The sequence below is a fragment of the Cheilinus undulatus genome, linkage group 5 (genome assembly GCF_018320785.1).
Source record: "Cheilinus undulatus linkage group 5, ASM1832078v1, whole genome shotgun sequence".
NCBI lineage: Eukaryota > Metazoa > Chordata > Actinopteri > Labriformes > Labridae > Cheilinus > Cheilinus undulatus.
Window position 1 is genome coordinate 20,058,210 of NC_054869.1, and position 72,089 is coordinate 20,130,298.

Here is a 72,089-nt window from a genome sequence, read left to right on the forward strand (position 1 = left end):
ATCACATTACATTGCATCTCACTGAATTGAATTGTAATGCATAGTATGGTGTCTTGAGATGTGCATATTGTGAAAATTATGGCCAATGCTTACATAAATGTTTAAAAAAAAATGATGTTTTTGAAATACTTTTTTACTTCTGGTATGTCAAAATTTTAAGTCAAGTCATACTTAAGGGGAATTTACAGTTTACATGCTACTGTTGAACATGCTACACAAACATAGGCTGAATTACATGCAAATACACATGTGCAAACAGGATCCCCATGGACACGCACTGATGGAGAGAGTTGTCAGAGTGATGGCCTTCCTGGTCTTAGCGAAGCGCTGCCGTGAGCTGTTCAGGAATCAGTGCTTTGCTCAACAGCGCTTCGATAGTACTCAGGAAGTGACCTGGCATCTCTCCAGTTACCATGGCAAAGTCCGGCAACCCTCTGATTCTAGGGGTGTTAGGAAATATTGATACACTTATATATCATGATATTTTGGGGCACAATACTATATCCATATTTTAAAATGCAGTATGATATCTTCTTAATTAAGCAATATTCTTGGGATGTCTGGTGTGAATCGCTCTCTTGAGGTCATGCCACAGCATCTCAATCGGGTTGAGGTCAGGACTCTGACTGGGCCACTCTAGAAGGTGTATTTTCTTCTGCTGAAGCCATTCTGTTGTTGATTTTTCTAATATGCTTTAGGTCGTGGTCCTGTTGCATCACCCATCCTCTGCTGAGCTTCAGTTGGCGGACAGATGGTCTTAAGTTTTCCTGCAAAATGTCTTGATAAACTTGGAAATTCATTTTTCCGTCAATGACCGAATCCGTCCAGGCCCTGAGGCAGCAAAGCAGCCCAAATCCACGATGGCCCCTCCACCATATTTCACAGTTGGGATGAGGTTCTGATGTTGGTGTGCTGTGCCTTTTTTTGCTCCACACAAAGCATTGTGTGTTCCTTCCAAACAACTCAATCCTGGTTTCATCTGTCCACAGAATATTTTGCCAGTAGTGCTGTGGAACATTCAGGTGCTCTTTTGCAAACTTCAAACATGCAGCAATGATTTTTTTGGACAGCAGTGGCTTCCTCCCTGGTGTCCTCCCATGAACTCCATTCTTGTTTAATGTTTTACTTATTGTAGATTTTTCAACACAAATGTTAGCATGTGCCAGAGTCTTCTGTAAGTGTTTAGCTGACACTCTAGGATTCTTCTTCACCTCATTGAGCATTCTGCGCTGTGCTCTCGCAGTTATCTTTACATTTGTAGACAGTCTGTCTTACCGTGGACACATGAACATCAAGGCTTTTAGAGATACTTTTGTAACCCTTTCCAGCTTCATGCAAGTCAACAATTCTTGATCATAGGTATTCTGAGAGCTCTTTTGTGCCAGGCATGGTTCACATCAGGCAATGCTTCTTGAGAACAGCAAACTCAAAACTGGTTTGTGTTTTTTATAGGGCAGGGGAATTTTAACCAACACATCCAATCTCACCACATTGATTGGACTCCAGGTTGGCTGACTCCTGGCTCCAATTAGCTCTTGGAGAAGTCATTAGCCTAGGGGTTCACATACTTTTTCCACCCTGCACTGTGAATGTTTACATGTTTTGTTCAATAAAATCATGAAAACATATCATTTTTTGTGCAGTATTAGTTTAAGCAGACTATGTTTGTCTATTGTTGTGACTTAGATGAAGATCGGAACACATTTTTTGTGACCAATTTATGCAGAAATCCAAGAAATCCCAAAGGGCTCACATACTTTTTCTTGCAACTGTATATTGATTTTTACCCTTTCAGCATACCATTTTATCAAAAAAAATCAATAGAATGGTCTATTTTAATCACCAAACTAGTGTCATTTAGGGCTTAAACATCATACACACTGTAAAAAGCAACATCCATTTTACTCATAAACACTGAGTTGAAATTACTCAGTTCTTCTTAACCTGTTCTAAATACTTATTATAAAAAAGTTAATTGTACTTCTTGGCCATAACAGCAAAAGGGCTTGATTTACTTAAGTTTACTTAGTTTAAAAAAAATAAGTAAAAAAGGGGTATAATTAAGTTGTGTTAACTTAAAAATCCAAAACAGCGATTTGAACTCTATTTTTATGAGCTGATAGAACTTATTTCAGTTTTAAGTGAGCAGTACTCAAACAATTTAAGTATTTTTTGTTATAACTCATATTATTTGAGTTGTGGCAAATCTGCAGTATTCCCAGAATACCTTTGGGCAGTAAACCTTTATGCACTCTGTTTGCTGCAGCTGTCTTTGCCAGGACACTTTTGAAAAAGAGATTTTTAATCTCAATGAGGTTTTCTCCTGGTTAAAAAAAGGTGAAATAAGATCAATAAACAAAATGCACCACGAGTGAAGTTGCTGTCTCAATTAAAGATGTCCCGCCCATAGGTGGCACTAATACTGTTATCAGCATCAATGAAAGTTGTATGGCACACTGTCATTGATGAAGTGAGTCACCAACAGCCATTGTTGAAAATGGTGGCATAAGATAGTCCACCTTAGGTGAAATGATGACCTACAAAACTTTTGTATTAGCTGATGTTCTAAGGTAATCAGTTATCTGGAAGATATTTTGAGTGCTATTAAGTTATTAGTGTTTTCAATGCACTAAAAATGTTAAGTATTGCACACTCAAAGTAGATGATTTAGGCTAAGTCCTGCAAACTTAAATTAACATTTGAATCTCAGTTGTGAAAACTTAAAATAATTGATTTTAAACTAGTAGTGAATACTTAAATAGTTCAAGTAGAACAAGTACTGCACACTACTAACAAGTTTTTTTAACTCACAAAAGTCGTGTAGTTTACTTGTTATTTTTGAGGCAACGACTTTCCATAATTTTTTTAAGTAAGCTCAACTAATTTTTTTTGTACAGTGCAGCTACTTAGAGGACATTTCAAAATATCACAATATATACCACATATTGGGATATAGCAAAATTGTATCACAATATAAATTTTAGGCCTTATTGCCCAGCCCCACATAGTGTATTGTATTGTAACATATCATAGTTTATCATTGTATGCATAGTATCTTATAGTATCTCATTGTACGTCATCAAATCTCATATCTTATCCCATGTTCCAGTTAATCGAGTTTCAATCTCATTAAGATTGAAACTATTTATGTACTCTTGCAAAGATCTAAAAGCCACTACGCTTTGCGTTCCTGTGATATTCTCCACCTCCTTGTTCCTCGTGTCAGGACTGAACAGGGGAAAAGAGCGTTCAGATTTGCTGCCCCCTCGGCATGGAATACTCTCCAGACTGAATTGAAACTTTCCGAATTCATCTCACTGGAAAACTTGCGCTCTGTCTTAAATGATAGACAACGTGAGTCCATGGAACAGTGCTTGTGTTTCTAAATTGTTACTGTGACCGCTATTCTTGCACTTTAAAATTTGATGTAGCTCCAATTCTTATTATTGTCGTGTTAACTTATTGTGTATTATCTGTCTCTTGAATGTGTATTATTTATTATGACGTGTGCTGCTGACCTCTTGGCCAGGTCACCCTTGTGAAAGAGATTTCGGTCTTTTTTCGGTCTTTTCGTTTTTTTTATCTGATTAAATAAAGGTTAAAAAAATATATATATATTACTGTGCCACAAACCACACTGCCAACTGAGACAGAGCAGAAGAAGATGATAGGAAGGCAGTTGCTGGTTTGAAACAAAAGGTTTAACAAAAAAGGTATCATCACCCCAGTCATTTGGTTTTGAGGAGTAAGCCTTTGAACAATGCAAATAAATTGCAGAATTTGTTCCATGGTTGTAGATGTCCCTAAAGCCAATAAGATAAATGTATTTAATCATCTGAAATTGTTGTATGTGTTATAATTGTGATCTACCAAGTGAAATAATAATAACAATTTTGCCATTATGGAACAGCCCTATCATCAGATACCCACTCCTAACCTTTTGTTTTTTATTTTGTAATAAAAGTCATAATCTATATACTTTTTAAATTGGCTGAGCTCCTCCTAAATCTTTCTCTACATCAAAATAAAATTACAGTAACATCACATTAAAATTTCAAACCCCAAGTTGGAAATCACAGAGATGGTCTCCATGTATGGGTCATAAAGTGGTTGTGATCTGATATTTCCACCTCCTACTCAGGGATTATCACCATCACCTACTGCTGTGACATGCTAAGGCCGCCTCGTTGAAGCAGCAGAAGGACAGAAGACATCGCCTCCAACATGTTGTGTCGATGTACATTTGTTTGCGTGTGAGTGTGCAACATGCGTGTGAATGTGAGGGTCTCTCTCTGCGCTCAGTCGAGAGTGATTGATTTTGAAGTGTAGAATCTTGACAGAGTGTTCGGCTATCCCAGGAGGCACGAGACCAGAGGGCCGAAACAGACGAGCAGCCTTCACTTTCTTCTTCTTCTCTCTCTCCATTCTCCCACCTATGTCTTCGCTCATTCCCTACATACACCCCCACCCCTTCCCTTTTCTTTTCAATCTAACCCCTTTTCCTCCCTGCTATTTCTGCCCACCTCTCTGATGGGACTATTGATATGTAACATTGATATTTATTGCGGGCTAAAATGAGCGGCCGTCTTGCAGGTGGTGGGTGGGGATTCCTGATGTGGGTCAATAAGAGACAGACATGCCCAGTGATTTGCTTTGAGGGAATTCATAGCTGCTGGAGCTGACACTGCTGAGACGTAGTCCGTGTCAAACTCTGCTCCATAGGAGGAGAAAAAAACACAACAGAGATGTGGAATGAAGGGTCTCAGGGAACATTGCAGTTTTTAAATATTGTTTAAATAGAATAGCTTATTCGCACTCTCTACAACCTGCTCACTCACCTATCACCTACTGTCCATGTGTATTTACAGTATATACTGTACACAGGAGGGAGGAAGGGAGGAAATAAGAAGAAAATGAATCCATATGTGCTCCTCCTGCACTTATATCATATATTTCTGGAAACCAGCAAATTGCATCAAAGGTGAAAAAATGAAATTCAATTTACACTTACATTTATGAAGCCATAATAGCTATAGAAGTGTAAATATTGCTTCCTTTTTGAGCCAAATGTTCCTTTATACTGATCTTTAAGTTACCCTGATGATTGACAATTTGGTTCCCATATAAAGAGAAAATAACTCCAAGAAGTGCACCGTTTGATTCTAGCTCACTATAGATGTGCAAACTTGAGATCTGGATCCTTGAATTTTGCTGCGCAGCATCTTCAACCTGCTGGTTGTCACAAGGACTAAGGGTAACAAAACAGAGGCACTGTTCCTCTGTGCTCCGCCATTAGTGATGTCGTGTCACCCACTCCCGGGGCTCCGGCTTTGTTTTCCCATCATGCCCTCGCTGCCTGCTGGTTGGTTTAAACAAGCAGCATTCTTCTTCAGCCTTTCAATTATACCATGCCCCGCAGCAGCACCCTGCACCCTCTATACACACCGAGACGAGAGCTAAGAGAGTAGGAGGGATTGATTTGAATTTGGCATATAATGGGTGTTCTGCAGTTTCTGGGGATTGGTAATGTCATTGGTTGGTTTGAAATCTTTATTTCTATATTAGGTTTCGTTAGGTGTGACACGCCTGTGCATAGGAAGGGGACAAATTTAGAAGTTACGCCTTGGAGGAAATTGAAGTGAGCCTGATTCATTTTGTTAACACAGAATGTGAAAATACTTTAAAGATCAAAAGTCACATTTTTCCAGTTGTGTGATTTACTTGGTGTTTAACTCAAGATTTACTGGCCCACTATAAAATCGAACTTTCCACCACTTAATTGCCACAAATGACTTCTTCCATCCCGGTAATGTCTGGTTGGTCATCCCTCACTGTCTCCTCGTCTCTGACTCCCACGGCAGCACAACACAGGTCAAGTTCTCTTATTGAAAGGGTGCGAAAAAGGCTGAAACCCTACAACCACAAAAGCAAACTGTCTAGACAAGGCCCCCCAGTCCTGACCTCTGTTAGACCCTGTCCCCCCAGGGGCCTATAATACATTTGTTTCCATGTTGATAAATTCTACTTCCTGTCGCACTGGTCGCACAACACACACTGACACACAAACTTTGAAACTTGGACTTCTGGCATGTATGGCAGTAAGAGGCCTACTGACATTTAGAGTCTAAAAAAATTAAATATGATTGATCATGGCAGTTTAAGAGTATCAATTTCAATTTAACAAATATAATTAAAAAATTAAGTGCATCGTTATTGCTCTACAAATATTCTGGAGAAATCTGCAAAAATAGAGCGTGTTATATTCAGAATAAAGTCATCCCTAGTCAGAATAATGCTACTATTTAAGCATTTTTGTTTAATGAGCAGATTTGTCTGCATGTGATTTGAATACGTCTGGTGTGATATTGACTGAGGATCTTTGGCTCCCGTAGACACATGTCTGGATTTTGGTTTTGGGGAGGGTGGGGGGTTCAGTCTGGCGTGATTTAGGCGTGAATTATCATCTAGTCACACAACACAAATTAACATACAGCCTTAGACAGAGTACACAAGAGCAGACCACTTCTATTCAATGACCCACAAGGGAACACGGTCTGCTGGCCCAAGACTCCTCACACAGTGTCTGATTCTTCACCAGGCCTTCTCATGGCTAGCTGTTATGCTAATTAGTTAGTGTTTGCACATACATGTGTGCACTCTGCCACTGATAGGCTATTATATTATCTACATGCCAGCACTGACTGTCTAACCAGAAACAAAACAGTTTAAGGGCCAGATGACTGACAGACATACCATCAGTGATTAGAGATGAGAGGTTATAAAAAAAGAATAGATTTGTTTGGTAACAAAAGTAGATGAAGAAATCATCTGCAAAATATTTGTCCGAAGAGTCTCTCTCACTGTGTCATCTGCAATGAGTAACGCTCCCATTTATGCCAGTACACTCGTCACACTGTCTGTACGGGACTGCAAAAGACAAAAATTTTAAAACGTTTTTTTAAAAGCGTTTTGTAACTGCAAAGCAGTTAATGGGAAAATGGCTTTATGTGCAACATTTATTGTCAGATATCAGCGTCTAAATGTCAACTACATGCATGTAAAAACACATTTCAACAGCCATTTCTATTCCATTCTTAATTGACAATGTATGGTTTTAAATGCAATATGTAAGAAAGCCTCCACATCTCTTCTTTGTCCTCCATTTTCTGCTATTGCGCCAGGGCAAAGCTTGTAGCTAAAATGTACACATCAGAGATAATAGCAGCACAGGGTTTTGCCAGCTTTCTTCTATTGTTCCTCTATGTCTTGTCCTCCCTACTCTATCTTCTGCCTCTCCACAGAGGGCCATGAAGTGTCTGAGTCATTCTCCATTACAGTTTGTATTTATAGACAGTAGAGTCAGGACCCAGGCCCCAGTGTGTGAGCATGAACGAGTGTGTATGTGCATGCCGGTGTTTCAACGAATGCTGCCTAAAACTATGGGGCCAGAGTCGAATGACTCACCTCAGCTACTGGACGCTGCCACCAGGAGAGCTGACGTCAACCTGTCCAGAGAGCCAGAGTTACAGCTCACCCCGGCCTCACAGTGATCCGTGCAGGTTAGAGAGGAGAAAGGACATACACTGTCCATCATGACAGAGATTAAAGATACTGATTCATTTCCTCATTGTCTGAGCGCTGGTCAAAGTACAGCTTTGAACTTTGTTTTAATTAAATTGATGATGCCACAAAAGTGCAAGAAGCTAGGACAGTACCGTTATTCACTAAGTGTGATTGCAGTCAGATTTACAGAAGCATGAAGAATTTTTTAAGGAGTGGCTAATTACATAGTGCCTCTCATGTATGGACATGTATGTCACACAGGCCTGAAACCTTAGCACTCCTGATGTTTTAACATTTCAGTTAAGAAGCCTATGAGACCTGCAGCTGCCCGTCTCGCCTGCCAGAAAAAAAGGGGGGGGGCTTTTTTTGGGCGGGAAGGTGGTGAATGCCTTCATGATGAGAGATGAGGCATATTGAAAACTATATTAAATTACCCTGATTAGCAATTTAGCCACGATCAAGCTAGCCATGGGGGTGCTCTACGGGGAGGCCCACAGACTATTCATCGCAACAGCGCCAGGGTCGAAAGGTGCCCCAAGTTCACAGGCTCGGGCCCTTTGTTATGCTAACACCCCATCCCAAATCAGCTGCCTGCTCCGTGGCTAGACACAAGCACTTCCCTGAGAACTTTCAGAGAGTCTTCATTCCACTTCATCTTCCATCCCAACCCCCTTCAAAAACACACAAGTAGACAATCCTGATTGCCAAACTCCATGCACATTCTACCATTATTCAGAAGCAGGAAATGGGTAGATCTGTGCATGTTGAATTTGTATATAAAGTATCTCTTTAACCTGCAATAATTATCATATTATTCAAAGGAAAAAATATATAGCTATATGTTCACACTGATTTTACATCAAGAATGTTTCATTTTAAAAGGGATTGGGAAAAAATCTATTGCCATTTCTTTGCAAGTGCAGTGGAAACAGAAAAAAATGTCCTCTAGTTTCTCCAAAAAGACAGCAAATTATGTGCCTTTCTGTCTCATGGGAGAGGTGATCAATACACTTTAACAGGCGAGTTGATAAGATGTGTAGGAGAGGTCAAGAGTCAAATGCTGGTCAAACACCTTTGACCTAAGGTCAAAGTCTTTAGTGTTGACACGCCCTTGATGGACAATACCATATGTGTCAAATCAACACTTACAAATGACTAAAGTGCCATCACTGTGAAATACCATTTTCACAGACAAACATACACCCTTACAACCTTTAATTATGTTTTTGCACATTTTATTATAAGGTAAAAATCAAATGATATCACACTGTTTTTACAGCAGTTGTTAAAATGACTTTAATACTCTGTCCAAATTATTTAAAAACTTTCTAGGCATTCTGATTTATAATTGACTTTAAAAAAGGTCTTTGAATTTTGGGGAGAAAATACATATTCATACACATATACAATCCCTCTCCCAGACACGTGTGTCCTTGACACTAACACCAGCTACACACAACAAGAGGAACAACAAATACTACACCACATAAAAATAAATAATTTGTCTCAAAGAAACATGCATTATAATTATGTACCACAGTTAGGAAGACACTGATTGTGCACAGCAATGGTCCTGAGATGTAGGCGTGTATAACTGCCCTCGTCTGTCTCTCACTAGCGCTCAGCCAAAACCTCAACCAGGCGAGGGAGGGAAAAAAAAAAATCCTCATCAATGCAAATTAGAGCCCAGAACCTGGGGAGCCTTGCTTGAGTCACCGGTTCTCCGAAAAGTCAAAATCACAGGCTTTCACCTCCAAATCTTGTAGTCATACAGGACTACTGATGCTCCATATTAACACAGGACAGTCAGTCATATCCATGGATTAGTCTGCAGTCACTTAGAAAACCGTCTCCGCACTCAGGCTGCCACAAGAGAAAATAAGGACGCTTCTAATTCTGCCAGCATAATTGCCTGATTATAATGAGCTTCTCTCTCTCTCCCTCTCTCGCTCTCCCTCTAGCTCTGCCTTTATTTCTCAGTGTGTCTGTTGCTGTATGTGCACGCACACACACATATTCACAAACTGTGGCCTAATTCTGATATAAATCAGTCTTCAATTGAAAAGAGGGGGGAAAAAAATTGCATTAATATTTTCCTGTACTGCTCTAAATTGTTTGGTGGGATTTAGTATGTGACTGTATTTTAAAGCACCAAATTAAATGTGCGGTCAAACAACAAAATAAAGCAGCCACCCACGTCATACTTTGACAAGTCATGGATTTTTTTGGGGAGTTTTTAGACAGGTGTAGTGGTAATGGTAGTCTAATGCAATGCCAACCATATGGTGCATTTGTTAATTGACATACCTTGTGTGGAGCGTACACGTGCGTAATTGCTGTAGGTTATTTTGTCTGACACACAAGAAACAGCCAAGGTCGGCAGTGGCAGCGCCTCTCACTTGTCACACGTCATGTTGGTTAAGTTATTTTTAAACATGACCTAAAATGGACATTTGATTTGTTAAAACTCAAAATGTGTCGGTATATGTGTTTAGTTCAAAAATAAAAGTATTAACATTCAAAATCACTGTAAAAAAACATGGAATTTGTGTATTTATTGTGTATTATTTCATCCTCAAAAGGCCTTGTTCCTTGTGTATTTAGAAATAATGGCAAGGCCCAAAAACATTTTTCTTTAATGGTGTGGGGTTTTGGTTGTACAGATTTATCTCATCATTTACAAAGAGAGAACCTTGGAACATAGTTATGATTAATATGGAGATTCTTATCACCGCGGCATCTCGACATAGTAGCTAAATAAATTAAACTCCTGTAATGGCTTTATATTCAAACAGGCATAGATTGAAATTGCTATGTGAAATTGTAAAGTAACATTTTGATCTATTTTACACAGATTTTATTTTCTTTTAAATAACACTTTCAAAAGTGTTTTTGAATTTAATAGCCTGATTAATGCTGATCTGCCTTTCTATCTACAATGCATGCAAATTAACATTTAAACCTCAGTTATATGTGATGTTAAGCATGAAATTTAACTAATGAAGTTGGTGCTTCTTCCCTCATCCACAGGTAAAATTAAGACAATAATGCAAAATATATGGATGAAGACATCTTTCTGAAAGCAAATGAGCAAAAAAAGTCTCAATGTTTCTGTATCAAAGTGTTTCTAAAATGAAGAAAGGCCTTGTACAGAAAGCAGCAGAGTGCATTTCCAATAAAAAAATAATAAAGTTAGTGTTGCAGACTGCAAACTATTACTTGGGAACCTGCGTTCAAAGTTTTGAAGTAGTTGTTATTCTGTCTGCAGTGTTTTCACTTTGGCTATAGCATACATTGCCTTGTTCCACCAGGATTTGTTCTTTCATCCCTCTAAAGCTGTCTAAGCCCAGGCGCAGGCTAAATGAGCATGGCCACTCATGAATGCTGTTGCTTAATTACAATCCCTGATGGAAAAACCGTCAAGGGAGACGCTTGAATACAGCCACACGTTAGCATGGAAACAGAAGAAAAAAAACACTAAATGTATGTGTTCAAGTGTATACGGATGTCATTAATTGAAATTGTTGTACTTTCTGAGCCTCCACACAAAAATACGAATGCACATTTGACTCAGTTCAATTGAAAACGCAGCTGGTGAATTAAAGAGGGATATGAAAGTCCATACTGTCTGCAAAAACAGAGAATGTGATCTGAGATCAGGTGTAGTCTGGACTGACATTTACACATGGATGTATTTCATTATTAGAAACACTAAATACAGCAATAACTAAATGATAAGACAAATAGCGCAAATAATAATATAGTAAGTAATAAGATAAAATCTTCAGTATCTTTAAGTAAAATTTTCCTAGTATTGTAGTGGCATACATTGTGATACTTCACACAACAAGACAATAGGGTGCATAAGAAATTTAGCTAATTTTGGTTTAAAAAAAAAAATCTTTGTCTGTTCTTTTGCATGACAATTTTTTTTTGACTCCTGCAAACCCTTACTATCCAAAATAAATTTTCCACAGTGGGTTGTATACAATCCAGTTAACCAAATGTGTGCTCCAAAAGCCACATTACTCCATTTAAGCAAAAAACACCCGGTTTCTGTAAAGGAACTCTACGCAACACATAAATTATTCAGCAGTATTTGCATTTGCATTGTAATTTGCATTCTTGTAGATTACACAGAATGGAGAAGGAGGCGCTGCACCAAAGAGAATTACATTCTGAACCAATTTCTGTCTTTCTGCTGAGGAGTTGACATGGATTTTTGTTCTATTTTCCTCCTCTGCTTCGAGGTATACTGCTGAGATCAGTGGCACACATTTCAAACTGCTGTTTGATTAATAAAAGAAGGAAACGATGTATAATGCGGAGCAGCACTCACACACAAAAAGAGCTGCCATTAAAAATGAATAGTGACATTGAACAATGAGTCTATTTGATTGACTAGGCTGAGATTTTTACTGTAATATTCTCATCATATATATTGTAAGGCTTGTGAGTCGAAACTCTAAGGAGCCAGCAGGCACGGAGGAGATGTCATATGGATTAAACACTAGGAAAGAGTGTGAAACTCTCGCAGTACACTGAAGATCCTGGCTATTATGTTTCATCTAAAAATAACAAGCCTGACTAAAAAGAACAGACAACACTGAACACAAGCTCCAGTGAGAATAGAGTTCAAACAGCAGCAGTAATAGTGCTGAGTGTGATGTGGAATACAACGAGGACAATGTACAGTATGAGACTCCCTTCAATTATAAATGAAAGGAAAATCAGTGGGAAATGTATGGAATAACCCAGATACTAAAATACGACGTCACCCGTGTCTCAAGAGCCACTTTTGTGAAATGACACCCTGTTTTTGAAAATCAAGGTTTCATGTATCCTGATTTTTTTCTCATGTGAATTATGACATCACTTCTACTTAATTGCCTTCATTGCTAACATCATCATTAGCAAAACTGCCAGCATTAGACAGACACCTCATAGGCCTGGGGGCAGAATGGTAATTAACATGGGGAATGTATGAAAGACTATGAAGACAGTGTAGAGGAACACGCCTGCAGTGTGAGTGTTTGTCTACAAGCCACAAGAGGCTGGTATGATAGATCTAAGGAGTCGAGTATGTATCCTTGCAATAAGGGAGGTGGGCTTAGCCAGTGTGCGCATGTGCAAATACAGTCTAGCCCTAATGTGCCCATAGGTTTGAGGAAGTGACACACAATTTCTTACAAGTTAAAACTAACGTGCAACTTTGAATCTTGTGTTTTCAGCGTTTCTTTGTGTCTTTGCCATGAAACTTTGTTAACAAATACTAGCAGCTATCAACGGCACAAAACGCAAGATTTGATGAAACATCGCATGTTTAACAAAAGCATAATAATTGTCCATATTAAGAGTTTTTAAAAAACACTAACCACAATGAGAGTACCAAAACAAGAAACCGATTTCTAGTCCACCAAAAATGCATTTGTAGACTGACATGAAATCGAACAGGAGACTAGCTAAACATTGACAAAGACAGCCCAGCAAATAAAAAAAGCCGAGGCACACAGCAAAGCCAGAGCTAACTAGCAAACTTACCACGCCAATGCCGCTCATTTCGCCCTCATCTTTGCCTGTATGTCCTCTGTCTCCAAGTCCCCGTCCCGGTTAGCATTCTCAGAAATGAAAGGCTGCCGTCACTGCCATCCCTCTTCTTTCGGCGACATCAAAGGCGTAACGATCCATGGCGTTAGCTTAAGTAACGTCCAGTCTAGCATAACGTCTGATAGGATTTTCCCGACATGTTTTTGTATTTGTTTGCTTTGCTGTTTGTTTGCTGGTTTGTTTGTTCGTTCGCTGGTTTACTGAAATTCTTGGCTGATACAAGTTCACTTTAAAACGTTAAATACAATTTAAAACGTGTAAGTAAACCAAACATTGGTAAATGAGCGGCAAAGGTAGACGTCATCTGCGTACGTAAAACGTCATTGTGGAACGTAGGCTCTGGTCCCTCCTTTCTTTCGTCGTTAACCAATGATGATCGTTCCTTTATTCATTTTTTTTTATTTTTACATTATAAAATATGACACTTTCTTTGCCTCATTTTCTCTCAAATTCAGTCCAAAATGATCACCTAGCCAAGATAGTTAGGTCTAGCACAAGCTATGCTGCTTAGACTAAATTAAAGTTTTGAATCTCATGATTTTCCCTCGGTGCATGATAAAACGGACCACACCTAATTTGAAGGTTTTGAAATGATTCACTATAGGTTGTTCTGCATTTTCTCGTACAATAAAGGCAAGTACAATACAAAGAATATCTCAGGCATAACGATCAATACATGACTTGGTGAGGTTTAATTATAAGCCCATCTCGGGTTTCCCTGTTTCACCTGCTCAAACTAGCTTCTATACATTCCTTGTTAAAGTTGCACTCACAGTAACTGTATTGTTCATGTGCAAGCAATAATTACAAAAATAAATAAATAAATAGAAACCCTTATTATTTCACATTAGCCTATGAGAATAAGCTATCAATTGTATTTTGTCAATTACTTCCTTTTTAGTGTTATTTTTGATAAATTAGAAAAAAAAAATGAAATATTTAAATAGTAAAAATGTGTTTATGTGGTATGAAAAGCATCACCAAGTTACTCTGTGCATAAAACGCTCAAACTTGATTCTTTCTTTACACTGTTCTGCAAAGAAGTCATTTGCTCAGATACAATATAAAAGTACCCCTTTTTTTCAGTTGTAGAAATGCAGTAAAACTTTTAAATACAAGTAGGCTATATGTTGACCATAATACTCAGTGACTTCAGGCTATATGAATCTTCACAAACATCTTAGTTTTATAAATGTCTACTCCAGTGGTTTTCAACTTGTGTGTCTGGGACCCGAAGGTGGGTCGTGGAGCTGTTTCCATAGGTCCTAAAGGTGTGCAAAACAAAAAAAATGTTTCCCCCCCAAGAAAAAAAGAAGTTTGAGCATTTTCCAGTCAATTTGAGGGCAAATTTTTCCAGAAAGTTAAAGTAATATTTTCTAAAGACATTTCTTTTTGTTAATCAAAAGAAAATTTCACAAAGAACTAGGAAATTTTGGACTATTCAGCAGTAATTATTAGGACTTTCCCCAGAACCTCTCAGCAGTCTTTTCTAGGAGGTTTACAGGAAAATTTCAGGAGATATGAGAATATTTGGGAACCTTCCGGGAACGTTTTGAAATTTTATTAGAAACGTGTTTTTAGGTAATCTTCTATGTTAACTCGTCTGCAAACTTTGCTGTATTTCCTTCAGTCTTTTCGTTTCATTCTGCCTGACTTCCAAACAGCACCATGTTGCATTTAATCCATCTGAGTGGAACATAAAACATCAGAAAGCTGTCATGGTTGCTCATCAAGGAGTTGGTGGTGGGTCCTGAGCAGGGACGTGCACAGACATTTTGGGGGGCAGGGGCTCAAGTGAGAAAAAGGGCACTTCTCTTCATAAAAAATATTTTAAAAAAGTGAAATATATTAGCCCACCTCTGACCCAACCAATCACCAATTTATTTTAATACCCTCACATTATGTTGATGAAAACTCAACGTATTTCTACAAAATAAATTGATCACACAAAGACTATGTCTGCTTTAGCATTCACTGGGTTTATAACAAGAGTAAGCAAGAACAAAATAATGACACCATGTGCATGTTTTCTATCCTACTAGTCTCTAGTAAATATTATAACTGACTGTAGCTACCAGGGAGAGGAGTGGTGAAAAAAGAGTTAAAAAAAATGCACTAATGATTTGTTTATTTTTGCACAAGATGATGAATTCTTGGAATTCTTTTGGTTTAATTGAAATAAAAAGTACTTCAAAATAAACAATCTTCACAGTGAAGGGCAGGTGCTCAAGCCCCTTTTGATGTCTATATGTGCACGTGCCTGGTCCTGGGACGAAACCAGTTGAAAACCACTCCCAGAGGTGAGAAGTAACTAATTACAGTTACTTTAATTACTGTGATTGAGTAGCTTTTTTGTGTATTTGTACTTTTTGAGAACATTTCAAAATCAGTTCTTTTACTTAAGTACTGTAAGTTTTACTTTTACTGGAGTATAATAATCATGCACATTTCCACCTCTGTCGACAACACAGTAGCAAGCATGCACAGTATTATTGGTATGATATCTGTATTGGCTGGTATTAGCTTCAAAAGTGAATTAACTTTATAATATAGGGGGCTATGAAATTTTCCACATCATTGCAACTGATTTTCTTTGGCTATATAAATCTACCTTACTTACAAATGTGTTGGTGGAGTTTTAGGCTGTAGTAACAGAACTACATCAACTAAAGTCTTTACTCCTCATCATTTTTCACACTTTAAAATCAGTTATAAGGACAGAAATTTATCAGTTTTTTGGTTGTTTTTTTCCAAGTTTTGTGTTTCAAAAACTTAAGTTTTAGGTCTAAACTGAATTTGAGTGCAGAGGTGGTAAAAGTACATGACTGCTGGACTTAAGTAAAAGTAGAAGTTCTTGTCTATAAATCTACTCAAGTGAAATTAAAAGTTTTTCATTCAAAGTTAATTTTAAGTACTGAGTAGCTACTGAGGAATATACTGCAAAACATGATCTTTCCTAATTGGCAAGAACTAGAGAGTAGCTCTTCAACCAGGTTGTTTAGATAAAGTCACACCTCTTTGTCAAAATAATAAAGAAAAAATGCCATTGTTAATTAACTTATATAGTTAACTCTTTAAACGTGTCTATATTTGGCCACACTACATAACATTAAAATACACTTTTAAAAATATATTTTTTGAATAGTTCACAATATGACAGAGCTGCAGCACCTCTTGAAAATCCATGGCAAGGTGGATGTCCTCTGGCAAGTGCAAAGCAGAGTCAACCTCATAGCAAGACAATGCAAACTAATCAAGAATTGTCACTATGCATCCCTTAGGGACACCAAAAGTCATAGAAGAGAACTCTTACTCTGTGGACAACTTCATTCATGGTGCAAATGTGGCTCACATCAAAAATAATAACAATTTACCAGAAGCATGAACAAATTAATCCCAGTTGCCATTAGCTGTTTTGGGATGTGATGTGGAATCATGCTTTCTCTATGTGCTACTGTGTATTCATCATAATTGGATAAAAGACAAAAGTATTATACTCAAGTAAAAGTACAGTTACTCTGGATAAAACTTACTTAGGTAGAAGTAAAAGAACTGATTGCTAAGTGTACTCAAAAAAGTACAAGTACCCCCAAAAACCACTTAATTACATTAATGTGAGTAAATGTAATTAATTACTTTCTACCCCTGTCTAAATATAAGTATTGATATCAGTTACAGTTTAAATTAATTTGTAAATGTTGGCAAAAGTGACCAACATCAAGTATCATGCATCCTTAACTGCGTGAGAATGATTTCACATCACATCCCAAAACAGCTGTCGTATTTTACTTTATTATAGAGGTGTGACTTTAACAACCTGGTTGTAGATCCGTATTCTCATGTTGTTAATACCAGTAAGGATATATCATGTTCTACAGTAACAACTCTTCAGTACTCAGCACTAAAATTAAACTTTAAATTAAATATGCTTCACTTTAACTTGAGAGGATTTATAAACCAGCAATTTCACTGGAGTAAATTTCAACCAGACTGACTTTATTTTTATTTGAGTACAATATGTACTTTTCCACTCCTGTCTAATCCATAGTATGCAGTTACAGCATTTCCACTTGTACTATCAGTAATTTTCTGTAAAAATTTTCCCTTTAAGACACAGATATATAAAAAAAAAAACAAATCACTCATGATTCTCTGGGTAGGTTAGCACTTTTAAATCAGATAATTAGAAACATTTTTCATACAAAAAGTGAAAATGTGCATGATGAAAGTGTTTTACAAGTAATGACTAAAGCACATTTCTTTTGAAAGGAATGATGTTCGTGGGTATCAAAAATAAAACCAATAAAAAACATCATCGCTTTGTCGTTCGTTTTTTGCAATTCTCCCCCCTTTGTGAATTAGCTAGGCCTCTATCATTGGGAACTGATATATCTCTAGATTTGTAGCTTTTGTGGTCTGCCTGTGAGTTCACCAAAACGCATTATAGAGTAATAACAACCAAACAATGAAGACTGAGATGTTAAATCACTCATCATCAGCCTTTACTATCATTTATAGTCCTTCTGCTTGGTTTCATTAAACAGATAAATGAATTAAAAATGAGACAGCCACAAACCTAAATTCATACAGTCAACAATCAAAATACGAGATAAATCAAAGCATGTTAAGCCATCACTCCTCGTCGGAGAGCCTGGTGCCCACTGTCAAGGATGAGACGCAGACGCCGATCTGTCATGTGTAGTGGTGAGTCTTTGCTGTTTTCCGGTTGCTGTGGTCCTTATCCAAAGTTACAGCTGTCTTTGCTGTGCCTGCTCCAAATAAGTTATCTAATGCGATGTTTAATTTGATTGAAAAATGGCATTGTATACCTGAACATTTAAGCTTATTTTCTATTTCAGTTTATGGTTTCGATTCTTAAAGTAAGATTAATTAAATCCTCGTATTTTTACTTGGTCTTTACAGGCATCTCTGAAGACACCACCTTACCCAAAATTTTAGCGTGACCTCTACTGCAGTTGAAAATACTTGGGAGCGGAGGCTGGAACCGTTCAATTCTGACCATTTAACCCGTCTCTGCCATGATTCGGTGACAATTTGAATGAGCAGCCCCTTCGTTTTTTGCATTACCATCGCAAGAAGGGCTTATGTGCTCCTCGAAGCTTGATTTCCGGCTTGGGGTGCTCAGTGTTGTCGGGGAAGAGTCCGTTTCAGCTGCACTGCATCAACATGGTAAGACTGGACACTTGAAGCCAGCCAGTTTCTCGTACATGCTGCACATCATAGATAAAACATGAATTCATGAATGCATGAATATCTACTACGATGTCGCAGACCCATTCATACTATCAGGAATTTATCAATATGACTGTAATGTAACGTTAGCCTAGCTTGCTAGCCAAAGCAGGTGCTTGTAGCCGGCTATCAGCGTAGCTGTTCAGCTAGCTGAAGTCAAGAGTGTATAATGGTGAGTGTTTTTGGTTATACTGGGTCACATACAGTGGGTGGGAGTCCCAATATTCCAATATTGACAAGTGTTGCAGGGCAGGGACCGGAGATACGTTATACCTGTATAAATCATACTAGCCAGCAGTTAGCATGAATGTCAGCTGTTAGCAGGGTACATCATCGAGAAGTAAAGGTGTGCCCACTCACCTGCCTAGTTTGACCTCAGAAGTCCATGAAAGGAGACTGGCCTTTTTTATTCGTCGTAGGTCATTTGGTGTTACTACTTTATCATTACATTAACGTTAATACATCCCATTATGTTATGTAAATGCAAATTGGTGGTTTTATAACAACTTTCTTAATTCATGTATTATTTTGATTCTATTTCAGTTATTTTCTTTTTTGTTTTATTTGCATTATCAACCACGAAGGAAAATGAAAAAAAAAAATGTTATTGTTAAACTACACACTCACAATGGCCTGAGAGCTGAAATAGGACTTTAGACAGGTATGAATGAAAACATGTCAGTGAGGTGGCTTCATGGAGACTGGCAACATGAACACTTGGGATTTTAGAGTCGGTGCACTGCCCAAGGACACTTCAGCAGGGTTTATGATTTAAACTGGCACATCTCCCAACTCTTCCCTAGGTCTGCCTTGGGACTAGAACTGCAAAACCCAAAACCTTTCTCAACTGAGTCCCTGCCTCCATAACCTCCATTGTGAATTTGTTGGGGGAAGAAAATAGATGTCAGCCCACAATGCACCTTCTGTGCCTTTTTTATTCCAATACATTAGTCAAGGAGCTGTTGGTCTGTGCTCACCTTGCACTTGAAGTTTTGTATATTTCACCTGAAAATAGGAAGAAATGAAGCAATATGGAAGGGCTCCAGTATAAAGGGGCAGTTTACACTTTGAATTTTTTTTTTCATTTTATTGATAATATTTAGCAAAGACACTTTCATGTAAATTTCAAATGAACAGTCTTAGTTCTCAGGACAGGAGAGTGTCTATAAAATTATGAAAATAGCATGAGTAATAAGGAAAAAAATACAAGATTCAGTTACCTGTTCTTCTTCATTGCAGTTCAATAAAGAGATATGGTATGAGACTCTTTAGTTTAAGTGTAATACCTCAAGAATAGCGATGAACAATATCAGATTCTTGCTGATATCCTAAATGCTGATATGCAAATATTTACAAATCAATTTTATCAGTGCGGATATTTAAATAGGTATTTCTGTCTTAAAACTTAAGTCCTTAAAACACACTTTGATGCTTGAGGATGAAAATCTAAATAAACCTCAGTCCCTAGAATACACATTAAAGTGTAAGGAATGGGACTTTCCTCCCATGACTTTGTGCCAGGCTAACTCAAGCCAAGCTGGGCAGATTTACTTTTCCATAAGCAGTTAGGCAGTGCTGGGCTATGCTGTGGCGCAGAATGGTCCTGCTCTGGAGCAGAGCCCAAGCGCTCACCCACCACCCCTCCAAGCGCTCAGTGGTGATGTCACAGATGTTCACCATCATTCAGGGACGCCTCACAAACGTGTTTAAGTAGAAACAACTGCATCAAACTTCGAAAAAACCGCCAGGGAACCAGTTGAAAAAGTAGAAACAATGGGTGCTTCTTCTTCTTTATGTGGAACAAAACAATGCTTACTGAAGCACAGCTTTTAAAAGACTTAAAATGCTCTGTCATCAGCGCTAGATGCAACCTCAAATGGATATTTCAGTTGTGGTGGAAAAGCAAATCCTCTGCTGCAGTGGGCTACTGTGCCGAGTCAAACCAAGTAGAGCCAAGCTGCTAATCTAATGGAAAAGCCCCAGAAGATTTCAGCTGCCATAGGTCTGCTGGTCTTGCCTGAAACCCCACAAATGTACTGGAACAAACTGCTGATATATCAGTTGTAGATATCAGCAGAGAAGTTAACATCAGCTGTACCGTTTATTAGGGGTGTAACGATTGATCGATGTATATCGATATATTGATTGGTTGATTGATGATCCAATCAGATCAATGGAAAGTCAAAACATCGATCTAAATGGATGCCTCAAACTATGCTTTTATTTTGAAATTCCCCCCGCATGCAAGTTGAAAGTTTCCACCCAAGGCAGCGTCCTCGACAAGTTAGCCGCAAGCTAACTAAGTAGCAGCAGTGGCTTAAAGTTTCATGGCTGAGGGAAAGAGGATATCCTCTCCTCTCTCCGCTGTGTGGATATATTTCAGACAGACGCTACGGCAGGACAGATCTTTCCCCTTAGTTTGCCGACTACATCTACGTCTTTATCTGTATATAACCACTGTATGAGGTCATTCACTGATAAAAACACTCCACCCGTTATGGCTGAGGAAGTGAGTGCTGTCTGCAGCAGTCGCAGATATACAGAGAGGAAAAAGTCCGCCGCTGCATATCTCCTTTGATACACTTATTTTACATCGCCGTCTCACGTTAGATTTATAGTGAAAATATAAGCTGTCCAAACTTAACGTGGTTCAAGCAGGACAGCTGTTGTCTGTGTACCACCCACCCCCTTGCTCTTGTTATAAAGCTGCACATCACAGGAACGTCTTTTATAATAAAACTTTGCTCTAATATTCTAACATTTCCATTTATTAAGATCAAAGTTGCAATAAATGAAAAATGATAAAGAATCATTATATAACATCATATGCCCTAACCTGACACGCCAGATGGATTTGTTTCACACATCCATGTGGGAAAGCTTCAATAGGAAATGTTTGAGAAAGGGCAGAGGATTTGAAAAAACTCAGAATGTGATTGGATGAACGTTCTGTCTGTCACATCTCTACGAGCCAATAAGAGCAACACAACATGTGACGTAGCAGCTATCGAGCTGTGCATGCGAAGCTACTGAGGAATAATGCAAAACATGGCGACTATAGACATGCAAGTACTCGACTGTTGTCGTTTTTGAAAAGAAAACAACTCACTGCTGTTCTTTGTTCTTCTTTTAACCGAGAAATGTCATCAAGTTCTGATAAAACTGGCGCTTTAGCAGCATCCATGTTAATCTCTTCCTCCATAACTGCACCAGCTCTTGCTGCTGCTTGTTTACGTCACGACTCTGCTGCGCCTGAAAGTACTGCACCTCGTCGCTGATTAGTCCTGTCACTTTCTAACCGGGCCCAAACGGTTCAGATGGGAGCTTTGCAAGATGGATTCGCCAGTGAGAAACAAGGAAATGGGCGTATCCATCTGCTTTGCAAGGTTACGTATGCCCCATATTTTACCTCATTTTAATCTCTTAAGGTGAATAAACTAAATGAACTATCTGCCACATTAATAGGCCCCTGTGTAAAGTATGAAGGGCTGATATAGAGCAGAAATATCTGTTGAAGTCCACATGTGTGTAAATAAGTTTAAGAAAAAAATCTAAAATGGGAACACAGGCTAAACATTTTGATCATTATTATAAAGGGTTGCAGAAAAAGTCCATATTGGTGCTTTAGAGTGATCTGGGGATGTGAGGAAATAAAATGTTTGGTACTGAAAATGTTTGGCGTTTTAAATCAACATGTTTTAACACAAATGTGCATAGTTGTGTTCCTAGTTTTAAGGTAATCAGGTCTTTGTTGTTTTTGTTAAAGACATATTTTATTGAATACAGAGAACTGTCAATTATTTAATTGCAGAAACAGTTTTTTGGGGGTCTGTGAAATTTTTGCACAAAATCGCCTGATGTCGATCCTGGGTCCCATATCGAATCAAAATTGTATCGTAGCAGATTTTTTGATATCGAAAAAAATTGTATCGTTTCCAAATTATCGAAACCGTATCGTATCGGGATGAAACTGGGGATTTGCACCCCTACCGTTTATTAATAGTGTAAACTAATATCTGCAGATACCATTAGTATGCCAATAATATTGTGCATCCCTGCTCCAGAGTACTGCAATGCTATGCAAAGGGTGGAGGTAATATGGCTTTAGTTATATCAACAACAGAGGAGATGTTGATATTTTCTATGGTAGACTAAGTTATATTTTATGTATAGCATAGCCCATCTCTAACTATTGCAGCAAAATTTCTGGCACAAACCCTCCAGGATTCACCAAGGAGCAGTCAATATGATCGAAACTCTGGAAGCACTGGTCAATAAGGGGTTTCAGTGCTTCATAGCTAGTTTTCATGGCCAAAATGGTAGTGATTGGTTTGAGGTCTTATGGATAGTAGTTATCACTGCAGTTCCAACTCTGCACCCCCCACAGATTTCATTTGGTTGTTGTGTGGAGGGGGTCAAGCAGACCAAGCAAGATAAGAGAGTCCATGCTGGCTCAATTTCCCCCAGGCCTGAGATCCTTGCAGGGCCCCTGCAGAGAATGGTCAGCATCTACCAACCTTAGGCTGTGTGCTTTTGACCTATATAGCCCTAACACTCCTCTCATGGAGAAATATCTTGAGTCAGAGAGGTTATGTTCGGTCACGCGTCACAACTTAGTGAGCATAATTGCCAAATTAATGGCACCCACTCCCCCCTCTGTGACTCCAGAAGAGGTATTGACTTTAGCTTTTGGAGCTTACCCCCTGCTGGGTGACACTTGGGATCTCCATGACCAATCCAGAATCTGGGTCTGGTGCACAGGACTGAACTTATCTCCTCCTCTGTGTGGGAGTTCACTTGCCTCTTCTAGTCACTGAGTCTGACATAAGTTAAACCTGTAACTTAAAACATACTGTATAGAGCAGAGCTGTAATTGTGATGGATGCATTTTATTGTCAGGGCTCCTCTGCGAGGTTAATTTACTATGTTCAGCACCTGCAATAAAGACCAGCCCTTGATTATCTTTATATGACTAGAAAAGAATGCCATTTCAGAAACTCTAACTGCGTTTTTTGGCTTATTTTTTAGCAAGGCTATTTTGAAAATGGAATCAGTGAGGGATTAAAGCAGTCAATTGGTGCATTAATCTGTTGAAATAGATGATTCCTTGAAACCAAAGAATTGAAAGCTATTTTGATTCATTCTTGCTTGATGCTTGCAAGGTTAGGTTAAATTTAGGCTCTATTGTGTTATTGTGTTGTGTTGAATAATGACAGAGTTTTGTTAATCCTGATACTATCTAACCTGACACTCCAGATGGATTTGTTTCACACATCTATGTGGGAAAGCTTTAATAGGAAATGTTTGAGAAAAGGCAGAGGATTTGAAAAAAACTAAGAGTATGATTGGGTGATCTGTCTGTCACATGTCTGCGGGCCAATCAGAGCAACAAAACACGTGACGTAGTCACTATCAAGCTGCGCGTGCGCAGCTACTGAGGAATAATGCAAAACATGGCGACTATAGACATGCAAGTACTCGATTTTTTCCGTTTTTGAAAAGAAAACAACTCACTGCTGTTCTTTGTTCTTCTTTTAAGGAAGAATTGACGTCAAGTTCTGATAAAACTGGCGCTTTAGCAGCATCCGCGCTAATCTCTTCCTCCATAACTGCACCAGCTCTTGCTGCTGCTTGTTTACGTCACGACTCTGCTGCGCCTGAAAGTACTGCCCCTCGTAGCTGATTGGTCTTGTGACTTTCTAACTGGGTCCAAACGGTTCAGATGGGAGCTTTGCAAGATGGATTCACCAGTGAGAAACAAGGAAACGGGCATATCCATCTGCTTTGCAAGGTTAGATACTATCTAAATGGAAACATCATGTTGAGACACCAAATAAGGCAGCATGTTTAAATGTTTAATGATATTCCACATGTAGATTGACCATAGCATGCCCAGACACCAGCATAGGTTTAAGACTGTCCTTTGAAAAAAGGGAAGATATTCTGTGAGGGATTAGTTACTAATTGGTTCTCTTTGCTAAAATGTGTGTTGGCAGAGATATCAATGATTCCTGCTGATTGAAAAAGAGAGGGGCCAACCCACACACCTTACCTTTACAGTGAGTGGATAAAAACGCAGCATGATGAGAATGATTCTGGCCTCTTAAGCTTAAGTGAATATTGATTTAAGTGTGCAGGGCTGATATTGAGCTCCTTATGTTGCTTAATCTTTGGGTACCTACCACAGGAGAGCTGGCTGTTCATTCTCCTGGGTACATTTAGACTGAAACTGCAAGAGATCTTTCAGACACTGAGATTTAATGAACGTTAGATTTAGACCAGTAAATTGAGTTGAATTAGCAGATTGGTTAGTCAAAATTGAATATGTCATAATTAAATTTAGAAGTGGTCAAAATGGTGGTAACCACTATCTTTAAATCAAAATAAATGATCATAGTTCCAATTTTTAGTTTCATAATGTGACATTGTGATTTCGTGTCACTCGCAAGTTAATACCTGCCAACATATAGTAATTTCCCTGGAAATAAGCAGGAAGCCAACCACCATTATTCAGCCAGTTGAAGGAGTTGGTACTACGCTCCCTGTGCCTGTTGGCCTCCGCCAGGGTATGCCCCCGGTGTTCATTGACAGGGTCTCGAGGCATAGCCAGGGTGAGGAGGGTTTTCGGTTTTTGCTGTTGATGTGGTTCTATTGGCTTCTTCAGTTCGGGATCTCCAGCAGGCATTGGGGTGGTTTGTGGCAGAGTGTGAAGTGGTTGAGATGACATTCAGCACCTCCAAGTCCTTGGCCATAGTTCTCTTCCAAAAATGATGGATTGCTCCCCCCACGTTTGGAGGGTGTCTTCGGCAAGTGTCGGAGTTCAGGTATCCTGGGGTCTTCTTGAAATGGGCGGCGAGACAGACAGGTGCATTGGTTCAGCATTGGCAGTATTGTGGATGTTGTACAGAACCTTAGTCAGAAGGCAATACTCTCAACCTACCAGTCGATCCTCGTTCCAACCCTCACCTATGGTCAAGAACTCTGATGACCACAAGAATGGGATCTAGAGTTCAAGCAGTCAAAATGAAATTCCTCAGGAGGGTGGCTGCCAGGCTCGGCCTTAGAGATAGGGTGAGGAGCTTGGACAACTGGAAGGATCTCCAAGTAGATCCGCTGGTCCTTTATCTCGAAAGGAGCCAGTTTAGGTTGTTCAAGCATCTTATCAGGTTGCTTCCTAGTTGCCTCCCTGTGGAGGTCTTTTTGGCACATGCAACTGGAATGAGACCTAGAGGTGGACACAGGACTCGCTGGTGTCTCAAACTTGAGGGGTCATGTAGCTATTATAACTGGCCTGTGTTTGAAGTTTATCATGCTGTCATCTTTGTTGTTCTTACATAAAAGTCAGTTAAGAATGAAGACCATTTCACACTGGAATCTTATTCTGACCACATTATAAAAAGTGATGTGAACAGTCGGACAAAAAAGTCAGATCAGATCAGATCCAGAAAGGTTTTGTATTTTATCTTACATATAAGGTATTGTTGCTGGGTCACTGTGTTTTATCCATGTTTTTATGTACACGCTGCTCTGAACCAGTTGTCCCTTGAGGGATTCATAAAGTTGAATTGAATTGACAAATCCTCATTGAGCATGAAGGCTTTCACTGTAAAATTAGTCTTATGAATCTCGGTGAAAATAATATGATGGCACTTTTACTTGGTGGTGTGAGGGATGAATCTTGCTTGATGGCCTAAAAGATTGCTTCACTGTCTGTGCCCCTTTTTTTTGTTCCACAGCTGTGAGGCATTTGTTTGAAGTTGTTACATCTTACATGTAGTGGATCAAAGTAACCTAGAAAAAAGAAGAAAAATGCTTTGAAGAATCTAATGTAATCAAATGTTTTTGTTTTGACTGAATGACACTGATTGGCTCTTCCAAAACAGACTTGCTGTTTATAGTAAACTGAAGGACATTTTGTGTTGAGATCTTTGTCAAGGTTCCCTTCCTCAAAAACTGCATTTATACAGAATGGTTGAAACATTTTTTTGTGTTATCTAACAGCATACTGGAGGGTTAGGAGCTTATTGCCTTGTAAATCAAAGGCATTAATCCTCTTGGTACAGTAAGTGTTTAGAAAAAAGGCCATGGTTTCACTGAGAATTGTTAGTAGATTTCATTTAAAACTAAAACTTTTGGCATGTCAAGCTGTAGGACAAGATCAGGGTTCATTGTTTCTGAAAAACTATATCTTTTGATGATTTAATGTTTATGCCAAATTTGAGATGTTTTAGGTTCTGCTCTCTGGAAAGCTAAACAGCACAAGTACATATAAAGTGAGATCAGAGGCTAAGTCCAGATTTCGTGTGTCATGAAGCTGGCTCTATTTAACCTAGCTACAAAAAAATGGTAACTAAGCACTAACTCATAACCCAATCCAGAACCAGTTTATGTAAATAAACTAATGTTTAACTGGAGTTAAAATCAAACTAGATTAGGTCAGAAATCCTCGGTGCGCTGATCCAGTTTTAAATAGGCTGCAGCCCCAAGTTTCACAAACACGTTCAACAACCACAGAGTGATTTTTTCACAAGTTACCTAATGTCAGAAGTAGATAAATAACTAGTTACAAAACAGAGGATCAACTGATCTAAAGCTTCATATTCACAGAACTTCTTAGTTTAGTTTTACATCCATCGTGGATAGACCAGGCTGATGTTTGCCTTCAAGCTCTGCTTTTGGCCGCCCTGAGCAGGGCAAAAGGGCCGCCCTGAGCAGGGCCAAAGCAGGCCAGCCCCACCTTTAAATACGCTGAGCTGACGTCGAAGCGCTTCGCAGGGTCCGATTTGCTGAAGCGGATTTACCCCCTCTGCTACTGATAACCCCTCCATGATAAATTTTCACCCCATGGGGAGATGGGGAGATACGTTTTATCCCTGCCTCAGCTCCAGCTGTCCATAACTCTGTTACAGTGGTGTCAGCATTCACTGTATGACTCAAATATTTATGACACAAGACCAAAACTTGAGATTTTTGTGGTCATACTAAGGTCAGATAGTTGTGCAGGGCTTCTCACACTGACGAGTGAGATCAGGAAGGACCAGGCAGATCCAGGAATACACCTTTTTGTGCACCTACTAATAACAAAAGTTTGACCCTGTCCCCTTCTTATAGACAACTGAATTCTAGACTTTTAAAAAAATAAAAAGCTGGAGATGTTCATAACATTTCGCCCATGACGGAGTCTGTCTTTAATTCATTCTGGCGCTAGTAAAGCATGCCGTTCTCACTGCCCAATCCAAAAATATGACTGTTCATTTTCTGCTCTTTAGAGATGAACAAATCAATAATAATGAGACTGTTCTTTAACTTAAATGCAGGAAAATGCTCTCCTTTTGGTGTTCAGCGTGAATAAATGTTAGTTTAATGATTACAGATAGAGAGAGAGGGGGAGAGAGAATGTGAAAACAGCTGCTGGCAGCGCTGTTGGTCTACAGTTTGACTTTTGCTTTAACATGATGTAAAGTCATTCAGATCAGACAGCGTAGGTTGATTGAGGGGGGCTCAAAACACTGCATCATCAGCTCTAGACGCACCCTCACATGGGTAGCTCGGTTGTGGTGGAAAAGCAAATCACCTGCTACCTGCTGCGCTGGGCTGCCATGCCGAGTCAAGCCGAGCCGCGCCACGTAATGGAAAAGCCCCATTTGTGTACTTAAAATCAGGTTCAGATAAACATCAGGAGACTTGATTTGTGGCCAGATATCAATATCTAAAGACCAGGAAACAGTGTGGTTCTCTGTCGAGTCCAAATCTCCCCAATTTAAGCAGATATTAGTCTGTTTTTTCTCATGTTTTCGCCCACTCCTCAGAGCGTAGTTCCATGTTTTGCAGCCCGGAGCCAAGTGGTTGTGTCGCGCGCTGACATGACGTCAGTGCAAACCCCTATTGTTGTGTGTAGCTCTACCTCTTTGGGATTAATAGGTAAGATTGGGGGCTAAAAAGTGGGACGGCACAAGTCGGCCTATACCGAAGCCTAAAGTTGTGTCAAGCCTGTTACCAAAGAAAGCCTGGATATGTTGGGCCTCTGTGGTTCAACACCAAAGTCTACACCATTAATAGTGTATAAAGTGCTAATTCACTAATTCTTAAAAAAAAAAAAGATTGGTCCCAGGAGATGATAGAGGCAGCGTTTAGAGTTTTTCTCATTAAATCACTTGCAAATGAATGAATTAGCTTGTTCATGTAGCTGATTAAACATTCATTATGAGTAATGATATGGAAATGGCAAGGTATCACTACACTTGCTCTTTTATAGCTTTTAAAAGTTTTAAGGAAAAACATAAAGTCTGTTGTCTCTATGAAAATATGGTGATTTAAGTGCACTTGTAATGAGGTATATTGATCATATTAATTTAATGTGTGATTAAGGAGCATTGGTTTTTTAATTGTTTTTAAACTCTTCTAATGTGCAGTAAATTTACCCCTAATTTACACATATACTGGCTATACCGCCCCGATCTGCTAGCGAGATGCCCTGCAGAGCAAATCACTGCCCCCTGGTTGATCGGAGTAGTCACACTGCCCACGCTCCACTTTGTCTTCGGCACATCCCAGAAGCGCCACTCTGCTCTGCTTTGTTGGAGATGTAAGTGAAGTCTATTTTCAGCACTGGCTACTGCAAATCTAAGGAGAGCAGATCGATCCGAACAGCTGGAAAAACATTCAAAGTATTCAGCCAGCTTCAAAATTCAACAAAGTGCACGGACCCCTGACAGTAAATCAGTGGGTCACAGAGGTACTACAGTGCCACTGACGAAAAACCTTTGAGGTGGAAAAACCACAGGATTTGACATGAAACCTATGTAGAAAACATAAACCTTTTAAATTCAGAATGTATATACCCATGGTAGATGGAACACAAATCATGCAATCATATGGAAATAAATGGTAAATCCACCAAAAAGGGAAATAACCCCCCTTGTGCCCTCCCTTCTCAAGCTGCACAGTGCTGTGCGGTGCAAAGCATCGCTCCAAACAAGCTTCCAGTGTGAGAGCTTAGCTTGGTTTGGAGCAAAGCCGCTGCGCTTTCGAGTGCTGCCCAGCCAGGGTATGTGTAAAATACGGGTTAGAAGACATCTCTTCTAACATGGGTTAGAAAATTTAATCAGTCGGTATTACACCAAAGATTGCATTTCTAACTGCTTTATTGCATGTGTGATTACTATTAAATTCTATTTTAACCCCTGTCCTTTTTTCCACAGGGTGTGATTGGCGTGCAGCTGGTAGTTACCATGGTAATGGCCAGTGTAATTCAGAAAATCATACCTCATTATTCCTTTGCAAGATGGCTTCTGTGCAGTGGCAGGTACTGTAAAATTCTGTACATACTGTTTTAGATTGTTTCTCTAAATGCTCTGGTTCCATTTCTACAGGTAACTTTTTTCCTCAGGAGGACTTCATTAGAGAAAAGATCAAAATGGATCAAGTGTTTAATCGCATGTGTGTATATATATATAAAAAGATGAAAAAGAAGAGTTAAATTTTTTTTCAAGAACCAAATGGTTATCATAATGTTGGAAAAACAAGAGGATGTCGCCTCCTTTCCTCTAATTAGTGCCATGTATGTTTTTCTATAGCGTCTGAATATTTTTAATAATTAATCACTCCCCTTTTTCACGGCTCCGTCAAAAGATTTTTCAAAAACTTTTGCCCGAAGCAGGAGGCCTGGAGCATCCCCCCCAGAATATTTTGTTATTAATTTTTCATAATAAATAAATGTATGAGGGGAAAAACAAGCTGTGCTCTTTCTACCAGCCTCTACCACATGTAGTCTCTCTGTGATGAGCATTTCTAAACAGAGTTAAGTAGGATCCCCCACCAAAGGATGCTCTTAAATTAGCTCCTGTTTCAAACGGAGTCCTTAAGGGGACATAACCTAGCTGCTGTAAAATGTCTCACAAGTGCTTTTTAAAATGTGTGTCGGGGGGCTGGTTTAAGTAAAGCTGTGGGAAATGTCTGGTTTGAGGGAAGTGTTTGGGAGATAATCATTGACTTAAGAGCTTTCTCAAACTGATTCATGATCATAGGAAGGAGAGTTAATGGCAAGGGATTGTAAGCTTTTGAAAGTAAGCATGTTTCCTTCACATGTTTAAAAAAAAACTACAGTACTTAATGGTGTGATAGAGATGGACAGTACGATGGTTATACCGTATCCCAGGATATTTAACAATAGCCATGGTATCGCTCTAATTACCTCTATGAGGACAGTGAGCTTATATTTCTGATAAATGCTTTAAGAATGTGTGTTTGGTCCTAGCAACACTAGTCCTGCCTGTGAGTGAAAGTGCTGAAAAAAATGATAACAGAACTCCTGTTAATGTTTTAAAACTAATTTGTAAAACAACAAACCTGTCAAAAAAGGACTTACTAAACTCAGCAAAAAAGTAAAGAAATTAGTGTTTGGTAGATTAATTCTTTCTTATATTGTCAGAAAGCCTGTTTATTTCCCTTTTAAATGGTGCCATATTTGTAAGGAACATGCATTTGTGGGATGAGCAGCAGAGCTGAGCTGATGTGGGTTACACCCTTGAAAAATTTGCCAAAACTTCTCTGCTAATGCCAAACAGCTTATTTTGCTGTTGCCATTGACTCTTACCCCTAAAATACACCAGCTACGTCTCCAGTCCATCACGGCTAAGCTGCAGTTTGACTGCGTGCCCCGCCGTCCTTCAACACCCACTGGCTGCATTTGTAGTGCAGGACGAAGCAGCACCACTGGACTGCTAGACCTGCGAGATCATGGAGTTTCACGGTAGTTACAGCATCACACCTGACCGTGAGAGAAAATACTAAAGTGCCATAAAAAATAACAAACACGTGTGAAGCTATTGTTCTGAACTGCAGGAGTAGGACGAACTTGCTTTGATTTGTCTCTGTTTTGTCCTTTCATGTAGGTTTTTGTGCTTCTACCGTGGGTCAGTAAGCCTAAATAAATAAATGTGCTTCCTCCTGCTCCTCTGACCTGTTGACTACAGGCTCTGCTATGCTCCATTATGATGTTTTTTCGATGTAGTGAAAGGAAATAAAACTGGCATTTGTCTGGCATCAACATGGAGTATTTTATTCTGAAACTTAACTGGATATTTTAATTTGGTTTCAGTGACACTTCCTGCCTCATTTGATCTGCTCCGCGCTGAATTTATGTGCAGGTCTCTGGCATCCGGCAGAAATAGAAGTCCAGCGTATCTGCTGTGGAGGGCTCCGGACTGCCAGAGCTCTGCTGGAGCAGAGATGCAGTGCAGCGGAGTCAGTGGAAGTTCTCTCATTAACTCAAACTAAAACCTATCTGCTCCATTACCTTGCTAGAGAGGAAACGGACTGAACACGTGTCTGGTATATTTTAGGGATCACTTTGGGTGTTTTCAGACAGACACGGTTCTGGTTCTGGCACTGGTTCAGTTCTGGAGTCTCAGAACCTTGGTGCTTTCTGGTGAACCAGCCCCATGTTCACACCAGTGTAAATGGAACCAAAGTGGGAGGACATGATAGACATGCATCACCACGCCCAGCTCCACTTTTGCTTAAGTTTTTACTGCCGTCCTGGATTTCCTTCTTCAGTTTCTGGAGTTTATTGATTAATTGCTAGCATTCTGGTGAACCCCACACAGCAAAAACTGGAGTGTTGAATTTTTAGTGTTAAACATTTCAGAGTTGATATTAACCCCCAAGTGTAATTTTAACTACATTCAGAATTACGTGGCCTTCAGTGTTGGACTTATTCGACAGTGCTGATCCATCTAGTGTTAATTCAGTTCTGTAAAGAGTCAACTGATCTAAGCCTTGCCGACTGCAATTTCAAATTGGGGGGATTGAGTTTTCCCATCATGCTCCACGGCAGTGTTTAAATGTGTTTTAAGATGTGTTTGGATTTGTAAAGGTGTGTTAAGATGTTGTGTGTTGTACAGCGATCATTGCTGGGATTTCTTAGCTTTGATTCTGGTGGATTATTGTTTTTGACAACAAACACTTCTGCACCATGAGTGAAGTGGTCCACTACATCGGTCAGATTCTGGATGTGGCGAAGGATAAGTCTATACTATAGCTTGTTGCATTATCTCTGTGCCTGTCTCTCTATTAAAGTTAGCCATAAGAAGCCTTACTTTGCACAGGTAATTGCTATGAAATGGCATTATCAAGTATGAAGAGTGCATTTGTGTCAAAAATTAAAGATGTAAATATCTCAAAATAACAGAAAATAAATGGAAATAACATTATTATTGTGTTAAGTACACTTAAATGTATAAAAACAACACTGTGAATGTTAAAAATGTGTTAAATATATGAACACTTTTCAAGTCTTATTTTAAATCAGAACCTGTGACAATCATATAAACTCACTCTATGGGAGTTAAATTAACTCTGACTTCACCATCTCTTCCAATAGTTCAGCATATAACTTCCTTTTCCTTGTTCTTCTCTCCAGCTTCACCTTGAATTCTGTCAATGCCCAGATCATAACCAAACATTTGGTCCCATCAGCAGACCACTTGTTCTCCATTTTCTGCTTGTCTTCACAACCGAGAATATGACACGCCCACTGATGATGTAATAGTTTGCACCTAAGAACCACTATTTTTTGGTTCCAGTTGAGAACCAACTTTTCAGGTTCCAAACCAGTTTTTCTCCAGTTTGAACGCGCCGGCCGGTTCAAAATAAGGTCCAGGAACCAGAACTGGCATGGAGCCCTGCCGGTCTGAAAGGCCTATTTGAGCTTCTGGTACTCCCAGGTGCTGACAATAATGTGCCTGATTGGCAGCTGTTATATCCTGTGATGATTCCAGATTCTGACCACAACAGTTGGATAGTAGGGTCAAAGTTTGTAGAAAGATGCAGAGAATGCAATGCTGATTACTGCACCAATAGAGTAACATCTTTTAGTGGAAACAGTGCGATGGTGTGGAGCAGCATCTCCCTCACTGGAAAAACACTGCTTGTCATCATTGGAGGCAATTTCAGTGGTTGGATCCTCCAACCACTGGCAATCTCATATCTCTGCAGTCTGAGACTGTAACTCTTTCTTGATAAGGATGCTTGCCAACACAGAGCTGGGTTTATCAGAGACTACCTCCAGAATTTGGGAGTGGGGAGGATGGAATGGCCTTCCAACAGTCCTGACCTCAACCCCATTGAACAATTGTGCTTGTGCGGTTTATGGCAGAGTTACCAACACAACCACACTGGCTGACTTGCGGCAAATGCTGGTTGATGAATGGGATACCATCCCACAGCAGTGTGTGACCAGCATGAGGAGGAGGTGCCAGGCTGTTGTGGCTGTGTATGGTTCTTCCACAAGCTACTGAGGCTCCTGTTTGTTAAATGAATTAATTGTTAAATTGCCAATGTGTCTTTTTCCTTCAGACCTCAATCATGCATAAGAGTCATTGGCAGAATAAGCTGTTTGACTTTGGCAGGGAAGATTGGCAAATTTTTCATGAGTGCAACCCACATACTCAGCTCTGCTGCTCATCCCACAAATGCATGTTCCTTACAAATGTGGCACCATTTAAAAGGGAAACACACAGGCTCTCCAACGATAAAAGATTTTTTGCCAAGATGTATTATTACAACAAATAAATCATCTACCAAGCACAAATTTCCTCACTTTTTGATTTTGTTTATTTGGCTGCATGTCAGGACATGGTCTTGTATTATAAAAGGCACCGTGCTCTGGTCTTTTCTAAAGCCAAACTTGCATGTGCACTGCTGGTCATTAACACAAGTTAAAAACACGTTAGTTCTGTTTTCTGGAGCTGAATTAGTGGTGAAAAATGATTGGAAGTTAATTGTTAATAGCTTAACATGCTGCGTGCTGCAGCAGCAACATCAGGCGCAATTAAAACCATAGAATATTTTAAAGAAATATTATATATATCCTTTTAACAGGATATCTAGATGAAGTTGGTTGGTACTTGTTGGAATGAACTCACAGCTGGACAGAGCTCACCACTGTTGTGCAATGCTAAATTAAATGTTTCCGACCCGTCTTTATGTGTTAAAAAGCACACCAAACAACAATTATTTACTTGTCTAGATTTTTTTCTGATAATAGTTTGGGATTGTTTGATTCGCTGTCCTTTAACTGTTAGTCAGGGACTTGTGATGACAATGTTGCAATAATGAACCACTTTCAGTGTTTTTAGACTGGAATCATTTTGAATGAAACACATATAGAAGCAAGAGCTTGGTACTTGTAGTTAGGGCTGAACGATTTGCAAAAATATTGCAATTTAATATGTGATTATTTAGGTTCCACATTTCATGTGAAATCATTCTTTATTAAAGCAAGCACAATTTAAGATGAGTTAAACTAGGGATAAACAATTTAAAGAAAATATCTTGTTTTGATATTGACTCGTATAGCAAATTTGATATGAATTACTATATTGAAGTGTTTCATCATTCCTCATATTCTCATTTTGATGAAGAAAAATAAATACATGAGCAAGAAAAGTAGGATTTTTTGTAGAAAAGATAAAAATAAAAAAGACACTTGAATGTTTGCATAATGTGTTAAGCATGCAAAAAGAAATCAAACTGGTATTTTGTCACTTTTCCGGTAAAAAGAAATATTGCACATTCTGCGTTTTGAAAATCGCAGCATGCCATATTGCCAATTATCTAATTTATGATTAATTGCCCAGCCCTATGTTTTGTATAATGTAGTTTCAAACGCTTGACAGCAATCCACTGTGTGATCACTGATCCATTTCAAGAGTAGCATAATGATTCATCATGGTATCTGAACATTTAAGCACAGTACATTCCACCACCAGGGGGAGCTCTCAATCAAAATGGTAACAAAAGAAGGCAAATGTGCACTACTCAACTCCGCTTACCTCCGCTGTTTACTTCTCATTTTAAACTGGGGACACTGTTCATCAACAACAGATCTCCATAAGGCATATTTACTAAACACTAAATGAATGTTGTACTTTAATGGAAGAATTTCACATAAGCAGAGAGAAAAGCCATGAAATTTGGGCTTCCTGTTTACTACTGTAAGCATTCTGCAATTGCTTGCACAGCAAATGCTTGAACTATTGCTTTTCTTTTCCGCTGTTTTCAAAATTATCTTGTCTTTATCCCTATGCCTTCATCTTTTTTAGTTACTTCTGTTTGCATTACCCTTGTTCATGTTATCAGCACTGCCATGAGAGCTAATGAAATAGTGATGCAGTGGGTCAGATTGTTGATGTTTGGAACAAGTGATCCAATAATTTTATCACACAGGTCAGGATGGCTAAAAATCATGTTTCCCCACCTCTACTTTGAACATTCATAATCTACAGAACTGTTTTATGTTTCAGTTATTACAGACAATGGTCCACATCTTTGATCTTTTTATTGAGTCCAGATGAGTCTGGTTCCTCATCTCTCCTCTTCTTTGTTCACAGTCTGCGGTGGTATCAGCACCCTACGGAAGATGAGTTGAGGAGCTTAGCAGGAAAACAAAAAGGACAGAAGAGGAAAGACAGGTAAGTAGGGAGGGTGGGTGTTGGGGCTGGAATGAAGAAGGGCTATTGTTTTGGGAGGGGCAGAGGAGGTATGAAAAGGCACTCCTTTCATCAGTGAGGAGAGAAAAGATGAGAAGCAGACATTCGAGATGGATGGAGAGCACAGGCATGTCAGCCAACAGATGAAACTGATGTGTTTGTGTGGCTCATTTAAGGCCTATTTGAAGTATGCAGTCAGAAGTCTGTTTTTGTTTTTATGTTCCTTTACTCTTCTTTGTGGAGGCTCAGAGAACTTGGTTTAGAAGTGGCCCTGTCTACTAGATGTGAGGAAAGTCGCTCTACTTTTTAGGAGCCATTACTATTGAGGCTATTTTAAGGGATGACAGTTTGGAAGAGTTGCATCCTCTGTGAAATCAAACAGCATTATGTCTTCAAAGTGGTCAGATGTCAAGCTTTGATACCAGAGGATGATTTCCTTCAGGACTTCTTTGGATTTCAAAAACATCCATTCGTTTTTTAAGGACTGCAGGTGGAAGCTGAGCCATATGTTGGACATGTGAATTTAGTGCTGTTTCCTTTGTTGTCACCTTTTAAATGTGAATTTAAATCAAAGTCCCAGCTAAAAGTTAATCCTGACTGTTCCTCATGGTGTCCAGCTTCTAACTTAAGGAGGTTTTGTTGTGCAATCCTTTCTCTGACCCTGTATGAGGCAGGTCCAGGCTCTCCAGCACCACATGTCCAATAATCCCTCTGGAAAAAAAAACAAAAAAGATGGACCACTGTCCTTTTGCCAGTTCGTGCCATGCAGCTCTGTTGCCTTTGTTAGCCGTCTGACTCCCTCGGTCAGGGGTGAAGCTGAGCCCCTTTTCTTCCCCTGTCAGGTGCCTCAGAGATGAAATCTGTCCCGGGCCTGTTTGGGCCCTGAGTCTTACAGTGGTATTGTGCTGTGAATCTAGAGCACACACAGGGCTGAGCAAACAAAGACCAGAACAGAGGAGGCCCACCAGATACTTCTCAAGTCTAAAGAACAGATCTCTCTGTTTGCCCGCTGTTAGCGACTTAGCCCTGCATGTGAGATGGCCCTATTGGTCATGGATGGTGGACTCCAGCAGTATTAGTTGGCCTCTACCAGATATTACATTTTATTTTGTTTTATTTCACTACTTTCCTTTTTTGTTACTTGTTTTTTTCATTCCGACCTTAACTATTGTTTGCTTCTCTCTCCCTTTTTTCCAGAAAGTACAACGGTCACATAGACAATAAGCCGCTAACAGTTCCAAAGGACATAGACTTACAGCTGGAGACAAAATGCATCACAGAAGTCGACACATTAGGTATAGATCCAGGATAAAAAGTGTCCTGTAGTGAAATTTCAAAGCGCCTTTTAGGAATTTCCAGTTTGCATCAATTTTGGTGCCCCCTGTGGACAAAGCTCTACCTGTTATTTCTTTCCAGTTCTTGTTTTATATACAACTGTAAGTTGTGTTGCCTGGTGAAAAATTCCATCTTCTGTTTCATAAAACTCAAACCTATCATTCACTGAGCCTTTCTTGTGTAAATTTCAACAAAGGCTGTTTCTGTATTCTACTGTCAGTGTCATTTTTTGACCCCTACCCTGTGGCAGTATTTAAAGTATTCAAAATGTCTATGCATACAGGGAGGGCTGGTATGAGTGGGCTCGCAGGGCTAATTCCTCCCTTTTTAATACAATAAAGATAAGAAAATCATTCTTCCTTGAACTTAAAACAGATTTTATAAACTTAGATAAGATTCATGAGTCAAGATGTTAAAAAATGTGACATTTCTGTTGTTAAATTCACATTTGCAGTAAAATTAAGCAACAGGTGTAATGGCACCACTCCTTGATTTGCTGAACATTAAGGCTGAATTAATTCGACCTACAGGACACTGACTTTTAACCGGTGGCCAAACTGTAGAGTCACAGACCTCAAAGATGAACCTTAGCATTTTAGTTCAAATTGTTGTGAAAAATAGATTTACTCTTAAGTTGAAATTACATTTATTGGCTTGCTAAATCAGTTTGCATGTTTAAGGTAATTTCTATTATGTGTTACCATCAAGCTAACAAACTAAGATGTACTGTACATAAGGGTATATCTGCCCTCCCTGTAGAATAGTGCTCCAGTTGCCCTGCGTTGTAATGAAAGGTAGTAGAGATGGAAATTGAAACTGGGTATGTAAAAACCTGGTTTTGTAATTTTTCAAAATCTTGAAATCAGTAATGTTGTGGCTTCAGGCCGGCTCAGACCAATGTTATTATAGTCAACTTAAACTAACTAAATAACTATAACTAAAATGTAATCATTTTATGTAATGTAGTAATGATTTTAGTTAACTGTAACTAAACAAAAACTTAACTTTCCAAAAAAATTAAATGAAAAAAGCTTAATTCTAAAATATCAAAATTAATTTATTAATGAAATTAAGTTATTGAGATGAGGAATGTGTCATTTCAGCAATTTAAAACCAATGAAATCAAAATGGAATCATGACCTTTTTAACTTGAGCTCTACTCAGCTTCTACCACTTCTAAGAAAAATGAATTATTGAATTGTCATTTTGTCTTTGCACCAAACAATAGAAAAGTATCAATAGTTGTTTCTGTAAGGACTTGGATCAATAAGGGTATAATCAATAAAAATTAACAGTCTCTATCTCTAGAATGAAGTATGGAGTTGTCAGTTATATTTTCAGTTTGTCTATAACCAGCTGATATCTCCTCTAGAATATTTGTTAAATATTTTATACATTTGTCTCTGATTGTTCCTCCTGCTTTCACAGCTTTGCACTACTTCCCAGAGTTCCAGTGGCTGGTGGACTTCACAGTAGCAGCCACTCTGGTCTATCTGATAACAGAGCTGTACTACTGTGTGGCTCAGCCCTCAGGAGAGATGAACATCAGTGTGGTCTGGTGTCTGCTGGTACTCGCTTTTGTCATGTATCCTTTTGCCGGTTGCATGTGCACTTTTTGTAACAGTGTCTCTGATAAGACTTTTGCATGTAACACTAGTCTGCTGTGCATCCTGTCCCCGAATAGGTTCTAACTTTCCCCTACACGGACAAATTTCCATAATTTTACACTTTATACTACACTCCTGTATATATGGGATGTAGCTGTACACCTTAATGTCTGTAAGAGACAAAATCATCACGGCTTGATTGTGTAGATGCACCAAGGACAGAGAAAGACTGCTCTAGCTCCTACCGCCCTCTTTATGCTCCAGAGCCACTTGCCATTTTTCTACTCCGAGTGATGGTTAAATAATATGCATTATCCTTGCCACCAACCACAGGGATCAATCTTTGCAGTGCTCCTGGTCGAGCCCGTCTCACTGCGGTCAGATGGTGTGTCATTTCCTGCCTACATCTGAGATTGGAAGCCACATTTTCACAGTCCAACAGCCTGATTCGCTCGGGGAAAAAGGACAGTGTATGGAACAGATGAAATGGGACTATGAAGATGAGGGAACATGTCAGCTCAATATATGTGTTAATGGGACATTTGATTTCAGTTTTTCTATTTCAGCTCTGATGATATGTTTAAGGCTCTTGCCCTGGAGATCTAACACCTTAACCTCCTCAAGAGCAGCATGCTCTTCAACTCTCAGCATCTTATGGTGCCTCATTTTTAATCATGTGTACTGTCATTTGGAAACAAGAATGCATTTCCTCACTTGTGTCACTTTTTGACACATCAACTCAACATTATATTAATTGTAGCCCACTGCATGATAGTTCAAACATCACTGTTTCTCTTTTCAGCCTCATGCTGACTCAAACTCTGCAGGATAATGTTTATACAGCTGTCTTCACAGTACTAAGAAGAAGAGCAAAAAAAAGGCTCTATTGGATTGAAAACTGTTCTTGGGCTGAAAGGAAGTGAAAAATTGGTAGGCTGTCACCTGAAATGTTGCAGGAACGGAGGGTTTCATCTCTGTGGCAACCAGAGTTCACTTAGAAACATGCTCCGTCCTTAGCCTTGTGATCAGCAGCTACGGGGGAGGAAAACACAGTTACAACCTCAATGACTCTGGTACCAAATACCCACACATGCTGTGTAGCAGGAAATTAATGGGTTCAAACAGGGTCTATAAATATGCGCAAACTGTACTTGTGTAAAGATGAAAAACATTTGTTTGGTGAATTTGTGTGTGGCTGATTTCCGAGACTTTTTTTTTTCTCTTTTCCTTGAAGCTGTAAAAGTGATTGAAAATGTGTCCACAAAGCAGTTTGTGTATGCTTTATGTGCCAGTGTGCTTCTGGAGATGTTTTTCTTTGACTCAACCTCCACAGCAAGACTCTTTTCTCTCTGACGGCCCACTACTTCAAGCTGGAGGAAGGAGGCGAGCGCTCACTCTGCATCACTTTTGCTTTCTTCTTTTTTGTCAAAGCCATGGCCATTCTCATTGTCACTGAAAACTACCTGGAGTTTGGCCTGGAGACAGGTGAGCCCTCATTCCAGTTTCATTTCCACACAAATGACCCTGTTAGTAACTAGATTGTTTGAGTTATGAGTCACTATCAAGGTTTCTTTGTTTCTAGGGTTTGCAAACTTCTCTGACAGTGCTCTACAGTTTCTAGAGCACCAGGGCTTAGAGTCCCAGTAAGTACAAAATCAGTATTCTCGCGGTATAATTTTTTTGTTTTCTCTGCCTTCATGAATTTTTTATGACTCATGAAACTACAGCAGTATCTCACTATGCATTCTTTTTCTTCACAGGGGTCCCATATCTAAACTCACCTTTAAGCTGATCCTGGCCCTACTCTGCTCCCTGATTGGAGCATTTCTCACTTTCCCTGGTCTACGATTGGCCCAGATGCACCTTGATGCACTCAATCTGACCACAGCCAAATTTACACAGTGAGTCCAACGCAGTAATTGTATTCACTTTGCTAGCTCCTCATGCATTTTTCATTGAATATGTTTGATGTCTTCCTTATCCTTAATAATAAGAGTATTAAAGGTAGGAAGTCTGGGTATCTTTGTAAAAACAAGACCTTAAAGATCAGTTCCCTCAGTTGTTATGTGCTTTATCTTTTACTTTTCTTGTTTCATTGTGTTTTTCTGCCACTTGAGTGGCTCTTTGCGGGCTCATTGTTGAGGGTGCGGTCAAATGATTCTTTGTTCCTTCAACAGTTATTTATTAGTGAAGACATTTAACTCTAATGCCTTCAAAGTGAATGATTCAAGTCAACATTCATACAGTGCATTCAGAAAGTTTTCAAACCCCCTTCGCTTTTTCAATTTTATTATGTTGTAGCCTGATGCTACAGTTAAAAAATAATTTGATTCTCATTAATGATATATTTATTATAAATTAAAAAATACTGAACATAAGTATTCAGACCCTTTGCAATTCACTTTGTATTTAGTACAGTTGCCTACCCTTTCTCACATTTTTTGCTGAGATGTTTTTACATCTTGACTGGAGTCCACCTGTGTGAAATTAAATTGATTGGACATGATTTGGAATGACACACAGCTGATGATGCATATCAGAGCAAAAACCAAGCCATGAAGTCAAAGAAACTGTCTGCAGAGCTCAGAGATTGTTGGTAGGCACAGATCTGAGGAAGGCTACAAAAAATGTCTGCTGAACTGAAGGTTCTCAAGAGCAAAGTGATCTCCATAATTCTCAGATGGATGAAGTTTGGCTGGATGACCAGCTCTTAAGAGTCCTGGTGGTGCCAAACTGAGCGATCAGGGGAGAAGGCCTTAGCAAGAGAGGTGACCAAGAACCTGATGGTCACTCTGAGATCCTACATGGAGAGGGGACAAAGTTTTAGTGGGACAACCAACACTGCAGCCCTCCACTGATCTAGGCTTGTGGCAGAGTGGCTGGATGGACTATTCTCCTCAGTGCAGAAGCACAAAAGCTCGCTGAAGTTTGCAAAAAAAACTCCAAATGAAAGCAAAGTGGGCCTTCATGAATTTTGAACTGAGGAGATGCTTCTGTCTGTGATGTTTGTCAGTGCAGCCTTAATGTTTGAAGTTGTGTTCCATAGGCTAGTCAGATAGTGTTTTGGATAGGGCATTGGGCGAGACTGTAGAGTAAGATGCAACTTGCAGTGAAGCCAAAGTAGCACACCTTTGAATGAATTGATTTTAGCCGATTATCTGTAAACTAAAATGCAAATACAGATAATCAGCTAAACGCCAAATATCGGCATCAATAATTGGCCAGGCCCATTATTTGTCTACCCCTAGTCAATATGGATGATAAACTTCTGCATCAGTGCATCAGATCCAAAATTGAGAACTATAAAAGTGAACTGTTTGACTTACACTGGAATTACTAAGATATAATGTGTACATGCAGTTGAGTCAAGCTACACTTGTACCTTTTTTTAATTCGTCTTCTGTTTCTGTTGTATTATTGCCACCAATGGCCTGGTTTGTCTACACCACCTTTTGCTGCTTTAAATTTTGGAATTTCCCCTCATGGGACTAATAAAGGAATATCTTATTTTAGCCAATTAAATTAGGTCTTTGTCCTTGTCCAAGTATACCAGTATAAGGGGGGATCGATTTATTGATTGAAGTATTCTTGACTGCTACAGTACGTGGAAGTATTCCTTGTTTCAGCTAGTCACTATTAAACCTTTTTCTGGTTGACCTGTTGCTTTACAAATTACGGGGCCGCAAAGTGGTTGAATGTTGAACGTTGAAAACGCTAACTGCTAAACAGCGCTGCAAATTTTGTATGACATGACATGAATTGTCCAAAAAATGTGTGGTTTTCGCTCTAGCGCTTGTCATGTTGAAACCTTTGTCTTGCTTCAAGTCTTCCCTCAAAGTGTTAATGCTGTTTAACTTCCAGATCCTGCTGTGGTAACTGTAAAGTATGTGCAGAATACCAGGGCCTGTTTGAGGGTCATTGAAGTGACTACATTAAGTAGTTGAGTTGGCCCTGCTTTGAGAAATTCATTTAAGTATGATTTCAGATGAACCAGCATGTTTACATGCATTTTAGAAATCCACTGTTAGTCAGACTAAACAACGGATGAACTGTATGAGCCGTGAAATTATAATAATATTTGTATTGTTTGTTTACCTGTTTATCTTGATTGCTACTTGTTTTGCAGGACTCTTCTCCATATCAACTTCCTGTCCCCTCTTATCATGGTCCTGTTGTGGGTGAAGCCTATTACCAAGGACTACATAATGAACCCCACTCTGGAAAAGGAGAGTGTGCCTTTGTAAGTAAATGCAACAACTTGGTTCAAACAGTCCATGTTTGATCCAGATGCTTCCAATATGTTGTGTCACTTGTAAACGCTGTTTGATAATATTAATCCTTAGAGTGAACCTTCTTGTTTTAGAGTTGTTAATTGAATGTCCCCAATCATTTCTTGCTAACAGTTTATTTTTAACAGTTTAATAGTGGACCAAAAGCTCAGTGATGAAATGCTCTGTATCTCATGTACAAGATTACCAGAACATTTCTTGAAAACAAGATTGTGCCGGAGGTGTTAGCGCTCACATCTTCTGTTGATTGATCTGCTCTTGGTAGACAAGCCAGTGGGGCTCCCCTGATATCTAACAAGCTAATTACCTGCCATTCACACTAGAGAAATGGGACATCATTGCAAAGCTGTGAAAATAAAAGTAATTGTTGCTTTTGTGCTGGGAAATGGATGTAAACAATGCAAGAGCAGTTATGAAAATGGAATTTACAACAGTTCAATGAGATAAGGAATGCATTCAGCTCGTAGATGAAGTGACAATACACACGTTTGGTTTAAAATTAGACTGTAAACAAATTTAGTCGTACCTGAGGGAAAGCTCTTTATTGTATCTCTAACTTCTGTCATTTATTAGATAGTTATTCATTCCAAGATAAAATCTTTCATTTGTTGCAAGCTTTAACTCTGTAATGTGTCAAAGTTTTTTTCGCTGCCAACAGTGACTGTGAATCTGCCAAGGTCATGATAAAGCACGAATTCATGTAACCGTACCTTTTTGCCGTCTTAGCTCTCAGTTCACCCTCTGCACTTACGCTGCTAAGTTGTTTGAGTCCTTTTGCTCTTACAATTTTTTCTTTTTCTCTCCGCCTACAGTTCAATAAAGAAGAAAACTCATGATTTGTTAGCCAAAAACAACCATCATCCCTTCATCTTCTCTCCTTTTTTTGTCACCAGGATGACTGAGCAGACGTTTGATACGCTGCGGTTATGGACCATCATACTGATGTGTGTTCTCCGGCTCGCAATGATGAGGCATCATTTGCAGGCCTACCTCAACTTGGCCCAGAAGGGCGTGGACCAGATGAAGAAGGAGGCGGGGCGGATAAGTACTGTCGACCTGCAGAAGATGGTGAATAAAATAAGATATAATAATAGAAAACGTAATTGTGATTCTTCTCTGATATCAAAAAAGAATAGAAAAACATTAATTTATTTAATGTACACATCTGGTGTATGGTTGTAGAGAAGTAAAGGGCTACATGCAGATCTTTATTTCCAGATTATTCAGGTAGATCAGGGATGGGCAATTCTGGTTACCAAGAGGGCCACATTAATTTTAATGCAAATGCAAAAGGGCCAGATTGTTACAGGTTGTTTGATTTTCTCAAGTTACACCCTGTGATTACTAATAACTTTAATAAAAGGAAGAATATGATGCTTTCCTGATTTAAAAAAAAAAGTAAATAAAATAAATAGAAAAGAATCGTTTATTGAATTTCGATGGAATAAATAAAATAAAAAAATGAAAAAAAAAAGATTAAAGAGATTCAGAAGTTATTAAATTAATTTCTGTTTTTTAACAAATCAGGTTAACTTAAAGTAAATTTTATTCAAATAAATAATAATTAAATACAAATGAAATATAGATGAATTAGAATAAATTAGATAAAATTAATACATTTGAAAAAAAAGTCAAAAGAAATTTAAATCAAAGTTTCAGATTGTTTCATTCAAGTCAAAAAAACTAAATAAAAGGATCGACCTTATGCCAGTAGTGAAAGACTGTAAGAGAAATGTTTATTTTTTTCATGGCTGATTTTGTCCTTTGTTTTGATTAAAGTTTCTAAGTAAGTGGTATTTGAAATTGACATGGGGGGGCTGCATCTGGCCCCTGGGCCACCAGTTGCCCACCCTTGGTTTAGATGATACCACCCTGCTGGTTTTGCAGAAGTGGAGGAATTTAAATATAAGCCACTTTAACATCATCAAAATCAACACATTTATGATTCTTTCTTTGTGAATTAAGAAATGGAGAGCACTAAACTGAGTCGTCTGTGCTCAGGACATACATTATGCAAGGCGCGCGCAGCCTGCCTGTGGTGTCTTGGAAATTGAAGAGATTATCACTGTGGATGTTCAGGAATGGCATCACTTTCTAAAAGCAGCATGTCCTATCATTCCCTTTTAAAGCCCTCCCCCTAACGGATCTCCCCAGGTGTGACTATATGACAGGGCAAAGAAATGAAGTGTAATTCTCTGTCTTTAATGTCATCCAGGTTGCACGTGTTTTTTACTACTTGTGTGTAATCGCACTACAGTATGTGGCACCACTGGTGATGCTGCTACATACGACTTTGCTGCTAAAAACATTAGGTGAGTCAAAAACTAGTAAATGATTTGCAGTTTAAAACTATTTCCTCCAAAGTTTGATTCTATTTTTCTCTTTTCCTCCGTTATCAGGTGGACACTCCTGGTGGGTTTATCCAGAAGAAGACCTGCCATGTCTCTATGATATAAACTCTGACTCTGTGATGGGGGCGCCACCAATAGCTGCCCCGACACCAGCTCCAGTGACAGAGACAGGAGCCCGGGCGTCGGTTGCCCAGCTGTCAGTGGCCCTCGGGGGCCTGCGGACTGTCTTCAGCCCTCTGCTTTTCCGAGGCCTTTTTTCCTTCTTCACCTGGTGGATCGCTGCCTGCCTCTTCTCTACATCCCTCTTTGGCCTCTTTTACCATCAGTATCTCATGGCGGCATAGCATCAGAACCCCAGCAGAGGCAGCGGGACCCTCACAGGGCAGCTGTGTGCTCCGCCCGATCAGAAAAGACTGAGTGAGGGTGACAGAAGCCGACTGATGACTCTGCTCAAAGCCTCCACCTTCTCCTCCCTCTGACAGCCTCACAATGACCGGCCATATCATCAGAGCTTCTGGTTCAACTCTATGTGCTTCCTCCACAGACCATTCTGTGAACTTGTATGTTTGTTTTTATAACTAAAACCACTACCTTTTTTATTTGAAGGCAAGTTTATAAAAAAAACCTAAAGACTGAGAATATTTACAGTCACTTTCAGCTGTTTAATAAGAAATCGGTTCACTGTGGTGAATGAAATTGGATGATTCAAGGCAGAATTCTGAATTCCTTTTACATGTTTAAATGTGGTGTTGCATTGCTCACTTTTACAAGGTTTAGGGAAGTCATTTTGTAGACTGGTGTGATGATTTTGATCCATCAACATCGTCAAATTCATGATTACTTTTACTTAAAGCCCACATGAAGAAGAGGGAGTCAGATACAGTCTGTTTTCCTCCTTTTTAGGTAATTTACCTTGTCAATGGTACTGGCATATTTATCTGAGAAACATTTTTGGAGTAACTACATAAATGGATGCATTCTGTCATTATTTATTGGTACTGGATTGGCTGAATTTAGGGTGTGGAGAGCCTATATTTCAGTGTCTATCACAGTATGTTGGTGCTGCTTTTCTACGGTGAAATGCTATAGAGCAGCTTATTTTTGTTAAGTAATATCATAACCCAAGAAAGCTAATGAAGGCAAATGTAAGCTAATATCACTCTTACATTTTAAAATTTATTTTTGGAAACTGCAGTATTTTCTCTCTCTTTTTTTTTTTTTTTTGATCAGATCGTAAAATCTTGTTTTACTAAAATATCTAAATCTCATTGCCATGGACCACAAAGAGGTCTGAGAGAGTCTTAACATGCTCAGCAAGGACAGCTGTGTCCGTCTTTGTACCAGGAGGAGGAAGAGGGGGAGGAGGGAGAGGCAGCCTGTGGACACTTGTGCAGAACTGTCAGAGTTACAGAATGAAGAACTGAAGAAGAAGAGGAGGAGATGATGCTAAACTCACAGGGAGAAATATTACTGACTTGAAGCTGATGTATTTAAATAATTCTGATGGAAGTTGCCATCGAGGACAAACTTAGTTTTTTAAATGGAAGGCTATACGACAGATTTGTGATGTTTTCTTTGCATTGTAACCTCCCTGGTGTTATCTGAGCCATTCTTAAGCTATGGGAGGATGTAAAGCTGTTTTTTAGAGCAGCAGTGATGATTTAAAGGGAGGACAGCACATGTGTGCATGTATAGTGTCTGCTGTATGTCAGCTGTATTCTGAAAGGGCATTGTGATCAAGAGGAGATGATGTCAACTACTGTTGAGCTACCGCCTTTATGTGTTTTTTTAAAAACTCTTCTTACCCATCCATTGTTTTTAAATCCATTAAGAACAATCTTTTTTCTTCTTTTAAAGGATCAAATTGTGATTTTTTTTTTTCAACTTTTTTTTTTTTTTCAAACTGTGCCAAGTCGGTCTGTTTCCCTGTCCTAGTGTCTGTAAATGTGGTGTCTGCTCATGTTTGAAACAACTGGACTACGACTCTGCGGCCTTCTGTTTTCTGTACATCCATGTTGGTTGGGGGGAATCACAGGCTCGGGTTCACAGCAGGACATGATAGTATTTTCATTATCTCTGTGTGCTGTGATTCCTCTACGCGCACAAACACTATCATTGTGCAGAGGTACTGGGCTGATGTCTAGTATATTCAGGAATGTAAGGTACATAATGCTGGTTAACTTGCACAATTTGGTGGTTTTTCTGGCATTTCTATTCATCATTGAACCATCACTTTACAACTCTGAGTTTTATACAAACACATCTTACAGATTCAAGCAGCACCATATCACATTTTTAGCTCCAGATGTTGAAAGTCTTAGCTTCAGTTTTGTCTTTGACGGAGAATATGCACATAATGAATGTATCAATCCTGCCTAATTTACATTGTTTTCATGAAGATGATTTTTATTAATTGATTTAACCTCCCTCTCCCTTCCTGCACTTCCTGAACTCATTTCTTGTTTATAACTATTTACCTTTGACTCAATCTAATTTGTCCTAATGACTTTTTTTTAATTGATGATTTATCTTTGTTTTTGTATTTATTTCACATGTTGAGGCCTGTAAACATTTCTAATTTTTAACAGCAAACGCTTCATTTTGTTATGGGAGTTAATGTTGGCTGAAATCAGTTTTGGAAATGTGTTTGACAAATCAGTTTCAGATTAACCTTTTTTAAATGATTTTTAATGGTCTGGTCTGCTAAGAAGTAGCTGGGATACTTTCAGAAATCAGTGGCTCAATGAGGCATTGTTTCTTCTGTTTGTTACCATTGGAAGTGTTCATTTTGTTTCACCAAGTAAATTTCACGCGTTGTTCTTTCATGTATTTATTTCGGCTTTAGATTTTGTCTTAAATAAATTATGTTCTTTACTATGTATTTTTTCACGTATGTTTGTTGTCCACCAGCTGCTCACATGGCCTTTGCTGAGGGTGTAAAGTATCTTAATACCTTTATTCAAATAACTGTAATTGGGTACTTTTTGGGGTACTTTTTGAGTATATTTTGAAATCAGTCCTTTTATTTCTACTTAAGTTTTAACTATGATAGCTGTACTTTTACTTGAACGCAATACTCATGTCCTTTTTCCACCCCTGTTGACTCAGCGGTAGCACCTAAAAGAGAATGATTCCACAAAACATCCCAAAACTGGTGTTGGTATCTCAGGGTTAAAGATTTTAGAGTTTTAACTTTGAAGTAAAATTTTAATCCGTTCTGAGTGGAAGGTCTTACGTGTTGATCCACCAGTGCTGGTTCAACTCTGTCCACTGCAATTTCAAATCTTCGGGATAATTGGGCAGAATTTTCTATCATGCCCTTGGGTTGAGGGTTTAAATTGTTACAACTCATTTAGCAGAGACTTTTATCCATTTGGGACCAATGTTTCTGGTATGAAGGACCACTGGATCCCATCGGGCCCTGACCGGGATTTGAATCCCAACCTCCCGTAACAAAGTCGCTGTTTTGAACCGCTGAGGTATCTAGCCTCCATCCAAACACAAGTCAGCACATGTTTTATATGTGCTTGGTTTTATTTGGATGTCTAACAGTGATCCCTGCTGTGGTCTTTCAGTCATGTTTCCAGTGGATCGTTGTTGATTTGAATGCGAGACACATTTGCACCATGAGTGAAGTTATCCACTGAGTTGGTACAGAGGGCCTTGTCCATACGGACACGAAAATGATATAGATCTGTTTTGCATTGGAATAATTTCAGTAAAGTCCATATAAGCACGGAACCATTCAGAACGACTGACAACACTGTTGTAAAACTTTCCAAGAGTACCTGGATGCAGCCGAAGACCTCCACTTCACACCGGAAGTCAGAAAATCGCTGCCAGATCTCGTCTTTTGATATCGGAAGTCACTAGAACTGAATGTCGTCTTCGTTGTTTTCTCCGTGTGTCACTGCCATGTTGATATAGGCAAGTCTGCCACAAGGAAATACAAGTAGACGAAAATATATACATTTTCTGGTTAACAAGCACAGCGATTGCATAACCATAATTTTAATAAATTGATTTGTGATCCGAATTCAAGTATCACTGAGCACAGACATAATATGTGACAGAAGATTTGGCTGGCTGGCCAGAAGCCGAGGTCGCTGCCATGTTGCCAGAGGCATGCTGGCTACATCATTGAATACAGAAGACAAGGATTATGCAAGCTTTCGGAATAAAAAGCTCAAACGATGACATTACATGGATTTTAATGAATCATTTATGATAAATGATCCATATTAAAATAAAAACTGATAGTGAAACATAAAAGCAGAATCTGCTGTCTTATATTTTCTTGCTTAAATGAAAAGATTTACTCCATGAATTAAAATAGAATAATTTTATATATGATAAAGTTTCATATATGTATAAATATGTTTTATTTTGAATTTATGTATTTGTATTTATCAATCTGATCGTTTGAGCCTTTTACTCTGAAAACATGCCCAATCCTTGTCTACTGTATTGAATGATATAGGCGACTTGCCTCTGGCAACATGGCGGCGACCATGGTGTCCGGCCAGCCAGCCAATCTTCCGTCAAGTATTATGTCTGTGCTCAGTGATACTTGAATTTTTATCATAAATCAATTTATTAAAATTAATGTTATGCAATTGCTGTGTTTGTTAGTGTGAAAACTCATATTTTTCATCTACCTCTAATTCCGAATGACCTGCATATATTATTATGGCGGGGATGCAAAATCAAGAAGACGTTAAGTTCAAGTGACCTCTCTGTTTAGAAGACAAGATATGGTGGCACTCATACGACTTCTGGTATAAAGTGGAGGTCTTCGGCTGCATCCGAGTCCCTCTCAAACTTTCTCCTGGCTGTCCTTCTGGTTGCAATCCACAGTGGATCTAAGAACATGTGGGGTATGCTGTTCTCCATGACCATTTGTTGCTCAGAGGAGGAGAGGATTTTGCTGTGACAGCTATAAGAAGGTCTGTAGCTTCTGCTACACAAACGCGATCACATAATCTGCCATTAGTGTTGTTGTTGGCAGGGTTAACACAGTGGGCCATGATGTAATCATTTCAGAAAAGATGTGCTTGGTTGTACACACGGAGACCAAACAGTTGGTGTATACAGATTTGTTCACTCTGGGACCCTGTTTAAAAAAAATAAAGTTTTTGGGCTCAGTTTTGCTGATATTCAGAAGCTCGTCTCCGTATGGAGTCTGTGATTTTAGGTGCTCATAAAGGAAGCATAGTCCATATTCTTCATCAGTATGAACTGCCTTGTGATGAGGTTGACTCTGATCAGTTCTTGCCAGGGGAAACCCATCTCACCACACACTGTAAAATATTTAACTTTTTCAAGTGTGTTTTAAGTATATGTAGTGTGGACCAACATAGACACTGTTAAAGTGTTAGATTTAACTCTATATGGACACTGTCAATTTTTCTGTGTATTCTACTTTACAACAGAGATGTAACTTTACCTGAACAACCTGGTTGAGATCTATAAGAAAAGATAATATTTTACTGCACAACTCCTCAGTAGCTACTGGGTACATAATGTAAACTTTAAATTAAATACTTTTACTTTTACCGGAGTACAATAGTTGTGTACCTTTTCCACCTCTGGTTGTGAGTAGTTGCTAAACTCAAAACAGGACATATCTGCTTTTGTTTATAATGTAAAAAAGAAGTCTCTGTAATTGTGGCAGAACGCATTCTGACGATGTTGGATTTTTTCGGTCACAGCCATTTAACGTGGCAGATAACCAGAGAGAAAATCCAGGTTTTTATATTTAGTGGATTCATATTTACTTTGATGAGTTTTGTAGGTCAATAAATTATCAAATGACAGCAAGTCTGTATTCCTATTGAAGTTTGATGATCCTCTGGTTTATATAAGAGAATGCTTAATGATGCCTCACAAAAGACTGGTTAAAAAAAAATTATTGACTCAGTTGAATCCCATTCTCTCTTTCCCTCCCAATCATAAAGGCATGTAAAAGTCACCAAAACAGCACTTCAATAAGGGGCATTTTTTTCTAAGCTTTTAATTGCATTTGTAGTGGTCAGTTTTGGGTTTTCAAGGTCCTAGGATAGATTTGAAATTGTGTCTTTATCACTGCAGTGAATAGTCTTTGTGTGTTGGATAATACAGAAATTCTCTTCCAGCATCATTTCCTCATGAAATATGTCCTCGATTGATTCAGGCCATTGGTGGACATTGATTTGCTTTCCTTAATTTGTTCTTTTTATTTCTCATGGAAAGGTTAGTGGAGTAGATAACAGGATGGAATGACGAACAGTACCCGAACTCCGCTTAATGCACGCTGTTGTGTGGGAATAACATCGGGCCAGTTAATACAGGCCTTGAGTGCCATTGTCTACATGAGCGGGAAAACTGGGCCAATGCATTCATTCGTAGGTAGACAGATCAATAAGACAGCTTCCAAAACAAACCAGCGGAGAGGTTCCTTTATTCCTCTTGAGTGGGGCCTATTCACTGAGGTCCCTCTCTGCGTAGAGCGCTGAGGAGCTCCTTTCTCCCCCCTCACACCACTGCCACTTCCACCCCACCCTTCTGTCTCCAACACAGCCAGGAGAAATGAGAAGCTTCTGGAGGGGTGGCTATAATAGTGGGGCTTTCTGTCCGACACAGAATGGTGATCCCACCCTCATGTCGATTGTGAGAAGCAGCAGCCATACTTCAGCGCTGACCTGACCTTGTATGGTGAAAGGCCTAAAAGAGAACACTTTACATTGCTTGAACTCCTCTGACCTGTTTTTACATTTTTCTTTTACTTTCTTTACAATGATACCTCCAAATTATGAGCGAAATAAGGAAAACAGAAAAAGATCCCCCGCTGAATCGAGGACCAATTACGGATTGGTTGGCTGGGATCAGCATGCAGCAATCACCTCTAATGAAACACATGCAATTATCATCTTTTCATTACCATGACAACAACCGGGAAAGTAGCACAATTCATTCAAGTGTATTATGCTTCAGCGTAGTAAAATGTGTTTAAATTACACAAAGACACATTAAAACATAGAGAAGTCAAATAACAACTGAAATAGTTTTATTATTGGTTGAAAATGTGCAGTTTTAAGGCAGGTGGTAAACACAGTGGCAATTCACTGCTGCTTTTCAGTAACAATCAGAATATTCAAAACATAATAGAAATCTATTTTCAGTGGGGTAAAATGGAGAATAAAAGCTCCATTAAAATGTTCAAACTGGTCAGGTGAACCTAGCTTACACACAAGGATAAGACACATGTAAGAGGATGTAGCACTGTGTTGTAATTACGGCTGGCAAACAATTGAAAATTTTTAATTACAATTAACCTCAGGATTTCTGTAGATAATCTCGATTAATCGTATCTCCTCAATTCCATTTCAAAATGACACTTTTTTCAACCAAAACTGTTTTTGTGTCATTTTGGATTTTGCCACTGTCTTAACCCAAAGGTCATTGACTTCTTGTTTGAGTACAGACCTGCTTTAACTGGGATAACTTGAACTTAACCACAAAAAAGGAACTTGTGATGGATCATGAAGGAAAAACATGGTGCAGATGACTTTTGACACATCCACTGAGCTGTCTGTGAGTTTTTAAAGTGAAATGAGACATTTAGGAGCAGTGGTGGGCTTATTTTACATCTCCGTAGCTGCAGGGAAACACAGATTTGGTTGAACTAAATTGTGCTAAAAGGCCCAATAAATAATGCGATTAATCACAGTTAAAGAGAAGTAGTGAACTACTTGTGAACCTTACATAATTAATGCAATTAATCTCAACAGCCATAAATATTTGGTTTCAGGATCGTACATTGAGAAAAGTTCCACAACCAAAGATATAAATGATCATTTAGCATAACTTATTTATGTGGACATGCAAGATCATTTGTTGTATAAGCCACTCACTTGTGTCTGTGCATGAAAAAATTCTATAAAAAGTTAACTTAATTTTTTTAGGTAGGTTGAGAAAAACGTATCTTTTTGCAAGTTACTTAATTTTTTCTATGTAGAAAATGAAATTCGCAAGTCAAACCAACCTGATTTTATTGTTGAGGTCTAACAAGACTCGTCTTTATTTTAAAATTTTCAACACACGCTATTTAATCTTTCTCACTGGAGATGCTGATCAGGAGCATTTGCTATGTTAATAATTAAGTCATTTCAATGCACTTTCTACACTTTCTTTATTTCCCATTGCAATAGAGGGTATCAAAGAAGGCTTGAGAATCCATACATAAAAAAAAAGAGAGAGACAATCCCCTCGCCAGGAAGTGCACATTTAAACAGGACTAACTTTTTTACAGATTGACCCTTTCAACCTTACAGACGGGAAGTGGCTAAAGCAGTAAGCAACTTCACTCATGGTGCAAAAGTGTTTAACATCAAAAACAACAACAACAACAACAACAACCAAAAACTAAGAGGGAAAGGAGAAAAAGTTGTATAAAAATGTATTTAAAAAACTTCAAACACATTATTTAATCTTTCTCACTGGAGGTGTTTATTAGAAGCACTTTCTAGGTTACTTGTAATAGAGGTTATCAATAAAAGCTTAAGCAGCCATGTGTACGAAAGAATCTCTTTGCCAGGAAGTGCACATTTAACAGGAATGACTGTTATACACATTGACCCTTTCAACCTTACATTTGGGAAGTTTTTTTGGGAAAAGAAAAGGAAAGGAAAAGTTTGACAAATATAAAGATCAACTTATACCATTGTTTCTGACAATGCCATTTTGTACAGGCATGTCTTTTTACTATTCATGCATACTGTAATCAATATTTGCAAAAAATTCAAATGAAATAATAATTAACTGCATGTAGAATTAAGGTACGTTTATGGTTACTGTGCCGAAACAAAAGAATTACAAGGGATTAAAATGACTTCAGTCGGTCATTATAAAGTGAAAAATATGCTGTCTGATGCTAGACTGAGTCCTCTTTAGTTAAATCAAGCTCAGATGTATAAATGTATAAAATATTCAGTATTAAGAGGAACTATATCTTGATTAGGAAGCTCTTATCCAACATCCCTGCCATGTCCTCAGTCAGTAGTTCAGCTGGTCCTGATTGCCTGATCACTAATTTTGAAATACCCACAATGCACCACAGGGGTTGTTGATAGTTCATGGATACTGTAGTATTTTGTGTTTTGAATGGAACAGCATAAACATATCAAGATCAGGTTTTGTTTTTTGGGATGAACTTAGGAAAATCAACTTACATTACATAAATGATTCTTGTTCAGGAGAAAAATTCACAACGTGACTTCAAAACTTAATGTAGCCTATTTATATAAAGCTAGAAACATTTATTTTTTTACTGTTGATGTCACAGATTAAAATTAGGTTAATTCTACTTTCGCTCAGATTTGTTGTTCTTTGTATAACTGCTTTTCTTTGACGCTCTACCATCGGCCCTATTCCCTCAGTCTTTTTTTATTTGATCTAAATTACAGTCATTACTCCTAATGCCTCTTGGTCTACTTAAACGTATTCATATTTAAAATGAATTTATTATGAACTGAGTGTAGCATATCATTCTCCCAAGCATTTTATAGAAACAGAAGTGAATTCAGACACACTTGCCTGCTTTCTTTTGATAGGGAGCTGCTGTATGTTAGTAGTAGTTACACATTTAATATCATTAAGATGTGTTAAAGTTTAGATTTACCCTCCCACTAAGACAAGTTATTTCTATATTCTAAGTCTTTTATACTTAATCCATGGTTTATATGAAGACTGATGTGTTACTCTTCAAGAAATTAATGGTGCGCTCCAAATTAATTAGCTCAAGCAGAGCTGCTTCACACAGCTTACTGTCTTTTATTTTGAAAAGCAGGACACTAAGCTCTCTTGTAGATTTTTAACATGAATGAATTAATGATTTAAATATATATTTTTACACTTTTGCTGTGTCCTATTTCTCTGGATGAAAATCTGGAAGCCTCCTTCCCAGCAACAACCATCAGAGTGGGCTGCCCCCTAGTGCCACCAGCTGAGTGTGACAGCACACCGAGGGGGGAGGGAGAGAGGCTGCCGCCTGCTTTGAGCATTACAGCAGAATGCCAGCTTTTCAGTGCCATCCAATCAGAGAGCACCTTGCTAACGTGTTCACACATCCATTGGAACAAGGTGGCGAATGCAAATGCCGGGAGATCAAGGTTTCTCCTTGGCAATGGTGCGGCACTTGTTTCTCTCCTTTCATGTCCGAATAATGATGGTGATAATAAGAGGGGAGGACAGGCCTCACATGGAGGCAAAGGGGGGAACGGGCATCGATGAGATCTTTGATACGGGATGCTGCATCATGTGATATTAGTGTCATTCATGGAAGGGGTTTGATTGACAGTTTATTAGAAAAATTGTGAGAAATGCACCATTGTCTTCATCCATTTTTCATGTTTGAATTGCTGACACTTTGATGCACTTTGGTGAATGTGCTGCTCCAACTGGGACAAAAGGAGCGGCAGCCATCACATTTTCTCTGCTGTGTTTTCAGCCTTTCTATTCTGAAGAAAGTATTAATACAGTAACAAACATAATTGCTTCCTTTGTGACTCCACGCTCTGGTAAATGCAAACACACACATATCCACACAGCTGAAGTCTGCATCATTTGGCTTCAGGGAGCCTGTTGTTGTGCGTGCCTCAGGTGCAGCTGACTTAATTTTCACTCTTATATTTCATTAGGCTGATGATCCACATTGCATTCACAGAGCACTTCAACCTCTAGGTCCTCCCACGTATTGTTGTAAAGCCGGCCTATGGTTCTAATTAACACAGTGTAACTCTGTGCTGCGTTCAGGAAATGTAACGCTGATTGGAATGAAGGCGGCAAATTTAGAAAAATTACTCTGGATGAAGAGAGAAATCTATTTAAAGTCTGTCAACTTGTAGCTAGTAGATCTGAGCTGATATTATTGATGCAGAGCAGTGTGTATGCAGGGATCAGAATGATTCAGAACGGTTCACAGAGTGATGTAGTTGTGTTTCACTGAATGTTTTTAAATGATCAAATGGTCATTTCAATTATATTATATATCATGACAGCCTCTGTTAATGCGTAAAGAGGATCAGTGCTTTCTGAAGTGTGGGCCCCAGAGGTACTGTAGGTGGGCTGTGAGAGGTCATGTTCAATAAGTCAAGGCCATATCATATAATACTTGATTACATGGTACTATTCTAAGTATCTGGAGTAACAAAACACAGCCACAAACTTTAACTCATGTCAGTTTTGATAATTTATTTTGTCTGATGTACACAACCGGTGTCATGGTTTATCTGGTGTTAGATTAACTGGTAAACATTCTACTACGCTCACTTTCCAATTTTAAGGATCTATCAGTGTCTTTGGACATTAAGGCTACTTTGGAACAGTTTGCTGGGCCACAACATATACTTCCAGAGATGAATATTAGAAAAGAACATTTCAATGACTTTGCCTGTGTCTGATTAAAACCAAATAAAAGGTAGTGGCTTACAAAGTGTACTTTTTTAGTAATGTTAATATCTCTGAAAGCAAAGTTTTTGCTCTGAAACCCCCATTTATGAAACAAAAAGATGAAAAATAAAAAGTAATTGTAAAAAATATGGTTGGTGGTCCCCAGAAGTTTTTTTTAGTCTCAAATTGGGCAACAGCATACTCAAGTTTGGGAAATAAAGTAGATATATACAACCTGTATTATTCCACCCTTCCTTATATTTGAAAGATAATTTATTGTTTATCTGACTTTTCTCACTGTAGGATTTCTAACAATTTTTTTTAGGGGTATGAAGATTAATCGCATTAATGGTAGTTAATTAAGGTTCACAATTCATGCACTATTTTTTTATATTGTGCCTTTCAATACACTTTGTTTTAGCCACTGCAATGTCCTCCTGCAGCCACGGTGATGTAAAATAAGTCCACCACTGCCCCTTAATCTCTCATTTCACTTTAAAAACTTACCAACAGCTCAGTGGACAAGTCACAAGTCATCTTCACTTTGTTTGAGCAAACATTTACCTTTTTACTGCCCCATTATTTCCTTTTAAATCCATGAATTCCTGTGGTTTGGCTCATTTAACATTCTTTAATCTGCCTATAAAAGCTGGTTTGTTTCCAAAAACTTAGTTTAAGACAGTAAAGAAATCCAAAAAGACACAAAAACTGTTTTAATGCAAGATAGTGGAACTTTCAAATGTGATAAAAAGAGTGTGATTAATCCTGATTAACCAAAGAAATTTAGAGATTTATTGAGATTCAAATGTTTGTTATTTTGACAGCCCAAAAAATTTTAAACAAGAATATGAATATCTTTAAAGAATAAGATAAAAACTAAACAACTTGTTTTTTGATAACCTGAAGCCAAATTCAAATATAAATAATCCATTTTTTTTGTACTTGAGGCAATTTCCATAACCTTCTCAGTCCTTTCACCAAAGAACAGACATGTTCACAGAGTTAATTTGCCGTTTGATCCTGTTTGTCTGCTCGAAGGTCACATATTGACACCGTGTTGCTTCGTCCGACCTCTGATCTCTCCCTGTGACCTGCTGGAGCGCACGCCAACCACAGAGGAGGGCCACAGGGTCACTGGAGTCATTTAGAGGAGTCCCGAGGGAAGCCGGCCCCTGCATGGACACTTGACCCCACCCTACCATCGGCTCCTCTCGGTGCAGGATCTTCTGTGGAGACAGAGAATAGAAATACCTGTTTGTGACGGAGACATGGAATACATATTTATGCTGTGTATATGCATCAAGAGTGGATGTTTTTGCACAAGAATCTTGCAAAACTATGTGTGTGTGTTTTGAAGCAGGCTCCATATACACTCAGAGGACTATAGGGGAGGAAACTGAGAAAGTTTTTTCTTTTTTCTACTGCAATATTTCACGCAAGATTATGAGAAAGGAAAAGCGCAGCACACTTTTATCATTATCAATTTAGTTTCTAATGAAAGAGTGAGAATTATATATCGCTTTTAGCATATTACACGGAGAATATAGCATCAAAATCCTTGATTCCTTTTGAAGGTATTTCTTTTATTCCTCCTACAAAAAGACTATTATCTGGTTGTGCGTGAATGCATATTAAGCAAGAAAAGCAACTATCATTCATCTTCTACAATGCATAGCTGTAAATTATAGCATTATCTCTGGCATGGCTTGGAGGGAGGAAGAGAGGGAGGGTATTAGAAGTAACGGGTGGAGAAAAAGGACAAACACACATACACGGGCTTCAGTATGGAGTCAATGAGACAGATTACAACCGGCCTTATCCAGTAGGGCCTGTCAGATTTATTTCCAACATCAAGGGACTCTCTGCTGTCTGCAGCCCCATCCATCAGTGCCCACTCTGGGGTCTGCTGTGGTCAGAGTCCTGCATGGGTAGAGGTGTGATTGGGAGGGTGGAGGAGTGGTTGCCAGGGCACGCAGGCCCATGGCATCCTCCATCAGTCTGGCATCCCGGGGTGCAATGGGATCACCAGTCGTCGGTAAAAGTCACCAGTAGAGGTGAAAAGTGGTGTCAAGATGAAAGCGGGGCTTCCCCTCCACCCTGAGAGAAAACCGGGGGAAAAAAGGCAGCGGAACATGTGGAGAGAGTTTTAGAGAGTGTAAAATCGCTCTCACTGTATTTCATGTCAATATGTCTCACATTTGGAATCCTTATTGCAGATTGGGTGTGGAAAAAAGGGGATGTGCTTTCATTGTTCAAGGATATTTCCCCCTCACACACCTTACCCAGGCGTCTGTGCCACACCACCCACCCCTGTCGTTCTGCACGATGTAACCTAGCAACTATTTAATTAAAATAGCATCAGCAAGGATAGAGGATTTTTTCCCCTCCCTTGCAAGGATTTCCTCCAATCTCAGAGCCTCTCTGCACACCATGAATCCAAACTGACGCCATGAATAACAGTGTACTGTAGCCTTCACATCCCAGTCTTTGTTTATACATTTGTTTATTTCATAGGGCGTGCATCATTGGCAGCTGATTGGTAGACACACCGGATGTCATATATCAGGTGTGCCGACTCTATGCTCAGCTCTAACTGGCCGGAGATTTAATGCTGAGCATTATTATGCCACAGAGTTGTACAAGCAAGGCCATCACCTTTCTGTCCTTCAGAGGAGTCTATCAGGAATAATAGAATACCTCTCCTCTTCTTCCGTCTCTTCCTGCTTGTCTTCCATCTTTTTTTCTCTTTGTATGCCAAATCACAGCAACCCCCTGTTTCGACCTAAAAAGACGCCCTTTTACTATGCTCTACATGTGTGCCAAGCTCGGGCAACATGGAGCAATTAGAGGAAATGTGAAGCAGCTCCACATGTCAGCGTGCATCGGCCTCACTGTCACTCAAAGCACATCCATGACTCCTCTGCTCGGAGAAACAAACAACAGAGAAATATTCAGGTTCAGGGCTGTCAAAACAGAAGGCCCGATCTAGATTTTTCCTCCTTTTTATCCCATCTTTTATGCTCTTCCTGCAGATAATGGATACCCTGATGTTTCAGCGAGCACTGAAGTTATCAGTGCTATCTTTATTTTTCATAATGTAATGTTCTGTAAAGCACAGAATACACATAACTCTTTCCATTGCCCTCACTAGGAGGACCTCTGTCATTACTTAAGAAGCAATGCTGTGAAAGTCAAAGTCAATTGCTTTAATGACGCTGCCTTCAAATGGTTACATTATAGGGTTGACCTCCACTTCAGTTACATTCATGCTTTCTACCAAAAATGACACATTTCTACCTCTTATGTCCCTTTTTCCCTCCTTTCTCACATGCACTATTTCCATTTGTGCAGCACAGAACCCCCTCCCCCCTCGCTTCACATACTGTAATTTCAAACATTTAAGATTGAAAAAAAGGAGAGAGTTGAGAAATTTAAAAAGGATAAAATCACACATGCACTTCTATCAAATAGCCACTAAGAAAATCACTTAAAACCCAATTTAAGGGGGTGCTGGCATTGGAGCATTTAGCATGATCTCTTCAATAAAAAGTATCAGTGGTGAAAATCCTCTTAACTCAGAGAATATATTCAAATGTGTCTGACTGACTGGGAATAAGCTGTAGGCCAGAGAGATTTGGATTTTATACACAAACATGCAGTTTGTTTTCAAGAAGAGTTAAAGAGCTTTACTGTTTTAATTTCATTCATCTTATTTGTAATTGAGCAGTAACGAGGTCGTCCATAAGACGGGGTGTAGGGGAGAGCTATCTGGGGCCCAGCCAAATAGGGGCCAATGGAGGTCAGCAAAATCATGATTCACTGTAAAGTTAACCTGTGGTAACCATGTTTTATTTTTAACCTGACTAATGACCACTCTTACCAAAGCAACTAATATATAATATAAGCAACAATATATAATTTTATTTATTAGGACAATGTAGCCTTTTTCAAAATGTAAACCCCTTTTCTTTAAACAGAATTACCTTTCATCAGTAACATTAACACTGATTAAGCTGTGATGTGCACAAACATCATGATGCTTGAGAATGAAATAGAAGAACCTGAAACAACTTTAAGGCAACAATACTTAAAGGTGCAGTGTGTAATATTTGGCCGAGAAGCATTTAGCAGAAGAAACTTGGTAAAAATTAAACATAATATTGATGATTGGGCCTATCTATATTAGCGTTTTATGACTTGAATACATAAAACTATTTCATTTTTTATTAACCTAGGGTAAGCCTTTTATTCATATGTAGGGAGGGTCCCCTCCATGGAGTCAGCCATCTTGGATTTTTGCATTTTGCATGTTTCTGCAGGACCACAAAGGGAGAAAATAACAAAAACCTATTTAAAAAACAAAACAAAAACAAAAACAAAAAAACATTGGATGCAATAATTACATCAGCAGTGAGCATCATGATCTGGAACCTGACTGCTAGATGTTGCTACTAATCCCAAATTTTACACTCTGCACCTTTAGATAATTGCAAAAAAGGCAAAAAAGGTAAAAATGGGCATAAAAGGTTTACAAAGTGGCAAAAAAATGTGGGGAAAAAGTGGTGAAAAGTGCTTACAGAGTGGTACAAATGGGATACAAGCAGCAAAATTGTTTAAGAACAAGCAGAAAGGGCTGATAATTGGTGGAAATGGTAAAAAGTGGCAAAATTGTGTAAAAGTGGCAAAAAATGTAAAAAAAAAAATTGGCAGCTAAAGTAATGGAAACAAATTAAAAGAAAGCAACAATATGCTAATAGCTGCAAAAATGGGCAACAAATGGCAAAAATCATATACAAGCAGCAAAATGGTTTAGGAAAAGGCAGAAAGGGTTAAAATGGATGGGAATTGTGAGAAGGGGCAAAAACTGGGTAAAAGAGTTGAAAAGTGGCAAAAAATGGGCAGCTAAAGGAGTTTAAAAAATAGCATTAATTTCATATGTTTAAATGGCAAAATCTTGCAACAAGTGTCAAAAAATGTTGAAAAAAAAGTAAAAATGGGTCAAATGTTGAGAAAAAATGGGGAGAAAAGGGGCATTAACAAGAATTGGAACATCAGACCCCAGTGATAGCTTGACTCACTTTTCAGCTCAAAAATGAGGTAGATGTTAGCCAGGATGCTAGCACCAATGCTACTGATTCAGCACACATTCACAGCATAAATAAATCCCAAATAGGGAGGGCCAATTCACCAGGTTGTTCAGGAGCCCAGTCAGTTTTTTGGCTCAGAAATACAAGTAAATGTTTTCATTTGGTGTGGAGTTTGAGACTAATTTTCGTCTGTGATTCTTAGCAGATGAAAATTAAAACATAATGTGATTTTAGGGCATTATTTTGGTAGAAAAATGTGAGTTATCTTTAGAATGAATGCTGAACAAGTGCTGCCTTCCAGGCTCAGTAAAATAACCAATAAATGTAACTGTAAAACATACGTATATAAAATAAAGTATAAAAAGATGGTTGTCAAACTGATAAACATTAATTTTTTTGTGATCAAATTTCTCAATGCCACAATGTTGCCGACAGAGTGCCATGTAAGATCCTGTCCCACCAATCAGGAGCAGTCTGAGCTCCATTGTCTTGCCTCATATCGAACCCCTCACACTGTGATTACTGGACGGCCTGCTTACCTCTTGATCCACAGCTGCAACATACATGATAATGCACTGATAATGTTTTAACCTTGAAGGGCAAATGTAAAAATATTCCCTCATTTTCATAGATGTACATATGCAGTGTGTATCTCTCGGATTAATTCTGTAATCATCTGAATTCACCGTCGCCTATAGCCCATACAGCCTATGTAAATCTGGGAGAGTGTGTGTTCACACACTGATTTGCATAATGGCACATGATTTTGACAGGCAGGACGAGGGAGAGGGACCCCTTGACATTTTTATAATGGCACTCTACAGGGCGGACAAGGTTGGGGGGTAGGATGGGATATTGGCGGCAGTGCTGGTGGAACAAAATGTGGGATCTCCAGTGTGTGATGAAACGAGATGGTGACCTATATGTTCTGTTATCAGAAGCTGGTGTTTTACAGAGGAATAAAAGCTTTTTACAAATGCACTGGACAAAAACACAGGCAGAATGTTGAAGCTTGTGATTAAAGGATTTATCAAATTTAATGTAAGCTCAGAATTTTGCACATATCTATAATATACTTTCCATCAACCCATTTTAAATGATATTGCGCCTTTTCCTGCTTTTTAGCTCCAGATTATGTTGGTAAAAGCTCAAAGTTTCCATTTTAATTTGAACAGAAGCTGACTGGTGGAAGAAAGTGAACATATTTCATGAATGTATCCCAGCTATATTGGGTCACATCCTCTGAGATATTAATGTAGACACTCAAAAAAATTTTTTAGTGCTTCAAAGATGACAGTTTCACATCTCAGGCCTTGCACTAACTCTCTCACAGGCCACAACCTGATTTAAATCAGCCCCAGTTCCCATTTTAAAAATGACCACATTTTACAACAAATCGACTGCATTTTCCTCCTGGGTTGCATCCGTCAAACAGAATCCATCAAATGCTTACTTCTGTGTCCCTTGTCAATAATAATGAGATTGATTGAGTCCTGGATGACAGAATAAGGCATGTCCGGCCCACACAGGGGTCTGTGGGAGAGGCCAGCAGCAAATTAAAAGGTCACACACTTTGATGGTATTCCCTCCGCGCTGACACACGCCCCTACGTCGTGTCTGAATGACACGTGCAACAATGCCGTTTGTTCATCTTAGACAATAATGTCGCCGCCTAGGGCCATATGCTGGACATCCACCAGTCCCCCATCTATCTGTCGGTGTGTCCGTGGGAACCCGTGAAGTAGACAGAAAGGGTGTCTGGGCTGAGGCCCCTTCGCAGATCTCCAAGGATAATTTTTTGTCAAATAGTCTGGGACATGACAGACACAGGGGGTCACTGATAAACAGCAGTCAGAGCGATGATAGTCATGGGAAAGTAAATCAGACAGGATTGTTCCAGCCACACAATGACAGAGAATGTCCATGCAGCAGGGGAAGAAGTCATTAAATTTGTATGCATTAACAAATAATTATGGAGCTTGCAGCACACATTAATTTAAAAATACGCAGAATTTTCACAAATGTAAGACTTGATATCAAATGTTGTTCATAGCAGCTATTCCTAAAGCTTCAAAGCATCTTGAAATAGAAAGTTTTAGAAGCAAAATAATTCTGAACAATTAATTTCCATCTTCTTCTCCTGTTTTCTTCACTCCTGAGCTCATTTTTTAACCCTCCTTGCACATCCATCTCCCTCCACGCCTCAAATCCCTGTCATCCCGACATGCACACGCTCACACGTACACAGACACCTCATTAAAATGCATAAAACACTCACACACACCCCTGCTGCATGCATTAATTAGCACGCTGATAACAAGCTAGCCTCTCCATTCACACCCTGAGCCTCTTTCATTAGCATGACAGTGGCTAGCAGCGGCCAGGGGCCCATATAGGCTGCAGGCTTCGCTCCTCGGGGCCCCTGATTAAAGGGAGAACCCCTAGGACGCAAAGCTCTCCATTCCTTTCATCATCGCAGCCGAGCAGCGTCTCTCGGATGATCCTGGACCGCAAACTGTCAAGTGTACCTGTTTCTATGGGCCTGACCCCCTTCTCCATCTCTTTGACTCTCTCCTCCATCTCTCCATCCTGCCTCCACTCGCTCTGACCCACTCTAGCTCTCCCATCTCAATCTAATTGTCACCTCCTATCCCTCTCCAGACCCTTATGGGCTTCATTTTTTTACAACATGGCTGCTAATACATGTATGCAAAAGGAGGAGGCACGGCATGGATGCAGATCACACAGGCGTATTATCAGGTCGGCTTTGGGATTCACAATGGCAGCCCCAGGTGACCCGAAGGAGGGTTCTCATTCTGTAAAGGCTTATCCTTATTTGTCAGCCCTATAGAAAGTAACCTTTCCCCTTCTCAGCGGTTAGAGATCTGGACAGGCTCACACCTGACGTACAGGGTGGCTATCATCTCCACCCATCAGGCTCTCTCCCACCTTACAGCCTGGATTTCAAGGCAAAACGTCTCATTAGCTGTGGTCCTTGAAAGAAGGGCTCTCAATTTCAAATTCAGTTACAAATTCCCTTTGAATGGAACCAGGAGGCAAAAGGAGAAGAAAGAGGGAGGGAGAGGAGGAAGGAGAGAAAGAAGGAGGCATGGGCGACGGTCTCAGACGAAGGCTGAGGCCTTGGACCCAGAGGGAGGGAGAAGCGGAGAGGGGAATAAGGTCTGCTGAGGCTGCCATAATTTCACGCCATCATTACCTCTATGGGCCGGGGATGTATGCTAATGCTATTTCAGGGATGAGGTGCTGGACAAAACGGGTTTTGAGGGTCAAAAGAGAGGTGTGAAGCTGCTTATCCACAGTACGGCCCTACTTTTTTCCCCCAGAACTAAACATGAATGTCAGTGTTTGGGTTTCAATTAATTATTCCACTTTAATTTGATTTCTACACTGACCTACAGCTGATTGAAAATATTTATATATTTGATGTCTTTACCAACTTTTGTTGTTTTCAAGTATGTAGTAGATCTTATGGGAATCACTTTAATCAATGATGTCTTCTGGAAATTTTGCTTTTTTTTTGTAATAAAATATACCAACTGCTTTGCTATCTAAATCATTGATACTATTTAGCACTTGAACATATATATGTGCATTAGATCCACACAAATAGGCCCACCCTCAGTTGGAATGGCCCCTGAAAGACCCTCTAAATGGGCCCTCTCGAGATGTTTAATAATGTCAGTGCAGCCACACTGGATCTGTAGTGTTACCAGAATCAGAAATATTTTCTTAATCCCAGAGGAAACTTGGTTGCTACATGGCCTCTAGAAATTATAAATACAACAATATATAAATATAGAATAAAATAAGATAAAACAAGTATGCCTGGTGTCCTCTCTATGGATTTTACAGAGCACATATACAAGTGCTAGCTCCTTGGATCTGTAACATTAACGCTAGCATTGCTTGGTAACATTGGCCTGGCTCCAATGTGCTTTGGAGTGGACTAAAAAAAGGTTGCATGTGTGAACGTGACTATATACCCTGGCAATACTGCCCCTGTCCAGTGAGCCCACCCACCATGCTAATGTTACAAAATAAAGGCTCGTACCATTTTAGGAAGAGGGGGTTTGGATTTTAAAACAGACAACAGGAGGTAACGTGCATAAAATGTAATAACCGCTTAAATTTAGGATGGAACATGTCTTTGCTGATCTTCATGATTCTTGGCTCCAGAAATCTTCACCATGTTCCCCTTCTTATGGGCCGCCTTGTACATAACTACTAAATATCAAAATGCTACTTTAATAGATCACAGACAAATATCACATGTAACTTCTGACAGAGCTAATGCTCGTATTACCAGCTGATCAGCTTAATTTTTGTCCTTGCCTTGAGATTAAAATGTCTTTTAGTTTAAGTCACATTTTAGTCATGTTCACTTTTGAAAGTTTGTCAATGGAAAACTCAAACATTTTAGTCCCCTCTTAGTTGATAAAGGTCCTTACATTTTAGCCTTTACTTTTAGTCAAAACAGTGATTTTCTTTTAACTAGTTTAATTAGCAACTTTATAAAATCAATATCAATGTAAACCACTACAATATCAATATTTTAGTTACTTTAAGATACAGTTAAGAAAATACCTAATATACACTAGATGGACAAAAGTTTTTGTTCATTTGACCTCCACAACATCAGGGACTGTTATGGCATTACATTCAAATACATGCACTTTAACATGGATCTGCCCACCTTTGCTGCTATAACAGCTCCCACTCTTCTCGGAAGGCTTTCCATAAGAATTTGGAGTGTTTTGTGGGAATCTGTGCCCACTGATGTTGGATAAGAAGGCCTTTCTTGCAATCCCTGCTCCAGTTCATCCCAAAGGTGCTTGATGAGGTCCAAAATGTCTTGGCACGCTGAAGCATTAAGATTGTCCTTCACTGGAGATAAGGGGACAAGCCAAAACCCTAAAAAACAGCCACATACCATTATCCCTCCTCCACCAGACTTCAAAGTTGGCACAATGAGGTCAGGCAGGTGATGTTCTCCTGGTATCTGCCAAACCCAGACTTGTCCATCTGACCACCAAACAGAGAAACGTTTTCACTGCTAGTGTCAGTGTGCTTTACTTCACTCCATCTGATGCTTGGCATTGAACTCGGCCATGGAAACCCATTCCATGAAGCTCCCGATGCACAGTCTCTGTACTTACATTAGTGCCAGTGGAAGTTCAGAACTCTTCAGCTATGGAATCAGCAGTGTTGGCAACTTTTATGCTCCATGCACCTTAGCAGTTGTTGACCCATCTCTGTGATTTTTATGTGGTCTTCTGCTTCAAAACTAAGCTTCTGTTGTTCCTAAACTCTTCCACTTTCTAATAATATAATATAATAAATATAATATAATATAATATAATATAATATAATATACAGCTGACTATGGAATATCGAACAGGGATGAAATTTCATGAACCATCTGACTGTATTGCAGAGGTGTCATCCATCACAGTACCATGCTTAATGTAAATGAGCTCTTCAGAATGACCCACTTTGTATCAAAAACGTTTGCAAATGGAGACTGCATGGCTAGGTGCTTAATTTTATACACCTGTGACAACAGGTGTGATTAAACAACTGAATTCAATAACTAACAGGTGTGGACAAATACTTTTGTTCTGCCATTATTTTTTACTGATTCTATACACAATGGAGAAATATCATCAATTTTGGACATCCAGCAGTCCAGCACAAATGTTTTAGTCTCCTTGACAAAACTGGTTGCTAGTCTTAATCTCATCTTCGTCATGGAATACATTAAAGTTTTAGTCATATTTTAAAATCAACGAAACCTGACACTGTTTCATGACAAACAAAACTTCAACAATAGGTCAGAGTATTCCTGACCTCATGCCGATTTCAGACCGGGTGCATGTCTGCTCCTGCTTGCGCCCTCATCTTTATACTAGGTGAAGGTGAGCACTGTGTTGGCTACATCTCTGTGGTAACAGCCCAGTCCTTCTTCACAAGTTTTACCTCAGTGGATCTCCCTACAAGTAACTTTATTGTATTACTGAAGTAAAAGCATTTTGTAAAGAGGGTGTTAGTTTTCACACAGAAATGCTAAATGGGGCTTTTACTTTGAAAAGCACAACAAAGTGTACTTAAACTCTGTTCATTTTCTCTGTGACATATTCCAAGCAGACAGAGACAAGTTCCAGCAACGCACATCAGGGTCATTAAGATACACATTGCAAACAATACTGCCAAAGGGCACACATATCTGCTAGAACAACGTAGATCTGGCTCTCTATTAGTGATCTTTCAATGCCATCTTTTCCTTCCTAACACAGATTCAGCTACCAGTGTGATGGTTATCCACTGACACAGAATGCAGATCTGATACCATTGTAAACTTTCTGGACCGACTGTGTTGTGGAAAAATGACTCATTATTTTAGCCCTACAGTAAACTCATATCATGGCTCAACAAACTGAATGGTAACGTACACCCTCTCTGAGACAGTTAAAGTTGTTTTTTCCTGCCAATTATTTGAGTTTTCCATAAATATCATAATAATAATGACACAGAGAGCCATATCACATGCTCTCTAGCTATCCTTCTCCCCATTATGCACTATTCGGGCTATCCCAGGCCATAATAACCTTGTGTTTAACTATGTTCAGTTTGGCAAATCATAATGTGATGACATAACAGCCTGCCAGTGGTTGACAAACCCTCACAAAGCAACAATATGGCTGTTAGCATTTGTTAGCATTTAAGCTAGTGGCAATATGTGATCCAAAATGGAATAAAAATGGATACAAGATGCTCAACATCGGATTTATTGGTGTAGATTTAGTCTTTAAAGCCCCCAAAAGTCTAGGCTTGCTAGAAACACTTCTGTAAGGGCTACGAAAGCTTGGATAGGGTCAATCGAACAGGGCAATAGATAGCTCCAAGAGGGAAAAAAATAAAAGGCTATGATTTATTATTCAAAAGTTATTTAACTTTGAAAAGGAACACGACATGATCAGAAAAATTCAACTAATTGGATAGATATTTGTATCTCTCATACATATATTGAACAATAAACTCGCTAGATGTCTGCATTTTGAGTAAATTTAAGCTTATAAACTCATGAGGAGGCCACGATGTTTTCAGCACTGGTTGTGTGACGTCACTTGGCTGGAGCGCTCCATGCCATTCCTATTCAGTAACCGTCCGTTTTAGACTAATAGTATGTTTCGCCGCTTAAATCTGCTGCACATGCTGCTACAGCACACACCATAACGGCCTTCAGGCAGGAGTTTGCTGCTTGTTCATTTTGTCTTCCTGCTGTCGGAGCTCTGCCATTCTTCCTAAGTCTTACCTCAATAATCCTCCCTACAAGTGACTTGATACAGTGTGTAGTGGAACCATTACGGGAACTTCAAAATTCAAAATTACTTTGAATAGTGCAAACCGGGAGTGTTTTAGTACTGTTTATCTTTACCTGCAACATACTGTACCGTATGGAAACAGAAAGTTTCATAATAGTAGAAGTTTGGGAAACAACTTTATTAAACCAAAACATTTTAGCTCACGACCTTCATCTGGGTTGTAAGAAACAGATTTCAAACATATTCTACCGGTGTGGACATTTATATTTGATACAACAAAGTAAACACGGCTCTGTATTTATCATTTTCCTTTCTATTTTGAACGATAACAGCTGGTGGAGAAAAAAATAGATGAGACCACATATCTCAAAATTCTCTGGTGTAGCGTCTCTACAGCCTGTGAGATGTCCTGACACTGGCTGCCAATCTGAAAGGGTCAATTAAGGCATAGCAACAGCGAGGAGTACTCTGGCCAAGTGACGTCACACAACCAGTAAAGACTAAAACATGGCGGCCTCTGGTGAGTTTATAAACTCAAATGTACTCAAAAAGCAGATATCTAGTGAGTTTCTTTGTTGAGAAATGAAGTTAATTATAAAATAAAAAAACTGTACCTTGCTGATACAAATACCTGCATTTTAAGCATTATCAGATGTATTTCCTAACTGGTATTGGAATCAGAACAAGTCCATATCCTATTTATCATATTCAGGCACTCGTGCAGGTCGTTTGAAAACCCTGACTTGTAAAAATGCATGCTGAAATGCAAATCAAGCATCTGTGATGCAGCTGACATGTGGCCACCACGCACCCAGTCTGAAACAGCCATAGGATGTGCTTTGAGAATGGATTTTATAATCCTAGTAATAACTATACTAGATTAACTCATCCAGTTCAAACCAGAATCTGACTCACTACATAAACATTTGACATCTCAAATCCATAACTGAAACTCTCTAAATACCCTCTAAATGCTACCCATGTTGTACATAAACACTTAATTCTTCAACATTCGAAGGTTAGTGCAGATATTTGCCTCCGGTGGTTTTAAAAGCACCAAAAGGCTTCATTCAGTGACTAAAAATCCTTACATAGTGGACTCCTGACAGCCATTTTGTCACCCCTGTGACACTGCATTTCTTTATCCAGTCAAAACTTTATCATAGCTTCACACCAGTCTAGACAGAGGTGAAAATCAGATTTGGCCCAGACAGGGGATCCTGACGTCTTAGAGCTGAGGTGGATGTCTTGCTAAGCTCTATACCAGACCAGGATCACTCTCAGCTGAGTGTTGTAAGATTTTCAATCTCAATCCCCCCACAAAACCCCGAGATCACCTCCTGGAGCTCAAGAATGCTGCCTTGAGACCCAGACGCATGGCAGCCACACACAGCCCTGTCCCTCACTAATGATGGCAGTGTCTCTGTGCAGCAGGGGGCGAGCGGACTTTCTCCTAACGAGGATCGGTCTCACAGAGAGATGGGTCAGAGGTGTGAGGGCCAGGCAGATATCATAGCATAACACATCACACACACATGAAGAAAAAGTCATCATCTGCCCCTCCAGCCAGAGCAAGACTCATAATCAGGATTAGTTGATGTTGCTAAAAGCAGGCAGGGGTGCTGACATCCTGCAGAGTTTCATAGTTAATGACCAATGCGCAGAAGCACAGAGGTTAGAGTGCAATAATGTGGGAATCGATCGGCGCTGACCTTTCACTGATTCCTCATTCTGACCTATCGATTATGACGCCTATTGATCTGCCTTTCTGCTGCAGCCGTGGACATCAGAGGTGAGATCAATGGTAGTGGATTGAAGCATGGTGAGATAGAAGAGGGTGAATGGATAGTTATCATCAGGACAGCCTGTCACAGATTCAGCTGTCTTTGAGAAGCTCATCAGAACTCTCCATCAGCACTGCAGGAGGTCGACATCGGGAATAATAACCAGTCGGATGGATGAAGACACAGACAGAGAGGAGAAAGGCTAAAAAAAAACAGTGACAATATCAAATGAAGGCCATTCTTCTATTGATCAGAAAGACCTTGGTACTAGAGGAAGATTGTCTGACATTGATCAGGATGGAGGAACCTCTGTCATCCAATAAATCCTTGGGAAAATTTTTGTTATCAATTCTAAAGTTTAAAAAAGTTGTGTCTTGATATTCAACACATTTCAAAGGCTTCAAAAGTAAAGCACTTTTTATTTCACACATACATGAAACACTCAAAATTTTGAGTGTATAAATCATGGAGGTCACCCAATGGTTGTGAAGTGGACTTTGAAGCCCATTGATATTGGAAATACTGTCTCAAACTTATTTTGATCATGAATAGCTCACCCTTTATTAGCAAGGGTGTATCCAGTGGGTAACCAGCCCTAGAAATCTGACTGGCCACCCCAAAACTCTGATTTATCATTTACAATGTGCTTTGTAAAGCAGGTTGCTGTTTGATAAGAACCTGTCATTGCAAGACTTTTTTTTAAATATATGTTTTGTATGTTTTTTCTGATGCTTAAAGGGATATTTTAGTGTTGTTGAAGCTGAGTTGTATAAGGTACTTGGCGATCGTACTGGCATTAGCCTAGAGTGATTTCAGAGCATTGTCCCCTCAATCAGGGCATGCTTGAAGAAGCTAGACTATACAATATATCAGATAGTATGGTTTGTTCATGTATTTAAATGAGTTCTGGGTAAAAATGGGACACAAAAATCTACTGTATGCTATATTGAT

General features: G+C 39.1%; 1 protein-coding gene across 1 annotated transcript; it reads left to right on the forward strand.

The window, feature by feature from the left end:
* The first annotated feature begins 18,156 nt into the window (after positions 1 to 18,156).
* On the forward strand, positions 18,157 to 48,371 carry tmem161b (transmembrane protein 161B). The gene is made up of 12 exons (XM_041788416.1): positions 18,157 to 18,360; positions 29,625 to 29,728; positions 35,817 to 35,897; positions 37,113 to 37,210; positions 38,679 to 38,835; positions 40,191 to 40,342; positions 40,440 to 40,500; positions 40,618 to 40,758; positions 42,984 to 43,097; positions 44,040 to 44,214; positions 45,362 to 45,458; positions 45,546 to 48,371. Exons 1-12 carry the CDS (start codon positions 18,358 to 18,360, stop codon positions 45,839 to 45,841), a joined length of 1,479 nt encoding a protein of 492 aa, XP_041644350.1. The 5' UTR covers positions 18,157 to 18,357; the 3' UTR covers positions 45,842 to 48,371.
* The last annotated feature ends 23,718 nt before the right edge of the window (positions 48,372 to 72,089 follow it).

Bases quoted from the DNA above. Each gene is read 5' to 3' on its own strand.
- tmem161b (XM_041788416.1), top strand. The intron at 37,211-38,678 runs GTATAGATCCAG...CTGCTTTCACAG, and splicing joins CACAGAAGTCGACACATTAG to CTTTGCACTACTTCCCAGAG. The intron at 40,759-42,983 runs GTGAGTCCAACG...CTTGTTTTGCAG, and splicing joins ACCACAGCCAAATTTACACA to GACTCTTCTCCATATCAACT.